General features: G+C 43.3%; 1 protein-coding gene across 5 annotated transcripts; it reads right to left on the minus strand.

Moving 5' to 3' along the window:
* Nucleotides 1-7453: 7453 nt before the first annotated feature.
* Nucleotides 7454-59198, minus strand: rad51b (RAD51 paralog B). 5 transcript variants are annotated; one of them, XM_064924945.1, is made up of 10 exons: nt 58662-59127; nt 58362-58475; nt 58180-58284; nt 57934-58070; nt 57652-57771; nt 57288-57471; nt 51721-51793; nt 44614-44723; nt 38371-38449; nt 7454-8274 (listed from the first exon to the last, which is right to left on the minus strand). In XM_064924945.1, the coding sequence occupies exons 1-10, from the start codon at nt 58743-58745 to the stop codon at nt 8141-8143; spliced, it is 1140 nt and encodes a 379-aa protein (XP_064781017.1). In that variant the 5' UTR covers nt 58746-59127; the 3' UTR covers nt 7454-8140. The 5 variants fall into 5 exon arrangements, with proteins under 5 accessions (XP_064781017.1, XP_064781019.1, XP_064781015.1 ...); XM_064924943.1 differs by lacking the exon at nt 7454-8274 and adding an exon at nt 22471-22745 and having other exon boundaries at nt 58662-59197; XM_064924944.1 differs by lacking the exon at nt 7454-8274 and adding an exon at nt 22471-22745 and having other exon boundaries at nt 58362-58532; nt 58662-58752.
* Nucleotides 59199-72089: the final 12891 nt, after the last annotated feature.

Here is a 72089-nt window from a genome sequence, read left to right on the forward strand (position 1 = left end):
TAGCTATTTCAACCACACCCGTTGCTGGCAGATGTATAAAATCAAGCACAGAGCCATGCAATCTCCATAGACAAGCATTGGCAGTAGAATGGCCTTACTGAAGAGCTCAATGACTTTCAACGTGGCACCGGATGCCACCTTTCCAACAAAGTCAGTTAAAATGTCTGCCATGCTGGAGCTGCTCCGGTCAACTGTAAGTGCTGTTATTGTTAAGTGGAAATGTCTAGGAGCAACAATGGCTCAGCTGTGAAGTGGGAGGCCACACAACCTCACAGAACGGGACCGCCGAGTGCTGAAGCACATAGAAGATTTTTTTACACGCTGTCACTCACTATCGCATTCCAATCTGCCTCTGGAAGAAATGTCAGCACAATAACTGTTTGTCGGGAGCTTCATGAAATGGGTTTCCATGGACGAGTAGCCGCACACAAGCCTAAGATCAGCATGCACAATGCCATGCGTCAGCTGGAGTGGTGAAGCTCGCTGCCATTGGACCCCGGAGTAGTGGAAACGCATTCTCTGGAGTGATGAATCACGCTTCACCACCTGGCATTCTGACGGACGAATCTAGGTTTGGCAGAGGCCAGGAGAATGCTACCTGTCCCAATGGTGGAGGAGGAATAATGGTCAGGGACTGTTTTCCATGGTTTGGGCTAGGCTCATTAGTTCCAGTAACGGGAAATCGCAACGTTACAGCATACAATGACATTCTTTCCTGTTTCAGCATTGCAATGCCCCCCCCCCCCCCTCATGATTTTGGAATGAGATGTTTGCCGAGCAGGTGTCCACATACTTTTCATTTTCTGTATTTCCACACTGTGGTTTGAATAATACTGTGAAATGATGAAAATTATGATAATGCCCTTTTAGTGTAGGTCATCTGACATTTCAGCCTATTTTGGTGGGATGGAGTTTTGGCCTGGCTGGCAGTTAATTAGTTCATAGACCAATAAGGAATAGTTCCAAACCTCTCTGCCAGTAGCCTATACGGAGTAGTCAGAAAACACTAATATACAGTTTTGAGGGATACAGTATTTTCAACCTAACTTCCATTTCCCCTGAAAAACGGAAGTGAGAACTCCGTTAAGGTGTCTTTCAACGCCTGCTACGCTAGGTTACTATGCCAATAACAGCTTGTTTTCAGTTTTCCCCTCCCTACTCAGACCACTGCCAGACAGTCCTAGCAAAATTCTTCCATGAGAAATAGCTCATTGCTAAGAAGCTATTTGTTTAATTTTTGACAATTTTAATTGAAAACAATCACAGTAAGCTACTTAATCGTTACCTAGAAATGTTTTGATACTGGCTGCATTGGGCCTTTAAGAAGTGCAGCTGGGGGGATAAAGAGGAGACCAGACCAGTCCTGTAGTTGATGCTATAGACTTCGTAATGCTTCTAACAACTGTATTTTCCCATGTTTTTGAAACAGAGAACAAACGGAGTGAGAGACAGAGAGCTCCATACCTAATGGGTTCTCCCTATGAGACAGAGAGCTCCATACCTACTGGGTTCTCCCTATGAGACAGAGAGCTCCATACCTACTGGGTTCTCCCTATGAGACAGAGAGCTCCATACCTACTGGGTTCTCCCTATGAGACAGAGAGCTCCATACCTACTGGGTTCTCCCTATGAGACAGAGAGCTCCATACCTACTGGGTTCTCCCTATGAGACAGAGAGCTCCATACCTACTGGGTTCTCCCTATGAGACAGAGAGCTCCATACCTACTGGGTTCTCCCTATGAGACAGAGAGCTCCATACCTACTGGGTTCTCCCTATGAGACTGAAGCATTTGGCTCTGCATACATTAATAGCACTGAGGAAGGCCCAGATTTAAAAAGATGAGATGAGCGCACACATGGGGTAAATTAGGGGGAAGGGGTGTGAGAAGTTGAGCTCTATTCGTGGGGAGTGAAGGGGACTTGGGAACATCAACTTAAAGTAACACATGAGTAGGCCTATTTGACTGACCGATTCACCAACAGGCCTATTTGAATGACTGACAACACTATTTGAGTAAGTTGAGTTTGCCAAAGTAAAGGCATGGATGGAATTGATCATTGACAAAAGTGAGGGAAATGTTTTTTAATTGCAGGGAGTCGTTTTACTTGACAGCAGCCCTAAAGATCCTGATTATAGCACCAATACTAAAAGGGGGAGCCTGACTCAGATATAAACCTTTAGTAAAGGTGTATTACACAAGCAGAGATAATAACAAACTAGAAAACTTAAACAAAAGCACAGTGAATATTAGAGCAGTGGGGCCATGCGATCTCTATCTCCTGTCCAGGCTGTATCACATCCGGCCGTGATTGGGTATCCCATAGGGCGGCGCACAATTGTCCGGGTTTGGCCATCATTGTGAATAAGAATTTATTCTTAACTGACTTGCCTAGTTAAATAAAGGTTCAATTTTTAAAAATGAAATGTTCCATTGTCATTACCTTTCTCATTGGTTAGGAGACGGCTGTAGCGACAGGGATGAGCTGATAGGGACAGACGGAACGTGTTTTGCGTACTTCGCTCCCAGCCCCGTGACCCTGCTACAATTCCTCAGCCATTATATGACTTTTTCCAAGACTCCAGTGCTGTGCTGGCTAAGTCAACCTGCAGGAGCGGAGCCCGAGTACAGTCACGTGGTTCTCCACCTCCCACAGGCCGTGTCATAAGAAACTCCTCGCTTCTGACTGGCTGCGAGTCAAGCCTACGGCGACAGGGTTGGGGGGGGGGAGCAGTTGCCAGGAGGAACTATGATTTGAGAAGTGCGGTTTTGGCACCGACTAGGGTCGTTTCTCGTTACAGACGAAGGCAGGGTAGTGTGAGATACTGCTGTGGGGTCTTTCTAACTACAATCAGGGTGTGTGGAGGAAAAGACAAAGGCTGACACCCCCAGTGAAGGAGTGGTGTCTGTCCCCGAGGCTGTGCTGGGGCCCTGTGACTGAACACTCTTTGCCAATACTGAACAGCACTACTTACTCCAACAAACAGCTACAGACTGGCATACCTGTCAGCACTCATCATAAAGACTAGCTGTGTGAATGTGCGTGCGATACCTCACTGCTGTTCTTGCCTTTTCCATTAGAAGTGAAATAGTGGTGTGTTTGAACTTGACATAACGAACTTGACCAAACACAGAACATAAAACAGCGTGAGGACTAAGGGGAAAACTAAGGGAAACTCCCATTGCTCTTTGATTGGCGTGAAAAGAATGGCTCGAACCAACCGCATATGACTAAAAAGACAAACATACTGCCTTTTGATACTCATATGAATACTTTATTACGGTTCCTCCTCTCTTTGGCAGTGAGCTATAACACACACAAGAAAAAGCATGTGACTACTGTATGATGTATGTAAAAGAACACACACACAGAGGGAAAAACAACAGAAAAAGGAGGAACTATCCAAAATAACACCATTGTTCAGCTAATCAGCCAAACTTCCCCTTAAAGCACTGGAGGAGCCATGGGAACAGAAGTCATGGGAACAGGAGGCATGGTAACGGCCTATCAAGTCCCATTCGAGTCAGCAGAAGATTGATGGGTTTTCCTCGAGCTAAAAGCCACTTAAAGGGTGTCAATTAGTAGCCGACTGAGAGGCACTTTTCAGTATCCCGGTAAACTCTAACAGCAGTGGCTGTGTGTGCATGTGCGAAACCTGTCCAGCCTGCTCTCTCCTCTCGCCTAGTGCCCCAGGGGCTTGTAACCTGCTGAGCCACACAGCAGAGCACTGTTTAACCACAGACGGCCACAGCTATACACAATGAGCCATTACACAGCAGCCACAGCACACAGAATGTCAGAACTTACATACCACCACTCTGCAGGGCAGGGAGAAACATCCGTATATATATTCAGGCCTGGTGGTGAACACTGAAAGGTCCAGAGTCCCAGATGAGTTCGTGCAATATGTTCTGTACTGTGGGATGATGATGGTACAGTTGAAGTTGGAAGTTTACATACACTTTAGCAAAATACATTTAAACTCGGTTTTTCCACAATCCCTTACATTTAATCCGAGCAAAAATTCCCTGTCTTAGGTCAGTTAGGATCACCACCTTATTTTAAGAATGTGAAATGTCAGAATAATAGTAGAGAATGATTTATTTCAGCTTTTATTTCTTTCATCACATTCCCTGTGGGTCAGAAGATTACACACACTCAATTAGTATTAGGTAGCATTGCCTTTAAATGGTTTAACTTGGGTCAAACGTTTCGGGTAGCCTTCCACAAGCTTCCCACAATATGTTGGGTGAATTTTGGCCCATTCCCTCTGACAGAGCTGGTGTATCTGAATCAGGTTTGTAGGCCTTGCTCGCACACACTTTTTCAGTTCTGTCCACAAATTTTCTATAGGATTGAGGTCAGGGCTTTGTGATGGCCTCCCCAAAACCTTGACTTTGTTGTCCTTAAGCCATTTTGCCACAACTTTGGAAGTATGCTTGGGGTCATTGTCCATTTGGAAGACCCATTTGCGACCAAGCTTTAACTTCCTGACTGATGTCTTGAGATGTTGCTTCAATATATGCACATAATTTTACTCCCTCATGATGCCATCTATTTTGCGAAGTGCACCAGTCCCTCCCGCAGCAAAGCACCCCCACAACATGATGCTGCCATCTGCGTGCTTCACAGTTGGGATGGTGTTCTTCGGCTAGCAATCCTTCACCTTTTCCCTCCAAACACAACGATGGTCATTATGGCCAAACAGTTCCATTTTTGTTTCATCAGACCAGAGGACATTTCTCCAAAAAGTACAATCTTTGTCCCCATGTGCAGTTGCAAACCGTAGTCTGGCTTTTTATGGCAGGTTTTGGAGCAGTGGCTTCTTCCTTGCTGAGCGGCCTTTCAGGTTATGTCGATATAGGACTCGTTTTACTGTGGACTTTTGTACCGGTTTCCTCCAGCATCTTCACAAGGTCCTTTGCTGTTGTTCTGGGATTGATTTGCATTTTTCGCACCAAAGCATGTTTACCACTAGGAGACAGAACACGTCTCCTTCTTGAGCGGTATGACGGCTACGTGGTCCCATGGTGTTTATACTTGCGTACTATTGTTTGTACAGATGAACGTGGTACCTTCAGGTGTTTGGAAATTGCTCCCAAGGATGAACCAGACTTGTGGAGGTGTACAATTTTTGGCTGATTTCTTTTGCTTTTCCCATGATGTCAAACAAAGAGGCACTGAGTTTGAAGGTAAGCCTTGCAATCCATCCACAGGTCCACCTCTAATTGACTCAAATTATGTCAATTAGCCTATCAGAAACTTCTAAAGCCATGACATCCTTTTCTGGAATTTTCCAAGCTGTTTAAAGGCAGTCAATTTAGTGTATGTGAACTTCTGACCCACTGGAATTGTGATACAGTGAATTATAAGTAAAATAATACGACTGTAAACAATTGTTGTAAAAATGACTTGTGTCATGCACAAAGTAGATGTCCTAACCGACTTGCCAAAACCATAGTTCGTTAACAAGAAATTTGTGAAGTGGTTGAAAAACGAGTTTTTAATGACTCCAACCTTAGTGTATGTAAACTTCCGACTTCAACTGTATATACTGAATGTACAAAACATTAGAAAGACCGTCCTAATATTGAGTTGCACTCCCTTTTGCCCTAAGAGCAGCCTCTATTTGTCAGGGCATTGACTCTACAAGATGTTGAAAGCGTTCCACAGGGATGCTGTCCCATGTTGGCTGGAAGACCATTCTTGATACACACAGGAAACTGTTGAGCATGAAAAACCCAGCAGTGTTGCAGTTCTTGACACTCAAACCGGTGCGCCTGGCACCTACTGCCATACCCTGTTCAAAGGCACTTAAATATTTTGCCTTGCCCATTCAACCTCTGAATGGCACACATACGCAAAGTAGCAGCAGCATAACGGGGGGAGGGGGAATAGTCCGCTTAGCCATTTGATTAGATGTTCAGAAGTCTTATGGCTTGGGGGTAGAAGTTGTTTAGAAGCCTCTTGGACCTAGACTTGGCGCTCCAGTACCGCTTGCCGTGCGGTAGCAGGGAGAACAGTCTATGACTAGGGTGGCTGGAGTCTGACAATTTTTTGGGCCTTCCTTTGACACTGCCTGGTATAGAGGTCCTGGATGACATGAAGCTTGGCCCCGGTGAAGTACTGGGCCGTACGCACTAACCTCTGTATTGCCTTGCGGTCGGAGGCAGAGTAGTTGCCATACCAGGCTGTGATGCAACCCATCAGGATTCTCGATGGTGCAGCTGTAAAACCTTTTGAGGATCTGAGGACCCATGCCAAATCTTTTCAGTTTCCTGTGACATCAATAAGGGATCATTGCTTTCACTTGGTCAGTCAAAGTCATGGAAAGAGCATGTGTTCCTAATGTTTTGTACACTCAGTGTAGGCTAGTCTTTGAGCAGTGTCCAGGAGGAAATCCGCCCAGTTGTGTATATGAGAGGTTCTGTGTCTGGCTTTCACCTGTGTTCCTGACACTGAGTACCACTTCTATAAAACATTGGCAGACCTGCCTGGCTGGCTGGTACTCCCATCAGTCTCCCCTTGAGCAAACTCTGAGCTAGCTTCCCTTTACCTTCACCTCAGAGAAGCCAGCTAGTAAGACAGCGGCATTGCAATAGATCTATGACCAATCCTTCTTTCACACACACAGGAACTGATAAGGGGTTAATACAACACTGACTTCAGTCTGGTAGGTTGGTGAAGTGTTTTATTTGAATATACAGTATTGTACATGGTATTTTGAGAAATCAAATAATTCTACAATTCTATTGTAGAATGCAGTGTGTGCTGAATTTGCACATGCAAGCCAAGAGCCACCATTACGATCACAGTCAAGTGGTACAATACTGCGTTGGTAAATGTTTGCAAATATCTCTGATACAGATGTTATCAGCAACTTCTGGGGTAACTAGCTAGTTTTAGCGGTGTACAAGATCTTCAGTTTCTTGGCAATTTCTCGCATGGAATAGCCTTCATTTCTCAGAACAAAAATAGACTAACACGTTTCTGAAGAAAGTTATTTGTTTCTGGCCATTTTGAGCCTGTAATCGAACCCACAAATGCTGATGCTCCAGATACTCAACTTGTCTAAAGGCCAGATTTATTGCTTCTTTAATCAGAACAAGTTTTCAGGTGTGCTAACATAATTGCAAAATGGTTTTCTAATGATCAATTTGCCTTTAAAAATGATAAACTTGGATTAGCTAACACAACGTGACATTGGAACACAGGAGTGATGGTAGCTGATAATAGGCCTCTGTACGCCTATGAAGATATTTCATTAGAAATCATCCGTTTCCAGCTACAATAGTCATTTACAATGTATACTTTGTATATCTGATCAATTTTATGTTATTTTAAATGGACAAAAAAAAATGCTTTTCTTTTCTATTTAACACGTTTTTCTTAACTTCTTAAAGCATTGTTGGTTAAGGGCTTGTAAGTAAGCATTTTACTTTTTACTGAAGGCGAACTGCCAATTCCACTATTGTGGCTAGCTTCACGTAGGTGGGTCCAACCACCATTAATCAAATAAGAACTGTCTTATAAATTAGGAGTATTTTAGATGACACCACCTAGCTAGATAGTTAACTATAGCTACTGAAACAGATGTCATTTTGCTATGTTTTTGGCAAAGAACATTGTTTGCATCCATCAGCTAGATGGCTATTTTATGTCCTGCAGTGATTGTGTAATCAATGTGTAATAACTACGTAAAACATTACTGAATGTGTTCAATTATGTGACGTGCAGTCAAATTCAGGTCCTGATTGGTCAACAAGCCTATTTGATGTGTCAAATTGTGTTAGCGTTATTTGATACGTCAAATAGCGTTACTTGATACGTCAAATAGTGTTATTTGACTTGTATCTTTTTTGACACGCAAAGACCCAAACACCGTTCCATATACATTGGGTCTATATGAATCCTCATCTCCTAAAAAAGCTATTTTCCTTTCTTTCTGTGCCACCATGTTTGCATACTACTGAGGCTGCGGAGAAATCATGACAACAATTATTACTTGGGTGATTTGTTTTCTATGGGCACTGGAATTCCCAAATTAAAATTCCTGGTAGCACAGCAAAATATTTAGGAGCATATGCCCCCAAAATGGTAGCACTGTAGAGCCCTGACACACACACACAGTTCCCAGAGTCAAAGACGCTTCAGATGGCCAACGGCAGCAGGATTGGCTTGTGTCAGGTTGTAGTTGAATCCTGTCCTCACTCTGATCGGCTGGAGGCCCGGGTCTGTGCCTTGATGCAACACATCCTGGTTATCATCATTTCCTAGAAAACACAATACAGGGCCCTTAGCATGTAATAGATCTGGGTCCCACTGAAACAACAGAAGCAAGGTATTACATTACCAGTGTATATGGATTTTCTTGTTTACTCGTCCATCTGAGTTTTATTCTGAATGACAAATACCCCCTCATCACGAGTTCTCTCGGCGACAGCCTGGGGCTTGAGGAAATTGCTGGTCATTTGTTTGTTTCAATAGGTTACCATATTGGTAGGGAGTCAGGGACCGATGTGGGCTCGTGTGAGGTAAACATTTACAGAAAACGTTGATCCAAAACAGACCATGTAAAACAAAACCTGGCCCAAAGAAAAATAGGGGATGGATTACTGAGATACCTATGGACGTCGTCAAGGGTATTTTTATAAAATCTCTTTGTTTTGCCATAATCCTTATCCATTCCTCAAGGGGAGAGGAGCTGGGTTCAGAAAGCACAGTGCGGCTACAGACCATGACAAACAGCTGTACGTCTGTTTGACTGCGTGAAGTGAAATGGGCCCAACTGACCAAATGCATATTTAACTTGTCAAAGTGTACTGTATGCAGTTTAGACAGGTGAGGAGTAATCGTGGAGCTAGGCTAACTTTCCTTTTCATTACTTATCCATGGTGTTTCTGGTAGACAGGGTTGGGTAGGTTACTTTCTAAATGTAATCTGTTAGTTACTAGTTACCTGTCCAAAATTGTAATCAGTAACAATTTTGGGATTACCCAAACTCAGTAACATAATCTGATTACTTTTCCTTTAAAATGTATAAGAAGAAGACAAAAAGGACCCATCAAATGCATTTGGAATGTCATCAGTGGTTGGTCTCTGACTGGTCAGACTCGCTCCAATGGAACAAACTTAAACTTGAGCCTTTTTTCAATATTGAATGGAATTGAGAAAACAGAAAGATGTAAATTTATTAATATCCTTTCTGATTTTAAAAGTAATCCAAGAAGTAATATAGTTTCAAAAGTATCTGATTACAAACACACACAAAATCTGCTAACATAAGTGATTAGTTAGTTTACATTTTTTAAATTCAGATGACATAATCAGTTTCTCCCTAACCCTGCTACTTCTGAGGAGCTAGGAGGAGGTTCAAAAGGTGATAAACACCTGAATGTTTAGACTAGGCGTGGTTACAGTGATGAAGGAGAGCGATTATTTTGTTGCAACTCACCGCAATTTTTTCTCAAATCTATTGTATCTAACCTACTAACGAAGACGCCACGTCTTCAGATGACAACACCTTACCCAACCAGTGTACTGCCACCACAATGCCGCCCCGATTCACCCGGCCCACATTTAGCTTTTGATAACGATAAAAACTGTCTTCTTTAATCTCAAAAGATGATCTTGCTCCAGAAAAGGGCAGAAATCATAATCACAGGCGATTGTGCTGAGAACAAAAGGCCTTTTGGGAGAAGTCAATCCTAAAGGGAAGCAGCAGGACTGAGGACAATGAGGAGCCCAGGAGATTATTCTGAACCCTGCCTGGACCAAACCCAGCCGTTCCCCACCTGTTTCTGTTTCTATTAGACGTCCCTAGACACCAGGAAGTAAGGAGCACTGAATCACAACTGTATCCATGGGAAATCCTGGTTTATAAATTATCGCTCTACTGCATGTCTGCTGATCGCTTTGTCTAATATTTGTCTTGTATAGCTACATCCATTGCTATAACTGTGAGATGGTCCACTTACAGTATGGGTCGTACAAGGCCCCTGGAGAATGCCCCCAGGATCCGCCCCGATTCAGATGCTGATTACATTTAGAAAGTAACATGATCACCGACAACAATGAGACAGCCTATAGGGAGGAGGTCAGAGACCTGGCAGTGTGGTGCCAGGACAACAACCTCTCCCTCAATGTGAGTAAGACAAAGGAGCTGATCCTGGACTACAGGAAAAGGAGGGCCAAACACGCCCCCATTCACATTGACAGGGCTGTATTGGAGTGGATCGAGAGTTTCAAGTTCCATGGTGTCCACATCACCAACAAACTATCATCGTCCAAACACACCACAACAATCATGAAGAGGGCACAACAACACATTTTCCCCCTAAGGAGACTGAAAAGACTTGGCATGGTTCCCCAGATCCTTAAAAAGTTCTACAGCTGCACCATCGAGAGCATCCTGACGGATTGCATCACTGCCTGGTATGGCGACTGCTCGGCATCCGACTAAGGCGCTACAGAGAGTAGTGCGTACGGCCCAGTACATCATTGGGGCCAAGCTTCCTGCCATCTACATCCCTATATACTAAGCGGTGTCAGGGGAAGGCCCCCCAAAAAAAAAACTCATGGTACCGGAGCTCAAAGTTTAGGTCCAAAAGGCTCCTTAACAGCTTCTACCCCCAAGCCATAAGACTGCTGAACAATTAATTAAATTGCCACCCGGACAATTTACATTGACCCCCCTTATTGCTACTACTCACTGTTTATTATCTATGCATAGTCACTTTACTCCTACCTACATGTACAAATTACCCCGACTAACCTGTACCCCTGCACATTGACGCGGTACCGTGTTACTTTTTACTATAGTTTATTTAGTAAATATTTTATACTTAACACTATTACTTGAACTGCATTATTGGTTAAGGGCTTGTAAGTAAGCACTTCACGGTAAGGTCTACTACACCTGTTGTATTCGGCGCATGTGACAAATACAATTTGATGATGCAAGAAACATACAGAACATTAAACAACTCCCTCTTGCAGCCACACTGAGTGGAAACCGTTGAGATGTGGGGGAAGTGGAGTAGACTGGTCTATGAGGATGAAGTGAAAAGTCTAGGAGGGGCACTTGATAAGAAGAAGATAGAGGGGAACACATGAGTGTCATTCCAGTTTCCAGAGGAGATTTATTGACTTTGTCCACCACAGAGGCCGGTTGCACCAGTTGGTCGCAACTCTAGGTCTGACGTAAAATGAGCTCTATGTTGGATCAAAAAATTTGACCTGTTGCACCACCTGGGCATAAGCCCTTCTATGAGCTACACCTGGGCACAGTGGTGTAAAGTACTTAAGTAAAAATACTTTAAAGTACTACTTTTGGGGTTCTGTCCTTACTTTTTATATTTGACTACTTTTACTTCACTACATTCCCTAAGAAAATATTGTACTTTTTACTCCATACATTTTCCTTGACACCCAAAAGTATGTTACATTTTGAATGCTTAGCAGGACAGGAAAACAGTCCAATTCACGCACTTATCAACTGGACTCAATAAACACTCACATGCTTCATCTGTAAATGATGTGTGCCCGTGGCTTTCTGTAAATTAAAAAAAAAAAAAAAAATGGTGCCATCTGTTTTGCTTAATATAAGGAATTTGAAATGATTTATACTTTTACTTTTGATACTTGAGCATATTTTTAACCAAATACTTTTACTCAAGTAGAACTTTACTGAGTGACTTTTACTTGAGACATTTTCTATTAAGTTATCTGTAATTTTACCCAAGTATGACAGTTGGATACTTTTCCCACCACTGCCTGGGTGTAGCTTAGGGTGTTCATTTGGGACCATATTCTTTTAAGATATGCACTGAAAATAATAGTGATCTATACACTTCAAAACAATGTGAGTCTCGTGTTCAGATTTCAAAACCTCCTGGGGCTTTTCGAGTTGTCTATGCACGAGCCAATAATACACTTGATTTATGCTACATAGCATGCTAAATCTGTCTGATCAGATATTAGCAAACACATAGATGAGCTGCCACCTCCAATTATTTGCCCAGACAGATCAAATAACCAGATATACAAACAGAGATTCAGTGAAACAAAATCGCATTGATTATCAGACAAGTCAAGGGCTTTCAGTTAGGATGTAGCCCCTATAGGCTTATGCGAGTGAAAAGCAAAATAATCAACCTGCTATACTAGGCTAGCGTAGGCTACATAGCTAGCTAACACAATAGCAAAGTTTTCTGATAACACTGTTAGAAGAGCAAATAAACAAAAAATTCAAATCATGAACACTCACCTCAATGAGTTTCCATGACATCATTGTCACACGCCCCCTTATTTCAGTCCCCAGAATCTGACCTCTTGACCTTCCAAGACTATCATACATCACACTGCTATGCCCTCCCTGAGACAAATACACACGTAGCCGAAAGATAAGCAAACAATAAATACAGACAAAACTAGTCTGGCGGTCCCCACATGCCTGGTAAATGTTCTTCTCAAAACAGACCTCTGTGTTTCAGGCCTCAATTATTCTATCTAGACTTTCAAACAATGGTTGGGTTGTACCAAAGCAGACGTGACTGCTGGGGGGTGACGAGGAGGAAATGGTTCACTCCAGCAGTGAGATAAACTTCATGTGCATTTAATGTTCCGTTTCACTGCCTCTCTCTCTGTGCTGCTCGGCCTGTTATTACAATCACAGTCCGAGTCATAACCGAGGCAGCTCAAATTCATTTTTACGGCGTTTTAAAGTAACTGTACAATGAAAATCTCACTTTTAAAAGTTCACATTCTGTTAATTCATCCCCAAATAATATTGACTCATCCTATTTGTGCCAAAGCACTTCAAAAACCCCACTTCAAACTTGTATCTAAAAATGTTTTTATTGCTATTTACTCATCAAGAATGATGTCATCCTCCTGAGAAGGATGAGCTGGCCAATCAGCAGTCTATTCACAAGAATATTTGTAATGACCGGTATACGCCCACACCCTTTCAACATACGTAATTAATCATTTTTTTAAAGAAAACTATTGCCCTCATATTATAATGAATTATAGATCATATTTCATAGAAATCTGGAAACACTGGATAGTTCTTTCAACACGACCACACTCATAAACAGGCCCAGAGATGAGTCAAGATAGTTATGGAGGATTTGCTTATGACTGACTTTTTCCCCCTTCCAAAAAGAAGCAAAACAAGACAAAATGGGTCAGTAGTAGTGAGGCACTAGAGAGAATAACAACTCGGATGGAGGACGACAGATCTCTTCTCCTCTACAGGGCATTGTGGGAAGCAGAGATGACATATTAGGAGGAAAGTGGAATTCAAGAAAAATGAGATGGTGCGCGTGTGTCTCATAGGGAGATGAGCAATAGAAAGCGCTCTGCAGGCAGGAGTCCATATCAGCGATAGGGGATGGGGAACAGAACAGGAGCTCTGCATCTGTCTGTCAGAGGGGGGGCTCCTGTATCCACCCCTCCACCTTTCATTTATGGCCCCTCAGACGGAGACAGTCGGGATCAGGGAAGGAGATAAAGGGGAGTCTTGAAATGAACACCTTGGTAAAAGTTGCCGCTGTATAAAGTAACGCAGGGCGGGTGGGCCCTCCTACTGGAGCTGAGCCAAGTCCATCTCCGCCCCAGCAGCCTCCGCCAAGCTCTCTGCTGGCTAGTCTCTGGTAACAACATGGGGCCTATAGGAGCCTAGGGCTATACTGTAGCAGGGTGTTAGCCCTAGGCGCGCACACACACACACAGGGACTAACAACACTCCCACCACCATCCTCCAAGCCTCTCTGGTTCTCTGCTGTACTGAGCACTCCGCCTTTTTGAAGTCTTGCATAATAGTAAATAGCTCTCTCTCTGTTTCACAGGCCCGGGCCCAAGACAAACCTCACCAATAATCAAATCAAACTGCTAAATTACAGAGGGGCTATTACCACTCGGCACGCAGTTCAACTTCTCAGCGCAGAGATTCAGCCAGTCATGGGAGCTTGACCCTTGCGGAGCTCCAGAACTGCAGCAAGAGAGCAGCTAAAGGGTTCCAGATCCACAGCCTCTGATTGCTAATAATGAGTCAGTGTGCTTGGAGCTTGTATCCCAGGCAGCTAGAGACTCTTCTGGGCAGTGCGGTTGTGTTTTTCCCCCTCCCCGGTACTCCCCTACCCCACTCCTCCCACCCTCTACCCCTTAGGCCCGCTGGAAACATTGAGTCAGCCAAGCCAAGGCCCCTTTTGTTTCATGTTTATCTATGTGCCTCTAATGGGAGGCGTTGGACCACGCTGGGTTACAGAAGAACATTGCATCTCCGCTATGCTGCTGCCGTCTGTCTGGGCTACTAATAAGAACACCTGGGTTCAAGTACTATTCAGAAATCTTTTCAACATGTTGATTGTTGCACTAGCCTGCCAGAGTGCCAGGTGGGTGAAGTTTGTACTTTAACTACTTTTCTATTGGTTCCATTGAGACAGGCAAGTACAATCAAGTGCAGATAAAGAATTTAAAAGGATTTCAAATAGTATTTGAACCCAGGTCTGCTGCTAATAAACTCCTCGCTCCTCCTCAGCCCGAATTAAATAGGCCATCTTTAGAAAACATCTCTCCCTTCCGATGTCATGTTGAATCGGTTGTTGTGTTGTGGCTCATGGAGCAGCAGGGAGAAGAACAAAAGGGCCCATAACATAACGTGCCCTGGCTTTAGTGTACGAGGGCTGAGCTGATGCTCTCTCTGTGTGCCAGGCCAACATAACGCTTAGGGTATAGTCATTAGTCACTGTGAAACTGAACAGGGCTGGCTCGTCTGATTCAAATTAGAGCTCATCGAATGGGAGCCAAAATGAAACTAGGATGATTCATAAACACTCCATTTCCCCTGTGAGTTTGGTTGTGTGTGAGTGTATGTGTTTTTGGTTTTACTATCCTTGTGGGGACCAGAAGTCCTCACAAGGATAGTAAAACAAGGAAAAGTAGGGACATTTCACCAGCCCCCCATAAGGAAAACGGCTATTTTAGCCTTAGGTTTAGGGTTAAGGTTAGGTTAAGGAAAATAAGATTTCGAAATGGAATCAATTGTTTGGTCCCCACAAGGACAATAAAATAAATGTGTGTGTGTGAAAGTGTGTGTGTGTGTGTTTGCTAACCACCAATGCCTAAATATGGAGAGAAAAAAGTGGTCGTGTAATTTCATTCAATTTATGTGCAAGTCAGTTAAGAACAAATTCTTATTTACCATGACGGCCTAGCCCGGCCAAACCCGGACGATGCTGGGCCAATTGTGCGCCGCCCTATGGTACTCCCAATTACAGCAGGATGTGATACAGCCTGGATTTGAACCAGGGATTGTAGTGACCCCTCTTGCACTGACATGCAGTGCCTTGGACCTCTGCGCCACTCGGGATCCCATATACACTAAGTATACCATACATTAGGAACACCTTCCTAATATTGAGTTGCACCCCCTCAGAACAGCCTCAATTCATCAGGGCATGGACTGTACAAGGTGTCAAAAGCGTTCCACAGGGATGCTGGCCTATGTTGACTCCAATGCAACCCACAGTTGTGTCAGGTTGGCTGGATGTCCGTCCTTTGGGTGATGGACCATTCATGATACACACGGGAAACCCCAGCTGCGTTGCAGTTCTTGAAAACAAACCGGTGCGCCTGGCACTTACTAACATACCCCATTCAAAGGCGGTTAAATCTTTTTAATTGCCCATTAACCCTCTGAATGGCACACATACGCAATCCATGTCTCAATTGTCTCAATGCTTAAAAATCCTTCTTTAACCGGTCTCCTCCCCTTCATCTACAGTGAATGAAGTGGATTTAACAAGTGACATCAATTACACCTCATTGCTTTCACCTCGATTCACCAGGTCAGTCTATGCCATGGAAAGAACAGGTGTTCTTAATGTTTTGTATACTTAGTGTATAACCAAAGCATTGAAACCATCACCAATATGGTTTTTGTTTAACAGTTGACTGAGTGAGTTTGCGCAAAAGACGCCCACTTCAGAACTCACACATGCTTGTACTCAATGACAACATCTCATTCTGTTTTGCCCAAGGATGACAGATGACTAGATACTTACACCATTGTCATGTTCATTAGGCACCAAACAGATAAAAAAAAAAGTACTGAAACATGGTGGGACGACCTGGATTTTTCTAATAAGAAATGCTCATTTTAGTTTTTAAAATTTTACTAGGGTGTGAGGTGATGAACACTACCCCATGCTCATTTCCCCACATAACCTCTCTTGTGAAAGCACCACAATGTTATGTCCAGGTTCTGAGTCATATTTAACGGAGTAGGTGGTACATTTATTTGTCTTTTACGGCTGTGGTTATTAGTGTGTTAGTACATGTGATGCACTTGGCTGCCAGGGGAACACGCAGTCCTGGGAGGGTTGCAGCTGTGATTGAGGGTGACTCATTTTGGGGAGTGGGGTTCCAACTTCCAACACACACACACACACATATATATATATAAACACACACAAGTGCATACGTATCGGAGGTGTTTGTCTGGGCACAGATAGATATTGACAAAATGTCTGAACACCTGCGTATGGCATAAACCACTGCTCCAGAAATGACTGAGAAGTGAACCGAAGCCATAGAGCCCAATGTGTTTAAATGCTGCTTTCTGTGTTTATAATAAAATGTTACACACACGTCTCTCCCTCTAACACACACACTTATGTCCCCATGACTATGTGGAGGGAATACTGAGCAGCAGCTGGAGAAGCTTCTGAGTCTAAACTGGAGAGCAAGCTAGCTACTGATGTGTAGTGATGAAAACCCACCCATTCACACATCAGAGTAACACTAAATGAACAGCATGTGAGAGGTCACACACCCAGGCTATAAAAATACTCGTACTGTAAACAGAAGTGGTCATCAACACACTGGACGTACGGACAAAAGCAGCCTACAACACCGTATTGTGTGGGAGTCAGTACGTGAAACAGTATTCCCACTACAATCTTTGTTTCCCTCTCAACCCCAGGCTATAGTTATAACTATCCCTCCCCTTACACCAACTGCAGTCTTCAATATCCCCTTTCTCTCTCCAGGTTTTGACCCCGTTTCTCCTCAGTGCTCGTTTTTATGACCCCTCTATTCATGTCAGTGGAGTCTTAACTACCCTGGCCCTCTCTTTCTCCACCTCTCGCTTTCTCTCTCTGGCACAGGAGATTAAAGTCCACCAGATTCCTTGCGCTGCTAGGGGGTCCGAAAATATTCTCTCTTTTTCATTTCCCCTCCCTCACCTTATTTTCTCCTCCAAGATAGTCTTTCTCGATATGCAGCAGCAGCAACCTTGGGACTATTCAAACCCTCTAGAAATTTGGGGAGAAATATGATCTTTTCAAGTGTAAGAAGGAGAGGGGAACAACTACAGAGGGCTTAGATAGAGAAGACATGGGGGAGCGCCCAATAAAATGAGTATAGAAGTGTAACAGAACGAACGAGACGAGAGCTGAGACCGAGAGAGAGCAGAACAGAGATTGAGAGAGAAGGAAATAAATAAAAAAGGGGAAAGAGAGAAGGGGGGGGGGGCATTTCTTTATAAGACGAGGGAGAGGAGAACAAAGAGGTCTTTGTGTGGAGTGCTGAGAGAGTGAAGTGGAGCCAGGGCTTAGGGAGTGTTTAACAGTGTACACTGACTGCATTCCAGCAATGTGATTACGAGCCACTTTTAATTTATTCTCCTCCAGGAAACAGACTTAACTCTTCCCTGCCTTTCCCTAGACTTCTAGTCTTATTACATTTTCTGTTTCTCTTTTCTGTTTCACTCCACTTTCTCCATTACTTTTCCCCCTTCCTCTCCAAAATTTGTCAGTTCTGCTAATATGCTCAAGATGACATTTTGCCGGACAAATACTACACCGTGTATCTAACTCCACGGCACTAAACGCGTTGCATTAGAATTCATGAGGGCTCAATTGCTAATAGCAATGTCATGTGCAGTTTTATAGTATTGACGTTTGAGTGGAATGGAGCACAGTGAGAAGGACTCATACGTGATTGGAATAAAGCAGAAGACAAGTTGCCATTGGCCAATAAAGTCATCTTATGAACACAGACCAAGTCTCTCTATACCAGGGATCATCAACTAGATTTAGACATGGGTCGATATTTTCTTGAGCGGATGGTCAGGGGCCGGAATATAATTACAAATCATTTGTAGACTGCAAATTGACCCCAAACAGATATATTTGACTAAAACTTAATCATTTCAAACCTTGAATACATTTGTATATGATCACGCATCTCTCTACTATGCGTGGAAATACTTGAGAACAGATTTCCCAAATTAAGATCACTTGAAGCTGATTTCTTGGGGTTTTTATGTCCAACAATAAATAAATACAAGTTTTGGAGCTCTTGGGGTTTGGAGGAGCGCCAGTTGGGGAACCCTGCTCTATACATCCCACTCTATATATTTCTAGCGCACACACACACACACAGAGTCCGGATATAGGATTTAAAAGGCATGTATACAAATCCCTTCTTATTACTCATAATCCCATGGAGAGGACACACTGGCAACAGACTTCCTGACAGATATGTACTGCAGAACTGGAAGCAGGCAGGCGAGTGCCATTCATCAAAACAAACACACTGCTTATGGGACAGAGGGAACACAGGTGCTCGTCTGGCCCCTTGTGTGTGTGTGTGTCTGTGTGTGTGCGTGCATATACAGTATGAATGCGTGAAGAGGCACTACTAGGCATTAATTAAAACTTCAACGCACTCTCCCAGATAAAACAACATGCGTAATTAAAAGTCTGGTCATTGATCTCTGTGCCTCCTGACTGTTGACTCTGGTCTCCGCTCAGTACACAGGAGGGTTTGACTGGGATGTGTCTTATGAGCCAGGCAGGCTGAAACTCATTCAACTATTTCATATTAACCACTTTAGCAAACAACAAAAAAAATAAAAAATAATCATAGCCTTGTCCCAGATTGGTTTGAGCTGTTTTACGTGACATTGACCACATAGGAGTTGGAAAAACAGCACAAACAGATTCGTGACCAGGCTAAGAGAATCATGGCAAATTCAGATAGGCTCTCTATGGACTGTAAATTACAGTCAAGACTAACTAGAGACCTGGAGATCTAGGGCAGTGGTTTTCAAACCTCTCCTCTGAGACCCCCAGACTTTTTACAATTTTGTTGTAGCCCTGAGCTAACTCGCCTGGGCTTGATGATTAGTTGACAAGTTGAATCAGGTGTGCTAGCTCTGAAGTAGTTCAAATACATGGAACGTCTGAGGGTCCCAGAGGAGAGGATTGAAAACCCCTGATCTAGGGCACTCAGTCAGTCTCCCCATTCTAGAGCCAAAAGTAGAGAAAAAAAGAGGGGATTACAACATGAGTACCTCAAGGGAAGCATATCTGTAGGAGGAAGTGAAAGCGTTTTCATTTCAGAGAACGATTCATGTTAATATACTGGTTTCATAGCATTTTTATTGTTTCTAAATGTGTCGTGTTAATACCACTACACTCAGTGTTCTCATTTATTAGCCTGGTGACACATCTATTTGTGCTGTATAACCAATCCCTATGGGTTTGGCATTAACAAAGACCATGTAGGAGTTGGCTATACTGCACAAACAAGTCCGGGAACAGGCTACTCTTTTAGTGCTAATAAGACCAAGGAAGTTGCTTATACTGCCCAAACAGATGGTCGGACCAGGTTACTTTTTCAGCCTGACCATGACAATTTCGGAGTTGGCTATACTGCATAAACAGATATGGGACCAGATTACCCTTTTAATGCTAATGCTACGAAAAACCACTTATTGCGGAGTTCCACAGTGAGTCGGCAGAATGAGTGTGAAGTGTAGAATGTGACAGAGATTAGGTGTAATGGCTGCCCCTCCCGCCTCTATGACCCCGTCACAGTTTCAGATGTGATGGTGGACCACACACAGACAGAGAGGCAGAAACAGCCATAGCAGAGTAACCCACATCCCTACAAGCACTGCGCTTGCAAGTCTGACCACACAGAGAGACAGAAAAAGAGGGTGGGAAAAGAAGGGGTAGAGAAAAAGAGAGCAGGGGTGAATTAAACCGGCCCAACCGCCACCTCCTACCACAACTACCCAGGTACTCTCTTGCTGGTGCCTTCCTTTCCATCCAGTACCCTTCATTGGACAACTGCACTGTCACCAGCCAGCTGTTAAGCATGAAGAGAGAGAGCGGTTGGTAGGTGGAACGGAGTAAAAGGGGAGGAGGAGGAGGGGGTGGTGGGCGAGGGAGAGGGCAAGTGAAAGTTGGCCCAAATAAAAAAACCTTCTCAAAAGGGATCAAAGCGGGTGCATGGCAATTTAATTCCGAGAGGATATTGGTGTTCCCGTAGGCTTCCCCTGCTTCCTGCCTCCCCTACCCCTACCCTCGCGCTGAGTCTTAAGTCGCACAGCCACAGACCAAACAGGGGGACCATTATTCCCCACCCTCTGGCCTGCTTCGCTCCGCTCTTGCACCTACTCCACTGTTAACTCAGTCTCTCTGACATACAGTACCAGTCAAAAGATTGGACATCTACTCATTCAAGGGTTTTTCTTTATTTTGACTATTTTCTACATTGTAGAATAATAGTGAAGGCATCATAACTATGAAATAACATATGGAATCATAAAGTAATTGGGGAAAAAAAGTGTTAAACAAATTCTTCAAAGTAGCCACCCTTTGCCTTGATGACAGCTTTGCACACTCTTGGTATTCTCTCAACCAGCTTCATGAAGTAGTCACCTGGAATGTATTTCAATTAACAGGTGTGGCTTGTTAAAAGATAATTTGTAGAATTTCTTTCCTTCTTAATGCGTTTGAGCCAATCAGCTGTGTTGTGACCAGGTAGGGGTGGTATACAGAAGATGGCCCTATTTGGTAAAAGACCAAGTCCATATTATAGCAAGAACAGCTCAAATAAGCAAAGAGAAACAACAGTCTAGCAATACTTTAAGACATGAAGATCAGTCAATACGGAAAACTTAAGTAACAGCCACATCTCAACATCAACTGTTCAGAGGAGACTGTGTGAATTAGGCCTCATGGCCCCATTGCTGCAAATAAGCCATGACTAAAGGACACCAATATGAAGAAGACTTGCTTGGGCCAAGAAACAAGAGCAATGGACATTAGACCAGTGGAAATCTGTCCTTTGGTCTGATGAGTCCAAATTTGAGATTTTTAGTTCCAACCGCAGTGTCTTTGTGAGACGCAGAGTAGGTGAACGGATGATCTCCGCATGTGATTTCCACCGTGAAGCATGGAGGAGGAGGTGTGATGGTGCTTTGCTGGTGACACTGTCTGTGATTTATTTAAAATTCAAGGCACACTTAACCAGCATGGCTACCACAGCATTCTGCAGCGATACGCCATTCCATCTGGTTCGCGCTTAGTGGGACTATCACACCTCCATGCTGTGTAAGGGCTATTTGACCAAGAAGGAGAGTGATGGTGATTCATCAAATGACCTGGCCTCTGCAATCACCCGACCTCAACACAATTGAGATGGTTTGGGATCATTTGGACCGCAGAGTGAGGGAAAAGCAGCCAAGTGCTCAGCATATGTGGGAACTCCTTCAAGACTGTTGGAAAAGCATTCCTCATAAAGCTGGTTGATAGAATGCCAAGACTGTGCAAAGCTGTCATCAAGGCAAAGGGTGGCTACTTTGAAGAATGTCAAATATATTTTGATTTGTCAAACACTTTTTTGGTTACTACATGATTCCATGTGTTATTTCATAGTTTTGATCTCTTCACTATTATTCTACAATGTAGAAAATCGTAAAACTAAAGAAAATTAATTGAATGAGTGGGTGTGTCCAAACTTTTGACTGGTACTGTACATGGAATGAGATTCACAGCACAAGACCTCTACTATGGGAACTAGGCTGCTGATGCTTATGGGTCAAAGTTCATAAGTCACAGGAACACAAAGCAACTCAGGTGGCCCTCAGAAACAAACTGTAATCAATGTCTCTTACAATGAAATGCAGTAGTGAGAAACAAAGAGGACATGTAGTTTCCATTGGCTCCCAGCAGAGCCCTATAGCTGTTTCATCACTACAGCCCTCTCAAGTAAATACATTACATAATGCCCATTGAACGTCTTCCACTGCAAATCTACCATTCCAGTGTTTTACTTGCTATTTTGTATTTACTTTGCCACCATGGCCTTTTTTTGCCTTTACCTCCCTTATCTCACCTCATTTGCTCACATCGTATATAGACTTGTTTATACTGTATTATTGACTGTGTTTGTTTTACTCCATGTGTAACTCTGCGTCGTTGTATGTGTCGAACTGCTTTGCTTTATCTTGGCCAGGTCGCAATTGTAAATGAGAACTTGTTCTCAACTTGCCTACCTGGTTAAATAAAGGTGAAAAAACAACAACGTTGAACTGAGGAAATACTGAGAGAGTTCAAAAGGGGCCGCTGGTGCTATTGTGTGGCTGCATCTTTCCTGCCCTGGCGTTTAATAGCTATAGGCTAGTTCTCTCTCTGTGTGGTTGACGGTGGAATTAGGAAGTAGCTGCTGGCCGACCTGTGTACAGTATGTGGGTGTGTGTCTCGTCGGTGTGCATGTGTCCCTGTGTGTGTGTGCACTTGTACTTGCATGTGTGTGTGTGTTGGCTGGGGGTCCTTCAGAGGATGTGGCCAGGGCAGGCGTGTGGTGTGGGAACGGGGCTGCGTGTCAGCTGTCAGGGCTGGAAAGGTCAGGCCACAGGAGCAACACAGGGCAGCACTGTCTGTGTGGCAGGGCCGAGGGAGGGAGGGAGGGAGAAAAACAGACACACACAGAGAGCGAGAGAGAGACAGAGAGGATAGAGTGGGAGAAGAGTCAGCTAGACAGAGCGTGAGTGAGTGTGTGTACATGTCTGTGAGCGAGAGTGTGTATGTGACTGTGCATTCATACATGTTTAAACAACTGAGACATAAACTGAACAAGGTCCACAGACATGTGACTAACAGAAATTGAATAATGTGTCCCTGAACAAAGGAGGGGTCAAAAGTAATAGTCAGTATCTGGTGTGGCCATTAAGTACTGCAATGCATCTCCTCCTCGTGGACTGCACCAGATTTGCCAGTTCTTGCTGTGAGATGTTACCCCACTCTTCCAACAAGGCACCTGCAAGTTCCCTGACATTTCTGGGGGGGAATGGCCCTAGCCCTCACCCTCTGATCCAACAGGTCCCAGGCGTACTGAGATCCAGGCTCTTCGCTGGCCATGGCAGAACACTGACATTTCTTTCTTGTAGGAAACCACGCACAGAACGAGCAGTATGGCTGGTGGCATTGTCATGCTGGAGGGTCATGTCAGGGTGAGCATACCTGATCGAGCAGTGGGTTCACCATGGTCTACCTGATATAAACCACTGAAAACACAACTACTGATAAGAGAGATGTTGGATAAATTACAGAGTTGTTGCCAACGGTAATCACGTTTCACTCCTCAGACGAGGAGAAATATGTAAACAGTGCATTTCTATGTAAACTGGTCAGGACGGGCTTGCCGCTGACAAACAAACACACACAAACAGACACACACAAACAAAAAGAGAGAGAAATTGCTTCCCAAAGACAAACAACACTCAAGACTGTCATCAAACCATGGATGCCTCCATTCTAAACAGAGGAAGAGCCGAACCAAAACCCAGAATCGGATTTCAAACTTGGAGATTAAAATATCTTGGATGCCATCCATCTGACATTCCAGGGGTTTTTACATGTGTTCGGCAGTTGCATTGAGTTGCTCTGAAAAGCAGAGGAACTCAATGAACTGAACCGCAAGAAATGAAAGAGGAAGAATTGCAGAGGAGGAGGGGTGGAGGAGGGATCAATAGAGAGTTCGGATGAAACTCAGACCTTACAAACAATCCCTTTGGTCATAACTTTGTAACAGAGTGACAGGACTGGGACCAGACCATACAAGACAAGGACCCAGGCATATTTGCACTGCTAATCTGATCAAACAGTATTTCTGAAAACTTGTTGGGCAATTATAATATTGCCCAACAAAACCAGCCACGCAGACTTGCGAAGCCTATAATGTTGCAACCCGGCGTGTCAACACTCCAACTTTAGCCACCTCCTCCATCCTCCTAGGTAGGCGTTCACAGTAAACCAGGTCGGTGAAGGGCAATATAATGATAAAAGTACCGGGTACCGACACGTCGCTACCTCATCTGAAGGCTACCTCATCTGAAGGTGTTATGATAGCGGAGTTCACAGTGTACTGTAGGTGGGTGGAGATTAAGAGAGAGAGAGTACATCTATCAGTAGCGGCCTGGGTCATGTTCAGTAGTGCACACAGTTTCAAAAGGTTTTGCAACGGAAAACAAGCTCAGAAACTAGCTCCCGGTTTCACTCCATTTCGAAAACGTCTTCCAGGAAAGAACCTGATCTCATCTGGGGCCCTGTTCAGGCAGTATGACGCCATGAGGTTGTTCAATACACTGTACCCTATATACCCACTGGGATCACTCTGGTTACATGGCCTCACATGTTCCACCCGATCCCCAGCTACAGATAACATGCACATTAAACAACAGACGATATTCAAGTAAAACCTCTCACTGTCACAGTGATGTAAAACGAGGTCCAGACAATAGGTTGACATAGTGTTGGGTTTACTAAGATTACAGGACAACAGTGAGGAATCAGAGAAGCATGGTTGGGTCTTGGTTGACTGAAAGGGACGGGGGAGGATAGGGGGTCTGCGTCTTAGGTTTAATCCTCACCTCAGGGCTGGAAGATGAACCTGAATAAGTCTCCTTTGTCACACACGTACCCGACGACCTGTGTCTTTGACGCTTACACAAGTCTGAACATGTGGATGTCACACCGCTGGGACCGGATTGGCAGAGAGCTGTCTGATGGGTTACACAATAACTTGTCATCATATATCCAGTCCTACTTAAGATTCTCTAAATCCGCCTTTCTTAAAGGGTCGAGGACCTGTTAATGGTGGGTCGCGAAGTGTCAGTGTACATTTATAATTGTTTAATTAATTACTGGAATTGATTTGGCACTTTGCATCTGCGCTCTCTGTTCAGTGCGCTTTCTGCTTAAGCAGCGGTCTCTGCTCGGTTTGGCAGCTGTGCGAATGTGAGAGGGAGATGTCTGTGTGCTTTGCTGTTTACCGGATCTTTTTTCTGCAGTTTTCTTGAAGATCACTCCGCGACACACAAGACGCAGCGCTGTCGTTCAGGCAGCAGATGATGTGCTGTCAGCCACTGACTTGTCATTCCCACTCGCCATCACTCACTCACTCATCAAACGGAATATTGCTAGCCACAAGTTCTGACTGAGCTCAATTGTCATGAAACGCAAATACAGCGATGAGTTTCTCTTCTCTTTCATACAAACGTACAACGAGGAGCGCCCACAATGTGTTTTGTGCGGGGAAGTGCTTAGTAATGAGACTCGCATAATGAACAATTGAATAAAAAGACACATCCTGGCCAAACATCCACAGCATGATGGTAAACCCAGGGAGTTCTTTCTGAACAGGGCAGAATGCTCCAGGAAACAGTGCTTCAACAGTGGAAAAGTAAGTCAGCTAGCAGGGCATTGTTGTCATTTTATAACGGGTGATGATGAGCAGAAATAAGGGCGTACTAACTCTCATAGTAGTAGATGTGAGTTTCTCTTTCAAACAATCCCCTGGCCTTGTACACAGCTAATAGCTAACATTCGTCACAGCAAGCTAGCTAAATAACAGTACAGATGAAGATGAACAATTCAGGCCTTCTGTACATTTAATTGTAGAAATGACTGTTGAAATCTAGTCTAGGTTGGAACTATAATCATTTTTATTCTGAACTGGAATAAAATAGTTGAAGCAAGACGCTTTTTGAGGCAAACACACTGAGCCCAGAATAGACATGCTTGATGAAAACTTCAACATGCCACACAACTCTCATAAGGACTGTGTGTGTTTTCTGGTCTACAAATGTGATCAATCAGTTTATTCCAGTTCAGAATAAAAAAAAATATGTATTGTAATTCAACAGCAACAGTTCCAACTTAGACTTTCTTTCAACAATAATTTATACAGTAAGATGTACAGTAGGCCTGATCATTTTTCATCTGTAATGTTACTTAGGGTTGCACTATGAAAAAGCATGTGTGTGTGTTCTGTTATTCATCTGTGTGATCAATCAGTTTATTCCAGTTCAGAATGAAAATTATTTATTGTATTTTAACAGCAACAGTTCCAACCTAGACAGATATGTAAGAGTGTTTTTAATGGGGGGAAAATAATCATGAATAGATATTTATATGGATATTTAATTTCATGTTTACTTGTTTTTGTCTATATTGCATTTGTTTTAGGCATAAGGGCAATGAAATGTACCGATATTTATGTATAGTTGCATATTTTCCTAAGCTTGGGTCCCAGGAAAACAGACTCTCTCATTTGAGTCCCAGGCAGAAAAAGTTCAAGAACCCCTGCTCTAAGTGTATAACACAATATAAAAGTTCTCCTAATGGAACCAACACAGAAAAATCTGGAGACTCTCTTACTAGCCCATATTCCATTATCATCTGGTTTGTGAGTCTCTGAGTGTCTCTCCTGCAGAGACTGACTGCTTAAGCTGTAAAGTGGCAGTAACTGCATAGGACCGTAGGTGACCAAATGGAATGGCACAGACATAGCACAGCGAGCTAGCTGAGATAGGGTCCGTAGCCTTATAGAGTTACACAGTTACTCAGGGTTGTGCAGTGACAGCACTTTTTCGCCCGTAGTGAGCTGCCAGGTTGGCCCATAAGTATTCCTGAAAACAAGAAGTGAATTCCCAGGCATGCGGGATCTTGTGGAGAGGAAGGTGCTTTTTCCTCTGATGCTCTCTTCTCTCTCCAATCCCCCTATCCTCCTCTCTTTTTCTATTCTCTAACCCGCTCTCCTCTCAAGCACCTGGCTCGGGTTTGGTTCCTCTCTTTCTCTAGAGAGAAGCCCTTTGCTTTTCAAAATCATCATCATCATCAGACCCGTCAGGGGATTTGCAGTTCCCTCACAATTACCCATCTCAACTCTTTTCCAACGACTTGAAAAGGCACGGTACACAGATAAAGCTAGCCCAACAGAAACGGTGCCTGAAATATAGCCTTCCACACAGGTAGACTACACTTGTGTCTGTTCCCACTATCTTTAAGCTATGCTGGGAATGTTTTTTTGTGTGTCTTTTGTGGCTTCCAAAGCTCCTGATGTGCTGTATTCTTCCACATTAGTTTCCCAGATGTTGCCTTGTGTATCTATCAGAATTCAGACCTGGGCTCAAACACTATTTCAAATAATTTCACAGACTCTAGCCGCGTTTGATTGAGTTTGCCACGCGAATAATAAAATAGTTGCAAAAATATAAATCCCACCCCTATGGCTCTCCAGGCAGGCGAGAGAAAATGCTCAAAGTATTTGAATGATTTCAAATAGTATTTGTACTCAGGTGTACTAGTGACTGTGCATGGTTTCTTCTGTCTCTCTCTCTGCGTGAAACAGAAACAGAGAACCCATCTGACAGGCCCGAAGAATGAGGGGGTTGACTTTCTGGCAGGGCTAGTCCCAAACCCCGGTCACGAAATCGTCTCCTGACAAAAGCTGAGGGGAAGGGAAGTTACGTAATGCCCAGGGATAGGATAGCTAGCTGCTGCTGCTCCTAATGAAAGCAATGTGCGATGGATGGATGGAATGGTAATGAGATCATTTAATGAGACGCAAGGAGAAGAGAAAGGGAGCCAACCGTCCACTGCCTGGCTAGGGGTGCGGAGTGTCACATTTAACTTCCACACACCAGTTGTCCAATTGGATTGGACGGGCAGATGTTCTTTTTTCCAGTAAAGCACACTTTCCCCTACTTGCGTAACCATGTTGTACTTAAAAAAAAAATATATATATTTTTTTTAAGTGTTTTTAAATAACCATTTGCCAGCTTTTTGAGTAGGCCGAGCTAAAATGTTATTAAAATCTGCTGGAAATGTAATGCAGGTTTCCAAACCAGTCGGGTCTTAGAGGTTGGGGTTAAACCAGGTATTATTCATCACATAATTGTGTAATCGTGCACCATTATCATCGGTAACGCCAACAATCTACAACATGCTGCCATTGAGAACGGCAAACAACCTAAAATTACAGAGATATAGCATCTCTCAAGCATCTCCATGTCCTATCTCAAAGCAGCTTTCACAAATGATGATGAACACGTGAACAGCTAAACCCGACAGGGTCAGTTGTGTGTGTCAGCTACTTAGTGCGTGCATCAAGGGGACCGGTTGTTGGCATGACGATGCGATGGCAGGGTGAGAGTGAGTGAGCAGTGAACACTGAGGGCGAGTTTGTACCCACTGCATCATAAAGCCAAATCAAAGCCCTGGTGTATTCAGTGGGAAAAAGAAGAAACCACATTCTGGTAGGAGAGCTCTATTTGGAAGCTGGCAGGAAGCAGTGCTCACATCACATCAAAGACACACTTGTGAGGAGAAGGCCAGATTAACACGACCCATTCACTGGAGGAGCGGGAGAGGAGAGAGAAGAGCTTTTCAAAGAAAGCCATACTGAAATACGACAAGAGGATACTAACGCTAAGGCTGGGAATTGCAAGAGTCTTTACAATATAACGCTATCACGATACTTCGGTGCCGATACGACATTTATTGCGATTCGGTACTGCAATTTGATTGCGTTTTGACGCTCCAAACATATTGCTCACCATGTCTACTGCGGAGGGATAAGAGAGCCATAAAACGAGCTTTGATCAGTCATGAAAATAAAAGTGCTGAAAACATCTCAGCTTTTACACATAATTTACTTGCGTAAAAAGATTGGATGGAAACCTGGTTTCCAATGCTCACTTACAATGGGGTCCGGAATTATAAAAGTTGTCACATGCACAAGTACAGTGAAATTCTTAACTTGCAAGCTCTACCCAACTGTGCAATAATCAATATCAAAATAGTATAACTATATACATATAGAACCAGTCAAAAGTTGACACACCTACTCATTCAAGGATTTTTCTTTATTTTTTTTACTATTTTCTACAATGTAGAATAATAGTGAAGACATCAAAACTATGAAATAACACATATGGAAACATGTAGTAACCAAATAAAGTGTTAAATCAAAATATATTTTCAATTTTCGATTCTTCAAAGTAGCCACCCGTTGCCTCGATGACAGCTTTGCACATTCTTGGCATTCTCTCAACCAGCTTCATGAGGAATGCTTTTCCAACAGTCTTGAAGGAGTTCCCACATATCCTGAGCACTTATCCCAAACCATCTCAAATTGGGTTGAGCTCGGGTGATTGTGGAGGCCAGGTCATCTAATGCAACACCCCATCACCCTCCTTCTTTGTCAAATAGCCCTTACACAACCGAGGTCTGTTGGGTCATTGTCCTGTTGAAAAACAAATGATAGGTGGGACTAAGTGCAAATTTGATGGGATGGCATATCGCTGCAGAATGCTGTGGTAGCCATGCTGGTTAAGTGTGTCTTGAATTCTAAATACATCACCGACAGTGTCACCAGCAAAGCACCCCCACACCACCTCCTCCATGCTGGGAACCACATGCGGAGATAAAATGTTCACCTACTCTGCGTCTCACAAAGACACGGCTTTTAGAACAAAAAATCTCAAATTTGGACTCATCAGACCAAAAGGACAGATTTCCACTGGTCTAATGTCGATTGCCTGTGTTTCTTGGCCCAAGCAAGTCTCTTCTTATTATTGGTGTCCTTTAGTAGAGTGGTTTCTTTGCAGCAATTTGACCACAAAGGCCTAATTCACAGTCTCCTCTGAACTGTTGATGTTGAGATGTGTCTGTTACTTGAACTCTGAAGTATTTATTTGGGCTGCAATTTCTGAGGCTGGTAACTCTAATGAACTTATCCTCTGCAGCAGAGGTAACGCTGGGTCTTCCATTCCTGTGGCAGTCCTCATGAGAGCCAGTTTCATCATAGCGCTTGATGGTTTTTTCGACTGCACTTGAAGAAACTAAGTTCTTGAAATGTTTTGTACTGACTGACCTTCATGTCTTAAAGTGATGATGGAATGTCATTTTCTTCGCTTATTTGAGCTGTTCTGGCCATAATATGGACTTGGTCTCGTACCAAATAGGCCCATCTTCTGTATACCCCCAACCGTGTCACAACACAACCGATTGGCTCAAAAAGCATGAAGGAAAGAAATTCCATAAATACATATTTAAGAAGGCACACCTGTTGATTGAAATGCATTCCAGGTGACTACCTCATGAAGCTGGTTGAGAGAATGCCAAGAGTGTGCAAAGCTGTTGTTTAACACTATTTTGGTTACTAAATGATTCCATATGCATTATTTCATAGTTTTGATGTCTTCACTATTATTCTACAATGTAGAAAATTGTTAAAATAAAGAAAAACCTTGAATGAGTAGGTGTTCTAAAACTTTTGACCCATTGCGCACACGTGCGTGTATAAGGGCTGTCAAAGTTAACACGTTAATAACGGATTAATGCTTACATTTTTGGGAAGAAATTAATGAATTTTCTTAGTTTGACCCCCTGAACCATGCATTGTTCCAACTTAAAACCCTGGCAGCCGATGCGCTAGTTTGACAACACCTTTACTAGCTAGCTACTTGTATGGACTGAATGATGGAGAATGCTAGTGAGGGGCTTTTAAATGGCTAATTACATTTCAAATCCCTCCCAGATGGCTGTCTGGATTAATTTGCATCCACTGCAAGGCTGAATTTTTTTATTACCGAAGTACATTGAGTCTTCGGTATAATTTCCCCCCCTTCATTATCATTATTCGCTACTTTTATTTCTTATTTTCTAACTTAAAACACATATTTTTCTCAAAACTGCATTGTTGGTTAAGGGCTTGCAAGTAAGAATTTCACTCTAAGGTCTACACCTGTTGTATTCGGGGGATGTGACAAATAAAATTTGATTTACAAGCGAAACATACCGTTGATGCCGGCAATACAAGTAACAATGGAGGACATCTTCGGCAGGCTAAGCTAGAAGTGTGTGCGCACGAGAGGCCTATGTCATCGAGCAGCAAGCTTACACAAGCAATAGCCAAGAGGCTAGCTACAGCTTACAGGCCAGTCCACATTGTGGAGGACAAAGGCTTGAGGGATATAATTTGGATCGCATCAAACGACTCAACGTACGAGATACCCGAGAGCCACCGTCGTTACAAGAATACACAAGCTGTATGAAAGCGAGAGGGCTACGAAAGCAGAGGAGTTGAAGCATGCAACGGTTGGAAACTGCATTCACACGCTCTGGCCATAAGGAATACAGAAGAGAGACACTGCTGAAATGTGCCAGAGCATTTCATGGATCTAGCAAAACAGTAGAACATTGATAACAAAGTTAGCTCAATTTGCACAGACAGCACACGGAACTTGATTACAGCTGCAAGACATCTGCCTTTTGAAAACATGCACTCCCATCAGTGTCCCTAGTACAGCGGGTTCGACAATGCCCTAGCCAAACACCCGTAAAATGGTTGGGCATTTCAGCCCACCAAACGCTGCAGAGCTAGGACAACATCAAGTTGCAAATGGGCTAAAGAAGGAATCACACGCACAAGATGTCACAACGAGATGAAATTCTACTCTGGAAATGGTAAAGCATGTTCCACAGAAACCAACAAACAAAGAGATGCTCTGGCCCAACAGAAAACAAACATCAACATGCCAACCACAGCTGAACTGGAGAAACTGCAGAAGCTGGAGGTACTACTGGAGCCCTGCAGGTAATCTTACTATTAGTGTTATAAGATTTTGTGTTTAAGTGTGAGAGAGTGAGAGTGTAAAGTGTGTGTGAGAGAGAGTCTGTGTATAACAAGTCTCTCACAAGTGATTGAAATGATTTTGAAATATCTTTCACTGCAGGTACTTGACTGAACTTCTGGGAGGATAGAAGTGCATTTCCTGCTCAGTGGTGTCGCCTGCTTTGTGTCATCTCCTTCGGGTGATGGAGTGCTCTGATGATGACCCTGCCTACATGGTAAGATTCAAGCTGACATTCACATGGCTGAAGATAGCCACATCACTCAACCCAATGTTTAAGGACTGTCCACTACAGTGGTGGTCACAGCATGCAAGGGCACACACACTAGGCTGGCCTGCAAAGGTACCTGGCAACGCCTGCCACATCATTACCTTGTGCGAGGTTGTTTTCACTCTGGGCATATCGTACAAAAGAAGAGAGCAGCTTTATCATCTGAAAATGTCAACAGGCTTGTTTTGTCTATGAAACTGGCTCAGTGAAAAGAAATAGGAGGACGACTGAAGTGTATGGTCACAGGTTTATGTTCTGTGGAATTCATGACATTGTTGGACAGGTTTATGCTCTTTGTTCCCATAGATCCAGTTCTCTTTTTTTTCTTATTGCCAACCCTCCAAATCAGTAATTGGGAGGACAATCATTTGGAATGGCTGAAGCTTCAACTGTGTGTGTGAGAATTTACGAGGGAACGTTAGTAGGCCTACCGGGAGCATTATTAAGTTACAGGACTTTTGTATTGCTGTACTTATGGTGAATTTGCCAATAAAAACTTTGATACAAAATAGTTTTGTGTTTGAGTCAATAAATGCCTGCTTAAAAAAGTGAATGTTTTCATTTAGCACCAAATTTAAACAAATAGAAAATGTATGATTAACAGAATTTAACGATTAATTATTTGAATAGTTTGACAGCCCTAATATCTATTCCCAGGTCCAAAACTCCTTTACCTCCATCACACGCTGCTTGGTCCTTGCTTGGTGGGATATTTTGTCACGATCGTCGTAATGAGCGGAACAAGGCGCAGAGGGATTGACGTTCCACATCTTTATTACGGTGAAACTTTAAACTAAAAACAATAAACCAATAACGAAACGTGAAACTAGTGGTGCACAAACACAAAACAATATCCCCCAAACACAGGTGGGAAAAAAGGCTACCTAAATATGATCCCCAATTAGAGGCAACGATACCAGCTGCCTCTAATTGGGAACCATACAAAACACCAACATAGAAATATCGAAAACACCCCCTAGTCACGCCCTGACCTACTACACCATAGAGAACCAAGGGCTCTCTATGGTCAGGGCGTGACAACAGTGCCAATAACACATTTTCTGGAGTAGTTTGAGGTAGAAATGTACATGTAAGCGGGGATTGGGAAAAAGTGACTGTTAACAGGATAGCCTAGTGATTAGAGCGTTGTCCTAACCGACCTTCCCGTCACTAGTCCATCTACTTTGTGCATAACACAAGTAATTTTTCCAAAAACTGTTTACAGACGGATTATTTCACTTACCACGTATCACAATTCCAGTAGGTCAGAAGTTTAAATACACTAACTTGACTGTGCCTTTAAACAGCTTCTGATACGCTAATTGACATCATTTGAGTCAATTGGAGGTGTACCTCTTTACTTGACATCATGGGAAAATCAAAAATTGTAAACCTCCACAAGTCTGGTTCATCCTTGGGATCAATTTCAAAATGCCTGAAGGTACCACGTTCATCTGTACAAACAATAGTACGCAAGTATAAACACCATGGGACCACGTAGCCGTCATACCGCTCAAGAAGTACTTTGATGTGAAAAGTGCAAATCAATCTCAGAACAGAAAATTACCTTGTGAAGATAATGGAGGAAACAAGTACAAAATTATCTACAGTGCCTTGCGAAAGTATCCGGCCCCCTTGAACTTTGCGACCTTTTGCCACATTTAAGGCTTCAAACAAAGATATAAAACTGTATTGTTTGTGAAGAATCAACAACAAGTGGGACACAATCATGAAGTGGAATGACATTTATTGGATATTTCAAACTTTTTTAACGAATCAAAAACTGAAAAATTGGGCGTGCAAAATTATTCAGCCCCTTTACTTTCAGTGCAGCAAACTCTCTCCAGAAGTTCAGTGAGGATCTCTGAATGATCCAATGTTGACCTAAATGACTAATGATGATAAATACAATCCACCTGTGTGTAATCAAGTCTCCGTATAAATGCACCTGCACTGTGATAGTCTCAGAGGTCTGTTAAAAGCGCAGAGAGCATCATGAAGAACAAGGAACACACCAGGCATTTGGATACAAAAAGATTTCCCAAGCTTTAAACATCCCAAGGAGCACTGTGCAAGCGATAATATTGAAATGGAAGGAGTATCAGACCACTGCAAATCTACCAAGACCTGGCCGTCCCTCTAAACTTTCAGCTCATACAAGGAGAAGACTGATCAGAGATGCAGCCAAGAGGCCCATGATCACTCTGGATGAACTGCAGAGATCTACAGCTGAGGTGGGAAACTCTGTCCATAGGACAACAATCAGTCGTATATTGCACAAATCTGGCCTTTATGGAAGAGTGGCAAGAAGAAAGCCATTTCTTAAAGATATCCATAAAAAGTGTCGTTTAAAGTTTGCCACAAGCCACCTGGGAGACACACCAAACATGTGGAAGAAGGTGCTCGGGTCAGATGAAACCAAAATTGAACGTTTTGGCAACAATGCAAAACGTTATGTTTGGCGTAAAAGCAACACAGCTCATCACCCTGAACACACCATCCCCACTGTCAAACATGGTGGTGGCAGCATCATGGTTTGGGCCTGCTTTTCTTCAGCAGGGACAGGGAAGATGGTTAAAATTGATGGGAAGATGGATGGAGCCAAATACAGGACCATTCTGGAAGAAAACCCGATGGAGTCTGCAAAAGACCTGAGACTGGGACGGAGATTTGTCTTCCAACAAGACAATGATCCAAAACATAAAGCAAAATCTACAATGGAATGGTTCAAAAATAAACATATCCAGGTGTTAGAATGGCCAAGTCAAAGTCCAGACCTGAATCCAATCGAGAATCTGTGGAAAGAACTGAAAACTGCTGTTCACAAATGCTCTCCATCCAACCTCACTGAGCTTGAGCTGTTTTGCAAGGAGGAATGGGAAAAAATTTCAGTCTCTTGATGTGCAAAACTGATAGACATATACCCCAAGCGACTTACAGCTGTAATCGCAGCAAAAGGTGGCGCTACAAAGTATTAACTTAAGGGGGCTGAATAATTTTGCACGCCCAATTTTTCAGTTTTTGATTTGTTAAAAAAGTTTGAAATATCCAATAAATGTCGTTCCACTTCATGATTGTGTCCCACTTGTTGTTGATTCTTCACAAAAAAATACAGTTTTATATCTTTATGTTTGAAGCCTGAAATGTGGCAAAAGGTCGCAAAGTTCAAGAGGGCCGAATACTTTCGCAAGGCACTGTATATCCACAGTAAAACGAGTCCTATTTCGACATAACCTGAAAGGCCACTCATCAAGAAAGAAGCCACTGCTCCAAAACCGCCATAAAATAGCCAGACTACGGTTTGCAACTGCACATGGGGAGAAAGATCTTACTTTTTAGAGAAAGGTCCCCTGGTCTGATGAAACAAAAATAGAACTGTTTGGCCATAATGACTATCATAATGTTTGGAGGAAAAAGGGGGAGGCTTGCACCATCCTTGCTTCACCATCCCAACCGTGAAGCACAGGGGTGGCAGCATCATGTTGTGGAGGTGCTTTGCTGCAGGAGGGACTGGTGCACTTCACAAAATAGATGGCATCATGAGGGATGAAAATTATGTGGATATATTGAAGCAACATCTCAAGACATCAAGTTAAAGCTTGGTCGCAAATGGGTCTTCCAAATGGACAATGACCCCAAGCATACTTCCAAAGTTGTGACAAAATGGCTTAAGGACAACAAAGTCAATGTATTGGAGTGGCCATCACAAAGCCCTGACCTGAATCCTATAGAACATTTGTGGGCAGAACTGAAAAAGCGCGTGTGAGCAAGGAGGCCTTTACAACCCTGACTCAGTCACACTAGCTCTGTCAGAAGGAATGTGCCAAAAGCTTGTGGAAGGCTACCCGAAACGTTTGACCCAAGTTAAACAATTTAAAGGCAATGCTACCAAATACTAATTGAGTGCATGTACACTTCTGACCCACGGGGATGTGATGAAAGAAATAAAAGCTGAAATAAATCACTCTCTCTGCTATTATTCTGAAATATCACATTCTTAAAATAAAGTGGTGATCCTAACTGACCTAAGACAGGGAATTTGTACTTGGTTTGAATGTCAGGAATTGTGAAAAACTGAGTTGAAATGTATTTGGCTAAGGTGTATGTAAACTTCCGACTTCAAGTGTAAATAGGAGTAATAGTGACGAGTAGCAGGATAGATAGATAATCAATAATAATTTTAGCAGCAGGGTAGGATACACCAGTACTGCCTGCTGGACGGGTGCATGGAGAGCAGTCCATGTCTCAGGTGGCTGGAGTCTTTGGCAATTTTTCAGGCCTTTTTTCAGACACCTGGCATGTATGTCCTGGATGGCTGGGAGCTCACCCCAAGTGATGCACTGGGCCGTCTACACCACCTACAGTAGGGCCTTCCGACATTCCAGGCGGTGATACAACCAGTCAGGATGCTCTCGATGGAGCAGCTGTAAAGGTTCCTAAGGATCTGATGGGCCATGTTACGGACCATGTTACGTCCTCAGTGATATGGACAGTAATGAACTTGAAGATCTTGACCCTCTCCACAACAGCCCCGTCGATCTGGATTGAAGTGTGCATATGCCCGTTTCCTGAAGTCCACGATCAGCTCCTTGGTCTTGCTGACATTGAGGGAGGGGTTGTCGTCCTGGCACGACACTGCCAGGTCGCTGACCTCTTCTCTGTAGGCTGTTTCATCGCCGTTGGTGATCAGGCCGACCACAATCGTGTCGTCAACCAACTTGATGATGGAGTTGGAGTCGTGTGTGGCCACACAGTTGTGAGCTCTATTTTCATATTGACACCCTTGATAAAGATGAGCAAAAATGACTGCATAAAAAAACTTACGCAATAATGCCTGAGAACCCGGGAATTATCGTGCAACAACTCTCGACAAGGGAGAGTTGTCTTGCTGGGAGATCCATTCCTGGATAAATAAAAGACAATAACCCCAAGCACACATCAAAATCCACAAAGAAATGGTTAATTGGCCACAAAATTCTACATTTTGCAATAGCCATCTTGGTCTCCGGACTTCAAACCCCTTGTAAAACCTGTGGTTTGAACTGAATAGGGCAGTCCATAAGCGCAGACGAAGGATATCAAGGATCTGGAAGGATTCTGTATGGCAGAATGTTTTAAGATCCCTCCCAAAACATTTTAGAAAAAGGCTCAGTGCCGTTACCCACGCAAGGTGATGTATTGAAAAAAAAGGGGTGTCAATATTTTTGCCACTCCCTTTGAGATAAAAAGATGACTTGTTCCACAAAACATCTTTCTCTGAGCAATTGTATTATAAAATAATATAAAATGCCCAATTGTTTGATCATACAATATAGCTCAGTATTTAAATTATTTATTTTTTACTGTCATTTTTGCTCATCTGTCATTTTTGTACATTCACACATGGATGAAGATAGGTGGCAACAAGTCACGGGGAGTACTTTGTAGACATTCTACATCTCCTTGTGAAGAATAAGTACAACTAGGCCTATTTTTTTTTCAAATGCAATGCTCAATCTACTAAAGTGTGGAAAAAACAGTATAGTGTACCCCCCCTTAACAGAATGTTATTTTGTGATATTACATTTCCTATAAAACTTTAGCGGTGTCTGGCACCAACATAGATCAACAGGAGCCTGAGGGCTTGTGGGTAAATCAAACGGTTCCAACTAATGAACTCTGACAGAGAGGCAGTGGGGGTGCGCAGGTTAAACAGGTTACGATTCTGAAACCCCACATACACAAACACCAAAATACCCCTCACCACACGCTCTTTTAGGCTTTGATTTATGTTACCGTGTTCCAATAAGATTTCAGGTTTCAGATTCGGAGTGAAAACAGCCCAGTGAGTTATGGCGAGCAGCTTGAAGGGCACATCTGTCCTGAGGGGGAATCTATGGTTTATTCAGTGGTCAGATACTACAGAAGGGGAAATGAAGGGGAGGGGGGGGAGGGGGCAGGTGGGAGCGAAGGAGAGCTCCTCTTTCACTCCCCTCTTCCTGTTCTCCAGTTCACTGAATGTACTACTGGAATATGCAACATCAAGAGAGAACAGAGAGCTGCTCTAAGGTAATATTTCCATATGGAGAAAACCTGCTCTCAGTTTCCTAAAATCATAGTCATATGACTATAAAGCCCTGAGAGGTGGGCTATTTGCCCCTTTTAACCCAAACGTGAGACAGGGTCATGGGTTTTGTACATTGGGTGAAGAAGATGAAGTCATCCAGAAAAAGCACTGTTGTATAAAATACAGTAAGTGCCCCCATTGGCTGGGAAGTCAGCTTCATTACAGGGAGGCCATCTGTATGGCCAGCTGACTGACTGTCGACTCACCCTCTAGACGGATGCCCTCCTTCTGGACGGTGTAGTTTAGAACAGCAAACGGGGCCACAGGTGACTTCGCTATCACAATCTGTGAAAGGGAGAGAGAGAGATTAAGTGAGAGAAGAGAGGAGATACGAAGGTGGGTTCACTGGGTTGTCAGACAGTCACAATCTTTGACAGAGCGTAAAACACATAAGTGAGAGATGTTACGCATCATGAAGAGAGAGTGATCTCCAACACGACACTTGAACCTGAGAGGACACTCCCCACTAGCATTCAGACAGAGCGTCACAACCTATTGTCATGCAGGCAGTTTGAAAGTCAGGTGTCATCGAGCAAAACATGACAACACGAGGACAACGGGGCACGTCGCCAATGGGTAGGGTGTTTTTGATTGGGCACAATGGGATAAGAGGAGAGGGGGAGTGAAAGGTTACTTGGGTTGCTCCGATGCTGCCAAGAATTTGCGTTTAAGCCACTTGAAGATGCCAACGTGCTCAGATCTGTCCCTTTTGTCCCCTAGCCACAATGCTGATATTGTTCAGATTCAGTGTTAGTTACATGTACAGGGTTGCAGGTATGATTGCAGGGTACAGTGAAAATCTTAGGCTCCGCGCTCCAACATGCAGGACTAAGTGAAATAAAACAATGAAAAATGGTAGCTAATAAAAAAAAAACATATCAATAGAAATATTGTAGCAGTGATGAATAAATAAATATCCATTGGGGTGGAGGCAGAGTAAAGACTGTAGAGGGGGTAAGGGGGAATTGCCATAATGGGAGCAGCAGCCAGACTAAATTACCAGAGGGGGTGTGGGGACCAAGTGAAGTAAAAAAATATACTAAACAAAAATAAAACGCAACATGTAAAGTGTTGGTCCCATGTTTGAGATCGCAGAAATTTTCCAAAATGACAAAAAGCTTATTTCCCTCAAATGGTGTGCACATATTCGTTTACACCCTTTTTGTGAGCATTTCTCCTTTGACAAAATAATCCATCCACCTGACAGGTGTGGCATATCAATAAGCTGATTAAACAGCAGGATCATTGGATAATAAAAGACCACTCTAAAATGTGCAGTTTTCTCAGAACACAGTACCACAGATGTCTCAAGTTGAGGAAGTGTGCAATTGACATGCTGACTGCAGGAATGTCCATCAGAGCTGTTGCCAAAAAATGTAATGTTAATTTCTCTACCATAAGCCACCTCCAACATCGTTTTAAAGAATTTGGCATTACGTCCAACTGGCATCACAACCATAGACCACGTGCAACCACGCCGTGGCTGGAGTCTCCGATGATCTTTTTGGCCTTCCTGCGACACCTGAGTGCCTACCTCCTCCCTCTAGGCCATGGACCAACAACTAGATTCAGCCTCGGACTGATTTTTTCTTGAACATAATTACCAGTCATTTGTAGACTGCAAATGACCTGCGTGGGAATACTTGGGAACAGATTTCCAAAATTAAAATCAATTGGAGCTGATTCCCTGGTGTTTTACAGTCTTATCTCCAAAAATGAAATGTATAAATTATAAAAATCTGACAACTTGGAGACAAATAAAACCAGCGGCACCAGTTGGGGAACACTGCTGTAGGACGTCTCGTTGTTGTTGGTAATCAGGCCTATTACTGTTATGTTGTCAGCGAACTTGATGATGAGAGTTGGAATTGTGTGAGGCCACGCAGTCAATGCGTATACAGGGAATACAGGAGGTGACTGATGACGCACCCTTATGGGGCCACAGTGTTGAGAATCAGTGTCGAGGAGGTAATGTTGTATAAATTCTGTGCAACTTCCGGCGCATGTTTACTGTGAACAGTGAGGCTGTACTCACTTTAAGTTCATTTTAACAGTGGTCAAGTAGGCTACTGTGGCTATTTGATCATAATGTAGCCTACCAGAGTGGAGGAAATGCATCCCATAACATTTTAACATGGAAATAGCTGTTCTATCATTCAGCGTACAGTAGCAGCCAATGTGTGGTGTTCAATGTAGGCCTACATTCAATGACACATTTGAAAACATGCAGGGCTTGACATTAACTTGTTTATACACTTGTCCTTCAGATAAGGAGGTGACTGAAAATGTACACGTTTTTCACATTCACTCCCTCATTGCTGACTGCAATTGATCTATAACTGGTCTAATAACTCACTAAATAGCAAAGGATATGAACACGTGCACGTCGCTACATGTAGCTCTTATTTTGATCTCAATACAAGCACATCTACACACGACTGTTGATGCTGTAAACACAGTACAGTTCAAAGTGAATGGCACTGATCCATATATGGCAATGGTCTATTTGCATATAGGCCAACTGCACCTCTGATTGGTTATGGCGCACCGGTCTGTGTAGAGTATGTACCTGCCAATGCAATAGAATCCTACTCTGATGCGTTCTGCCTTGCATAGTTTGTTTTGTTTCGGTATGTTGCATTGAAAGTGGGTAATATAGAAACGTGTGCAGCTTAGAGAGAATATTGTCTTTGACTAGCCTCTCGATGACTGAAGTGAGTGCTACTGGTTGATAGTCATTCAGTTCAGTTACTTTACCTTTCTTGGGCACGGAGATAATAGTGGACATGAAGCAGAAGGGTATAGTCGCCTGAGCTAGAGAGAGATTAAAAATGTCAGAGAAAACAGCCAGCTGTGCTCTGAGGGCACGACTAGGGATGCCATCTGGGCCGGCAGCCTAGTGAAGGTTAACACGTTTGAATGACTTCCATACGTCCTCAGTGGGGACAGTGAGAGTATGTAGCCCACGTTGGGTTCATCAGGGGCTTTCCTCGGCAGCTCAGGGTCATTGTGCTCGAATCGTGAGAAAAATGTGTTTAGCTCATCCGATAGGGTAGCATTGGTGACCACAATGTGGCTGGCTTTCTTCTTGTAATCCGTGATAGTCAGGAGCCCCTGCCACATACGCCTTGTGTCCAACCTGCTGAATTGCTCCTCCACTTTGTCCCTATACTTGTGTTTTGCAATCGTGATCGATCTGCGTAGGTCGTATTAGTACCAAACTATTTTCCCCGGTCACCTAGCCCCATTTACATGCAGAATCTCGCTCTTTCAGTTTCACTCCAATGCTGCTATCAATCCACGGTTTTTAATATGGCTATGTTTTTAAAAGACACTATTGGTATCAAATCATCTATGCATTTTCTGATGAATCCGGTGTATGAGTCCGCGTATTCATTGACGTCATCTCCAGAAGCGATCTGGAACATATTCCAGTCCACATGATCAAAACAATCTTGGAGCGAGACTTCTGATTGGTCAGGTCTGTACAGCGTTGGGCCGACCACCGGAACTTCCCTCGAGTCTATGTTTGTAGGTGGGGAGAAGCAGGATGGAGTCATAGTCGGATTTGCCTAAAGGAGGATGGGAGAGGGCCTTATACCGGTGTCGAAAAGGCGTGTAGCAGTGGTCATGAGTAAAATTTCACAGAGTTAGATGCATGTTGGTAATAACTCAAATTACTTTTGTTAAAGTCGCAACAAGTTTGTTCAGGGTCCAATGAAGAACTTTGAGAGCATTGCTAGTGTCGGCTTGTGGCGGGATGTACACCAGCCATGGCAATAATCCAGGAGAACTCTTGGAGGGTAAAAAGGGCAACATTTGATGTCAGAGTATTCCAAGTCGGGGGAGTAGAAGCTTGCAGGTTCCTGTACATTTCCCCTATCGCATCATATGTTGGTCATAAAGCAGAGCCCACCACCTTTACTCTTACGAGAGAGAGCCCGGTTCAAAAAACTGTAAAGCCAGCTGGTGGTATGTCAGAGGAGGAGAACCAAGTCTCAGATCAACTGAATATGTTGCAGAGTCCCTCTGGAAGGAGATCCTAACTCGGAGTTCATCAAGTTTGTTCATTAATGATTGAACATTGGCGAGTAGTATGCTCGGTAATGGAGGACGGGTTGCCCAGCATCTTAATCTCCGTCGGCATCTTCGCTTCCTACTCTCCAGTAGGACGCCGAAGAAGCTAGTCCATTGTTTCGCCATCTCAGGGAATTCTGGGAGGTTGGGAAGACGTTGAGTACCCAATAGTTCTACACAGGTGTATGAAGTAATGCATGAAAAAAACTGAAGAGTCTAAACTTGCAATGTTTTATTGGAGCTCGAGTCAAAGCACCCTCTGTCAGCGCCATGTGGCATGGTTGACATGGTGTTGCTTTAGCGTTAGTCTCTCTAGACAGTTGGGTTGCCTCCCACAATGTACCAATGCTCCAGCTTACACGTCTGTAGAAGTCAGACAGTTGGGATAGAGAGGACGAGTCAGAAATGGGACACGCCTCACCAGTTATGTTACTGCCATATCCGCTTGTTGCCCTAGCTAAACATGAGCACAATTTCATCCCACATTTTCAGCTCCGCCTAACCAACCTATTGATTTGTTTGGAGAGTTGTCTGTCTGAAGAGGACCCACACTGGAATAATTTTTCTCCAATTACAAAATGTCCAAGAGAATGCAACATCCTCCCCAGACTTTGTGCGGTTGCTCCAAGCTCTGGGATTTCCGATACTACTTAAGCCTGGTCCCAGATCTCTTTGTGCCATCTTGCCAATTCTAGGTCATTCAGTACAAATACATTTGGGGCCAGACTAGTGTCGCATGGCCTGGCTCAGTTCAAACCAGCCTGGGCCTTTCAGCTACCACCATCTAAAGGAAGAACTAAGTGAAAACAAGACGATTGAGGTTTCTGCAGCATAAATAGCTGTAAACAGTGCAGAAATAACGAGTGCAGCATCAGTGTTTTTGGAAGCGCGTTGAATCACGGCTGTGATAAATGTTATTGTGAAATGACCAGTCAAAACAAGGAAGTGACATTTTCTCAGTGTTCTTGTTTCATCAGGCTTGACAGACTCTTGGTGGGTTGAACGAGAGGTCATTCTAGCCATGCTGAACCTCTGTATGAGCTTTAGACATAGAAACGTAGAGAGACGGAGGCAAAAGTGCAGACACGGAATAAAGATACAAATCACCTTACAGTTTTCTTTGGGACAGCATTAGCTGTGAAGCGCAATGTGTCTACATACCCATTCTACAAGCTTTAGCCATAGGCCTACTGATCGTTCTTTACCTTCAGTGAGCGCACTCACTGTGCATCCAGTCAGTTAAACATTTACTATGAGGGGGGGGGGGGGGAGGGGGGACCTCAGATTTGCACTAGTGGAAAGAAACAATCCCAATGGCATCTAAGAATTTTAAACGTTTTATTTCCTGAGGTGCAGTTTCAACATTTGAGCATATATCTCTACTTAGGGCCTAACCAGCTACAGATGTCTGCTTTAACTGCTGTTGCTTTAGTTCAGTTAAAAATAAACGTGAGTGCTATTTCACCGAGGGGGATTAGATTACCTGTGGTCAGTAATCAGTCATTTTCACTAAACCCACTTGAATTAGGACCAGTGTGAATAAATGCCGTCTCAGTGATTTTCACAGGCATGCACGGCTCTGCGGACCGCAGCGACCAGTCAGCTCCCTGTTTTCAAAACCGCCGCGCCCACAATAACATGTCATTAACTCTGACAGAGACAAGTCTCCCTGCATAAAGCCATCTCATGTTTTCGCAAATCAGTTATTTTATTTTATTAACCTTTATTTAAACAGGGAGTCACATTGAGATAACTCTTTTACAAGAGAGCCCTTAAATCTACAAGGAAATTGTGGCGGAGATGAACGTTTTGGAGGCTAGATAGATGACTGTCCTGTGTTCATTTGAGCATGGGCAAACCGACAGAGCAGCCGGAGCATATAGGCAGAAAGACAGACAGGCAGAGGCACACACACAGCGTCAATGAACCAGCCCGAGGACCCAATGGACCCAGGCACCAGACTGAAGCCTTAATGGACCAGCAGTTGAGGACCGCTGCTTTTCCTTTCATGCTGGTTTTCTTTAGGGGGATTTGGATCGTAAAAAGAAAAACACAGAGCCTTTCGTTTGGGCCTCCGAGGCTTTTTGGGAGTTGACTCTGGAATGCACCCGCAGCTCTGAGTCGTGCAGGATGAGACTAAAGGGAGAGTAGTGTGTGTGTGTGTGTGTGTGTGTGTGTCTGTCTGAACGATCACACTATTTCCCCAATAGAGAATCTAAGCATAGCCATAGTTCAGTCCTTTTAAACGGTGTGTTCTGTGAAAGTTGGTTAATAACAGTTCTGGATAAAGCCCAAAGAAGACAAAGGAAGACAGTTCCTTTCCCATAGTTAGTAAGACAAAATGGTATCCTCCGTGACATATTGTATATCACCTGTCTTTGGTGTGCGTCTACATACTGGACAATGAGGCGGGTGTTGACGCTATGACTCCATGTGTTCCCCAGCGCCGCCGTCACATACCCAGAATCCCTCTCATCGGATGCTGCAACACACAAACATTACAGGGGTTGAGTTCAACTTTGAACTGCACCTACACTTGTGTGATGTGTTATCTTCATTTATTTCATACAGGGGTCATACCATGTCATTTCAGCAAGCCATGACACCCACCATCAGCTTGTTCTGAAATAGTTTCTGTAGTGTAACAAATAAGATTAGTATTCCTGAAACAATTTGTTGAAATGAATTTGCTCTCTGAGAAATTAGGCTAATTCATTGCACCCAAAATTGGCCATTATAATTTAAAGGATTCATATAATATTCAACCATAATACCTAACATCAGATTTGGACCATAATTCTTCCTAACAATTAGTAAGACATGATGAATCCAATACAATGATCAAAAGCCACTCACGGGCCCCCCACCCCAACAACCAGTATACAGTATCAGTGCTTTATGTCTGACAAGCTGCTGCTTGGAGTATTGCTTCTTCAACTTTTGTTATGTACTCCCTGTGAGTCTGGTGATGTTTTTTCCCCCCTGTTCAGAGAAATCAGCCATTGAAGCTTGCATTCTATACAATAAAATAGTGTGAAAGTACCACGTTTTGCTCACTAGATGCCGCTGCACCTGCTACTGCAACAACTATCAATTTTGCTGGTCTCTTGTGTTTATTAAATGGATTACAACATTTTCTTTGCAACTTTGGGTAGAAAACCAATAGCTTTTGCTCATGATGAAAATAAATTGTGGTAAAGAATGCAAGCTACTAAAAAAAAAAAAGGCCAATTTGGATGAAATCAATGACCTTCATTTTAACAAAATAATGTTTCAGGAGTGCTTATCTTATTTGTTTCTAACAACAGAAATGATTTCATAACAATCTGAGATGTTGGGTGTTGAAATCCTCTTTCTTGTACTTTTTGAGTTGGAATGACTTAGCAAAACTCATTATTCCCAATTTCCACTGTGTGTGTGTGTGTGTGTTTGACCCTGCAGGCTATGTAATGACCATTAACCAGAAGACAGCTCCAGCCGCCTGACACACTGTTATTATCACTTGCTTTTGTGTGACCATGGTTCCCTCTGCTCCCATGACACCAATAAACCTTGGCTGGGCCTGGGATGCTAATTCTGTCTGCTGAAGGATGAGCCCTGGCGGGTGGCGGTGTGTGTGTCTGTATGAGTTTGCGAGTGTGCATGTGTGTGTGTGTATGTCCGCAAGCGTGTGAGTGTGTGTGCGTACCCGTGTGTGTGTGTGTATGTTGCTGTGTCCTTTTCATCCTCTTCCTTGATGTTTTTTTCCATGGAGTAAGCAGGGATTCTGCTCGCACAAGTGTCCTATCAGCAACTCTCACTTCCTCAAAACATTTCCTGTGGAAACGTGTGCAAGGCAGAGAAAATAAAATAGCTACACGACCATGTGACGGAAGTTCCCCCGGCCGGGAAGAGCAGCAGCAGCAGTAGAGAGAAACGATTCATTTTAATATCACAATATACTAGGTAGGAGACATACAGTAGACTAGAGTAGTACTACAAACAGGGAACACTAGTTAAAGGCAATTAAGTTGAGATAGGACTGAATAAACTACGGGACAAAAACAAATAACACACAGTACTAGAAGACCAGCGGTTTCAGAGTCAAACCAAAGTGGAATATAACTGAAAGCATTGGGCCTTAGTGCATCTAGCTAACTATTAGGGCTCTTTCACTAACATAATCAGTGTACAACTGGCTCACGAGTTTGGGAGCTGAGGCAAAAGAGACGAAAAGAGAAGGAAAGAGAAGGCCGGAGGGACTGAGAGGCAGACTAAACAAACTCCATGTGCGCAGCAGACATCTGCTGCACAGCTCCCTGGAGAAGGATGGGGGGGGGGGGCACGCTATCAGCCTCTTTCCCCTGCTTCGCTCCCCCTCTGCCTGTTAGACAGACCTCGAACACAAACACCCAAACCATAACACACACACACACTCCTTCATTCTATACCCCTAACCCCCATCCTAAACCTCCCCGGATCCTACAAAGCCAGCATCCCACACATTTTCCCACAACTGGCCAGGAACTGAGAGCAGATAGTGTAGAGTCCAAAATCCTGTCCAGTGTTTCAACACACTGTCTATGTAACGACTTGTGCTCGCTGGATGGCTCCTCGAGTGCCACAATAAGTCCTAGCGCAATAAAAGTGTTTTAAAACAACATTCAAGGACATGTTACTAATAAATAGCTAAAAGGCCTTGTCCAGCTTGTGTATGACAGAAAACCATACAGTGTTTGCCTCTCTATGCTAATAGAGAGAATGGATATCATATGGATGGATAGCCATCTCTGATCGAGCGAGAGCTCTCTGGAAAGGCTGCCCCGCTGTGCAGAGGAGGAAGTGGCTCAAATAAACATGTCCAGTACAGATTTCAACCTCACCCTTTTCCCCCTCAACAACTCTCTCGCTCAGCATCCCATTCAACTTTTCTCTAGTTGTTTCTCACAAGCTGTTTATCTCTCTCGTTCTACAACAAATCCAACCCAATTGGCACTCCAGGCAGGCTAAAGCAGACATAGTATTTGAACCCAGGTCTACAACCCTCTCTCCCCCTCTGCCTTCTGTTTTCCTTTACCCTCTGTCCCTTAGTAAACCCTATTGGTCTAGTGGCTGGAGAGCTCTGTGCAGTGTGGCTGTGTGTGACCAAGCCTCGAGTGTAAGACGGGCGGTCGATTAGGGCGACTGGTTGGGGGGGGGGGGGGGGGGACCCAATCATGTAGATAAAGTGAGGGCATGGAAAAGTGTCTCAGTGTGTTGCTGGCTGGCTGCACACAGTGGCTCTCCTATCAGAGGCAGTGGAGGAGCTGAGGGGCTTGGATCATTGCAGCCTCAGTCACACACAGTCAATGAAGGAGCCCTGCTGTTGACAAAGAGAGGATGTCTGTATGTCTGTCCGCTGAGCCCTGCTGTTGATTAAGAGAGTGTCTGTCTGTCTGTTGGGCCCTGCGCTTGACAAAGAAGCTGTCTGTCTGTTCATTGCTGACCTGGGTTCAAATACTATGTCTGCTTTAGCCTGCCTGGAGTGCCAACTGGGTTGGGTTTGCACTTTTGAGAATATTCTATTAGTTACATTGCACCAGACAAGCTCAGTCAAATACAGCTCAAGTATTTGAAATGATTTCAAATAGTATTTTGAACCCAGGTCTGCTGTCCTCTGGGCCCTGCTGTCTGTCTGTCAGTCAGTCAGTCTGCTGAGCCTGGCAAACAGAGGCCAACTGTCTGTCCGCTGGTCCCTGCTCTCCCACAGTGACTGGCCTGTGGCCCCCTCACTCCCATCTAACCCTAGAGGGAGCACGGGGTTAAACCACACCGGATGGCCCGGTTTAGCCTCTATTAAAGGCTATTTTTATTTACACACAAACACCCCGCACAGAGGCAGGTGTGCACACTCATACACACACGGAACACTTCACAGGAGCATTCACACAGCAACTAGTCCCTCCATACACAGAGTGACCGTATCATTACTTAGCTGTGTTAAGTAATGAGCTCACTTCTCACACAAAGATTCCCTTAGGTGGTTGATTCCTCTTTAGTCCCTACCCATATTTAGATGATTCATACGCTTCAGTATAATCTTGGTTACCCAGAAGTAAAATTCACGTGAAAGTTGTCACTTCCACAAGAGATTAGCTCAAACACTATGTTTACTTTTCATCATGAAGTTTATGTTATGACAAAATAAACGCTTGTCACGATGACCTCTCTCCCCCATTACACTAGGAACACCAACCCTCATCCAAAACTTTAAGCTTTACACTTGCTATTGTGAACAGCTAGCTCAGCCAGCTAAGAGTTTGGGGGATTTTCTATGCCTTGCCTTGGGCATCGCCTGTTTCAAATGCTGGCACCAAACTACTGTTGGCACTGGGCTGGCTATTGAGTTGAGTTTTCATCAAAATGAGGTCAGAAAGAGCTTCAGTTGGACAACTGCAGCTTCACAAGATTAAACACAGAGAGCTAGGACAGACCTCATAGGCATCCAATGTCCCTCAGAGACTGAACTCTTTTCATCTCTAATATTACAAATATCTACAGAAATAAATCTTTCCGACATGAAAAAAAAAAGTGTGTGTGTGTGTGTGGGGGGGGGGATTCCAATAATGAAATGCTACCCATTCAGCTTCTGGCACATAACACTGAAGACAAGCAAAGGATGATAGCAATAATCAGACATACAAATTCAATAATACATTCTCTCTGTACTGTTAGCTGGGCTAGAGCATGTACAGTGCCTTGCGAAAGTATTCGGCCCCCTTGAACTTTGCGACCTTTTGCCACATTTCAGGCTTCAAACATAAAGATATAAAACTGTATTTTTTTGTGAAGAATCAACAACAAGTGGGACACAATCATGAAGTGGAACGACATTTATTGGATATTTCAAACTTTTTTAACAAATCAAAAACTGAAAAATTGAGCGTGCAAAATTATTCAGCCCCCTTAAGTTAATACTTTGTAGCGCCACCTTTTGCTGCGATTACAGCTGTAAGTCGCTTGGGGTATGTCTATCAGTTTTGCACAGAGAGACTGAAATTTTTTCACATTCCTCCTTGCAAAACAGCTCCAGCTTAGTGAGGTTGGATGGAGAGCATTTGTGAACAGCAGTTTTTAGTTCTTTCCACAGATTCTCGATTGGATTCAGGTCTGGACTTTGACTTGGCCATTCTAACACCTGGATATGTTTATTTTTGAACCATTCCATTGTAGATTTTGCTTTATGTTTTGGATCATTGTCTTGTTGGAAGACAAATCTCCGTCCCAGTCTCAGGTCTTTTGCAGACTACATCAGGTTTTCTTCCAGAATGGTCCTGTATTTGGCTCCATCCATCTTCCCATCAATTTTAACCATCTTCCCTGTCCCTGCTGAAGAAAAGCAGGCCCAAACCATGATGCTGCCACCACCATGTTTGACAGTGGGGATGGTGTGTTCATGGTGATGAGCTGTGTTGCTTTTACGCCAAACATAACGTTTTGCATTGTTGCCAAAAAGTTCAATTTTGGTTTCATCTGACCAGAGCACCTTCTTCCACATGTTTGGTGTGTCTCCCAGGTGGCTTGTGGCAAACTTTAAACAACACTTTTTATGGATATCTTTAAGAAATGGCTTTCTTCTTGCCACTCTTCCATAAAGGCCAGATTTGTGCAATATGCGACTGATTGTTGTCCTATGGACAGTCTCCCACCTCAGCTGTAGATCTCTGCAGTTCATCCAGAGTGATCATGGGCCTCTTGGCTGCATCTCTGATCAGTCTTCTCCTTGTATGAGCTGAAAGTTTAGAGGGACGGCCAGGTCTTGGTAAATTTGCAGTGGTCTGATACTCCTTCCATTTCAATATTATCGCTGGCACAGTGCTCCTTGGGATGTTTAAAGCTTGGGATATCTTTTTGTATCCAAATCCGGCTTTAAACTTCTTCACAACAGTATCTCGGACCTGCCTGGTGTGTTCCTTGTTCTTCATGATGCTCTCTGCGCTTTTAACGGACCTCTGAGACTATCACATTTACATTTACATTTAAGTCATTTGGCAGACGCTCTTATCCAGAGCGACTTACAATCACAGTGCAGGTGCATTTATACGGAGACTTGATTACACACAGGTGGATTGTATTTATCATCATTAGTCATTTTGGTCAACATTGGATCATTCAAAGATCCTCACTGAACTTCTGGAGAGAGTTTGCTGCACTGAAAGTAAAGGGGCTGAATAATTTTGTACGCCCAATTTTTCAGTTTTTGATTTGTTAAAAAAGTTTGAAATATCCAATAAATGTCGTTCCACTTCATGATTGTGTCCCACTTGTTGTTGATTCTTCACAAAAAAATACAGTTTTATATCTTTATGTTTGAAGCCTGAAATGTGGCAAAAGGTCGCAAAGTTCAAGGGGGCCGAATACTTTCGCAAGGCACTGTATATAGGTCAGTCCAGCAACCAACCCATCTCTACCTAGTAGTTTCTCTACACACTCATCAGGCCTCCGCAGTACCAGAGGCTACCTAAAGCCCACTTCAGGCCCACCTGAGTCACAGTACTGATCCTAGACCAGGTAGAAACCAGACTCCCCCTTTCCCTCTCCTCAGACTAGACAAAGGGCCTTTTCAGACCTTCCATCACGCTCGCCACCCCAGCCAAATCCCAGGAGACCATCGATGGGAGAATCCCAAAGGCGACGGAGGCTGACATTTGACTGGAAACCCGAGACGCAGGGATCTCTGGTTGAAAACAGCATAGGTAAAAACCTGCTTGCCCAAGACAAAAGGGAGAGAAAAAAGGTGCGGGAGATAGAAAGGGAGGGATGACGGGGCTAGAGAAGAGTCAGACCCAGGGAAAGGAGATGTGAATCTGATTACATTAGCAGAGAGGGGTGAATCAGATACACCCTACTGTCGAACTCTCCCCGCCTCACCCCGCCATCCAAGGACATATGGAGAGAGAGAGAATGAGAGCAAAAATTGAAAGAGAGAAAGAGCGAAATGAGAAAGAGGCAGTCCTTCCTCGAGGGGGAATCACAGTATTTAATGAGAGAGTGTAGTTGGTGAAAGAGAGAGTACAGTTACAGGTCAATGCCATGTATCTATTAGATAACGTAAGAGAAAGAACCCGTATCCCTTTACTCAAAGGCTAGCTTCAGCATAATGTTGCCCCAACATTCACTGGTCCGACTACACCGCCGAGACACAGATACATATCCACACACAAGCTATACTAAGGGAGTGATGAAGAGGGGGGACATTATAACAATACAGGATACAGGTCATAGAATAGCTCTGTTACCAATGTGATGGTAAACAGTGAGATCAAACAAATCTCTGTGACCCATCAGAGACGCTCCATGTGTTTCAAAGAGTCACACGCAAGGCGACCGGCTACAAACATCCTCGGTGCATCACTACATTAGTATGTGTTGAATCCAATGTTTCATTGGATGGTTAGTATTGCAGTTACATTCAGATGTGATCAGTTAACATGGAGGCTATTTCGTTTGTGTTTGTTTACCTCCCCTGAATGACGCAGCGCCTCTCTCTCCTCGATCGCCCACATGCGTCGTGATCTGGTTGGTCAAGACCACCTAGGAGGGAGAAATTTAGAGAAGCATGAAGAGAATATCATGACGTTAATACCTTCCACAGAGTGCTGGTTTGCCATGCTAAATGTTCAAGGTTTTTAGGCAATATCTCAAAGCAATATACCTTAAGACTATGAACACAAAATATACCCAAATTATTTTTTGGAGTTCTGGTAAGTTATTTCTTAAAATGTGTTTTACTTGTCCTCAGATGACTGATGGTCAATAGTAGGTTGGAGGTCATCAACATTAAACGATATGGATGGTCAATATGTATCCAAACCCAACCAAGCAGGAGACAAAAGTATTCTGAATATAATCCGGTCCAAGTCTGACACAGCAGAATTTGGAGTAAATTCCCTCGAATAATCAGTGGTGGTGGCTCAAAGTAGCACTTGGTGAATCAAATTGGCCTTGATAAAATACCAACATGATAAAACTGTTGCCAATACAACAGACTCATAAAAAGGTAGGCCCAAGGCCTACCGTCACATGAGCTATAATTGTCCTTTAAGCATCCAACTTGACAGAGCTACACTGTGCATGTGAGCCAACCGTGGCTGACATGAGTCAAAGTCCATATGTCAACAATAAGGCTACAATAATAAACTCATGTTTGGGCAGGCAATGAGCTCCCCATGTGTTGTTCTAACTAGGAGAAATCCAGAGAAACAACACAGTTAAACTATGAAACCTTGGCTAGGCAACTTAATTTGATCCAGTTTGGTACAACAAGAAAATAAACTGAAGCACCAGGAACTGTGAATTACAATTAATGAACAATTGTGTAGGGGTCGATACATTCATAACGGAAAATATGTCTGACATTTCAAATACATTTTAAACCGCAAATACACTACAAGTATTACATGTCCTGAATTTCACAAAAGTTCTCCTGCAACAGGGTGATCAAATCAAGATCTTACACCTGTACATCCAGTAAACTCACACCAAATCAACAATTCCACACAACCTAGAAGCGGAATGGAAGCAAAGGGCTCCAATCTACCACAGTCATCCAGTCTCGCAAAATTTGGCACTGTGTCATACATCAAAACAAGAACTAGTACATTTAACAACCTGGTTGGTTTGGCCCTGGGTGCTAATAACAAAAGTCTTTACTTGTTTAATCATGATAGCCCTTATAAAATACTCAGTGGGCCACGTGCAAGGTAGGCTATCCTCAATGTGGTTTCTTGTCAGGGCACATTTCAGTTAATAATATGGAGGAGGTGAAGGCAAAACGCTCTGTCAAGTCCAGACAGACCTCACATGAACCACAAAATGCTTGTACGCCAAAACATGGGTGTGGAAAATAGCATATGACTTACACCGAAGCCTAATGATCACACAAAGGCACACATACAAAATAAAGAAAGACAAGTTAGTTGGCAAATAGGTCATGAATGAGCTTAGATGTTTAGTATAGCATAGGACAGGCTTAGAGGCCCTCAAATTAGACACACAGACCTCAAAGCCAGTTCCGCTGTGTTTATTACTATTTATTTTGTTCATTATTCGTCTCTAAATCGAGCAGATTTAGACCTATGACACCAGGTGGGTGCAATTTATTATCAGGTAGAACAGAAAACTAGCAGTTGTCCAACTCCAGACCTCGCCCGTGGGGTAAGATTTGGATACCCCTGGCGTAGAGCATAGTATATTATAAACTGGGTCGGTCGAGCCCTGAATGCTGATTGGCTGAAAGCTGTGGTATTGGCTGATAGACACGGGTATGAGAAAACATTTATATTTACTGTTCTAATTACATTGGTAAGCAGTTTATAATAGCAATAAAGTACCTCAGGGGTTTGTGGTATATGGCCAATATACCAGGGTTAAGGGCTATATCCTGGAACTCCGCATTGCGTCGTGCCCAAGAACAGCCCTTAGCTGTGGTATACTGGCCATATACAACACACCCCTCATGCCTTATTGCTAAAGCAGACACAGTTTTCAGTAACTGTCAGTATGATCTTGTTGCTATGTAACGTCAAGGTATGTTAACATGTACATACAGTCATTACATTCTGACGTGGCCACTGCATCCTTTGCAGACATATAAAAATAGCTACCAGTAAATACGCTGTCCATCACTACTATACACCGACAAGTGCCAGACTCTTAGAGCCCCTGGGCAACAGCTGTAAGAAACGCCACCTGTTCACCTCTGGCGGAGTCCAGAGTCCTGTGTTATTAGCGGGGAGATGGATGTAAGAACTCAGGACACACTACCAGGGGACTGAGAAGGAAAGCTTGAGTAACACCGGCCAGGGACTGAGGTGGTGACTTAAGATTTGTATCTAGTGGAAAGTTCAGGGGAAAGTTGGGTTGGTAGACTAGAAACTGATTTGAATCCCCGGTGCTAATAGCCTGGCTAGGCCAGCAGTTGTAGTAGGTACCGAGTAGGTGAGGTGATACATACATCTTCAGTGCTTTCCTGCCCTCTAGTGTTGAACTGTGTTACTGACAGGAATTTATTTTTTATTTATTTCACCTTTATTTAACCAGGTAGGCAAGTTGAGAACAAGTTCTCATCTACAATTGCGACCTGCCCAAGATAAAGCAAAGCAGTTCGACACATACAACGACACAGAGTTACACGGAGTAAAACAAACATACAGTCAATAATACAGTATAAACAAGTCTATATATACGATGTGAGCAAATGAGGTGAGATAAGGGAGGTAAAGGCAAAAAAGGCCATGGTGGCGAAGTAAATACAATATAGCAAGTAAAACACTGGAATGGTAGATTTGCAATGGGAAGAATGTGCAAAGTAGAAATAAAAATAATGGGGTGCAAAGGAGCAAAATAAATAAATAAATTAAATACAGTAGGGAAAGTGGTAGTTGTTTGGGCTAAATTATAGGTGGGCTATGTACAGGTGCAGTAATCTGTGAGCTGCTCTGACAGTTGGTGCTAAAAGCTAGTGAGGGAGATAAGTGTTTCCAGTTTCAGAGATTTTTGTAGTTCGTTCCAGTCATTGGCAGCAGAGAACTGGAAGGAGAGGCGGCCAAAGAAATAATTGGTTTTGGTGGTGACTAGAGAGATATACCTGCTGGAGCGTGTGCTACAGGTGGGAGATGCTATGGTGACCAGCGAGCTGAGATAAGGGGGGACTTTACCTAGCAGGGTCTTGTAGATGACATGGAGCCAGTGGGTTTGGCGACGAGTAGGAAGCGAGGGCCAGCCAACGAGGGCGTACAGGTCGCAATGGTGGATAGTATATGGGGCTTTGGTGACAAAACGGATTGCACTGTGATAGACTGCATCCAATTTGTTGAGTAGGGTATTGGAGGCTATTTTGTAAATGACATCGCCAAAGTCGAGGATTGGTAGGATGGTCAGTTTTACCAGGGTGTGTTTCGCAGCATGAGTGAAAGATGCTTTGTTGCGAAATAGGAAGCCAATTCTAGATTTAACTTCGGATTGGAGATGTTTGATATGGGTCTAGAAGGAGAGTTTACAGTCTAACCAGACGCCTAAGTATTTGTAGTTGTCCACGTATTCTAAGTCAGAGCCGTCCAGAGTAGTGATGTTGGACAGGCGGGCAGGTGCAGGTAGCGATCGGTTGAAGAGCATACATTTAGTTTTACTTGTATTTAAGAGCAATTGGAGGCCACGGAAGGAGAGTTGTATGGCATTGAAGCTTGCCTGGAGGGTTGTTAACACAGTGTCCAAAGAAGGGCCAGAAGTATACAGAATGGTGTCGTCTGCGTAGAGGTGGATCAGAGACTCACCAGCAGCAAGAGCGACCTCATTGATGTATACAGACAAGAGAGTCAGTCCAAGAATTGAACCCTGTGGCACCCCCATAGAGACTGCCAGAGGTCCGGACAGCAGACCCTCCGATTTGACACACTAAACTATTAGAGAAGTAGTTGGTGAACCAGGCGAGGCAATCATTTGAGAAACCAAGGCTGTCGAGTCTGCCGATGAGGATGTGGTGATTGACAGAGTCGAAAGCCTTGGCCAGATCAATGAATACGGCTGCACAGTACTGTTTCTTATCGATGGCGGTTAAGATATCATTTAGGACCTTGAGCGTGGCTGAGGTGCACCCATGACCAGCTCTGAAGCCAGATTGCATAGCAGAGAAGGTATGGTGAGATTCGAAATCGGTAATCTGTTTGTTGACTTGGCTTTCGAAGACCTTAGAAAGGCATGGTAGGATAGATATAGGTCTGTAGCAGTTTGGGTCAAGAGTGCCCCCCCCTTTGAAGAGGGGGATGACTGCAGCTGCTTTCCAATCTTTGGGTTGAATGAGGATGCACTGGGGTCAAATAGGGCACATTTATTATTCCTTGTGAGATATGGTATGGATTAGATATTTTATTCCATTTTAGATTTCAGGAAAACATGTCCTACAGCGTGCAATACACTATTGCCTTTCACCCTTTCCTTCCAAATCCCAGAGGACAGGTTCTTTTTGTCTTGGATTACTTTGTGATAACGCTGTCATCTAGTGGCTGAATGGCAGTTCTGCAATATATTAGGCAGTCAGAAGTGGTATTAAGGGACTAATGATGTGATTGGGGGGGGGGGGTTACTTTTTAAAAGGGTAATTATAATGCAAAACGAAGGAAAATAAAATTATGCTGATATCTAAAATATAACAACCCCCTCCAGAAATGGGCCCAATAACATATTGGCCCATATTATCAGTCAGGTGTGTTACTTAGCAATAATCATTATCACCTGATGTTGCCCATCTGATGCAGCATAGTGTCTATAAATTAATAAATAGGCTGAGGGTTTCCAATCTGAATTTACCCCATCAGTCTAATTAGCTAGATCACAAAATCCTAACAGTCTCTCTTGTTGCTAGTTAGCAACATATTGATGACTTGAATGCCTCCCCCCAACAAACAAAAAAAAACATTCCACTGGCACTCAGCCAAGGATCATGTACTGTGAACATAAATTTGGCCTACCTGTTACACCTGACCCTTGTTATATTTAGCACTGGTCTTCCCTATGCACTCAACCCAATGGCCAATGCTAATGCGGGTAAACCATGCCGCTGCTAAAAAACTATGGTTCTAAAATGGTGCATTTTAGACTTCTCATTTCTTGGATTTGAGAAGTGTAGCTTCGTAACACTTCAGAAATCGGTGATTCTCCTCTTTTAATAGTGGCCATCAAAACTGCTTTCAAAGTTGCTGTTTTTTAACGTGACTGCATTGAGAATTGTACAACGACTGGACATGCATATTTCTTCCCCTGTGCGGCAATTTGAATGTGCCTCGAGATTAATATTACTTTCTCACATAGAATGCGACAGGCTGAACAATTGAATAAGTAAACTATTATACTGTGGGGTTGTCTAATTTTGCCATTGCTTGCTCGTGTTTTTGGCTGTGGAAAATGAAATGTGGAGAACAATTACAATAACCAAAGCAGGTACCAGGTCTCAGCTCCACCTGGCTCTCATTTGGATCATAAGTGCCTTGTCTCAGATCCGGCCCAATTTAACCCCTGCACACACACTCACAGGGATGTGAAAGGCCTGAGCCAGGTATTTGAGGGTGGCAGCCTCCTGGCCCAGCAGGTTGCTGCGGTGACTGAGGTTCCCAGGAAGTGTTGTGTCATACTCCTTCCTCACCACTGAGGCCACCGAGTCAAGAATCACCAACCCAGCCTTGGAGGAGATGATGTCCTCCTCCAGCCTCTCCAGTCTGGAAGGAACCAAAACAAAACTTTATCAATACCAATATCAGTATTAGAAATAGTCCCTTTCACACAGTTCGCCATCACCCAAAATGCTTCATGAGTCCAAAACATGCTTGGAGGTAAGTGAGAGGAGACGATTGAATGACATATTTCAGAGAGACTGAAAGCAACATGGCAGCCTGTACCTGTCCAGGACATCCTGACATGTGAGCTCCTGAAAAAGGTGGACACGTCCAGCCATCTCCAACACACGCTCCTTCTCACAGAAGTAGTCTGGAAACCTGCTCTGAGCAATCTCCACTAACCTGGAAGTGGCAAGAACAAAACATTTTAGGCCACACAATGCATTTATAAGACACGGAAGATAAGATTATAGAAGACATTACATAATAGAAGATATGACAAGATAATGGATATGCAGGAGGGGAGAAGAGAAAAGGAGGGTGATGAAAGTCAGTCCCAATCACCTCTCTGCTGAGAAAGCCGCTTCTGTATCTATGTAGATAACTCCGCTGTCGAGGCCACCCATGTACTTTGGCAGAGTGGCCAGCACACTGAGCATCATACACACCTGGCTCTTCCCACAACCTGAGGGGCCAGTCACCTGAAAGTGGGAAAGGAAGTTTGTGATACATTTTTTCTCTCACCCTCCATCTCCTTCACCATTATAAACCTCATCACCATCTCTATACTCAGTAAGGAAGGTGTACAACCTCTGTGAGTGTCCCCCGTGGTAGCCCTCCCTGAAGCAGTCTGTCCAGGGCAGGTAGGGATGTGGAGAAACACAGGTCAGCCCTCTGCTTCCACACCTCCAACGCCTGAAGAACAATAACAATTTCATTAGACAGAACAGTGAAGTATGACAGTGACACTGGTGATGTTGTTGTTGACTTACCGTGGTCATTGAGGGGGCACAGGCCTTGCTGACTGACTGAAGTAGCATCAACACCTGTTGGTAACTCTGCCCCGCGAGGCGCATCACCTCTAGAGGTGTGAGGGTCAGCAGGTCCTGGTGACAAGGAGCATAGTAGTCACTGTTGCGAAAGGCATCTCGTTTCTACTCCATCTATTCTTTGATGTGAGAATATTAGATAATGGTAACAATTCACATGATATAAACTTGTAATCCACAACGCTAACAGCAACACCGAATGTAATAACCACGTCGAGAAATGAGACTCGACCTCTTTCTTACCTGACAACTTTCAATTTGGTGGCGCTTGAGTCGTTCGCATACTTCGAGTGACACACCCGTTCTTCTGAGCTTTTTACTTGCCATAGTTAACTAGTTAATACGTAGAACATATTATTTTTTACAAAATGACAAACTCAAAGACACTGGTTTCCCCTTTTGTCTGTGACAAACTTGTTATGTTAGTTAGCTAGCTAGCTAACTTCCGCAACAACGAGTGGCTAAAGTTCGCTCCGCAAGTGGCAAACGCTTGAATCTAATTGCTCTAGCAAGCAAATGATGGCTCAAATGTAAGAAATTCCACGTTTTGCAACATTATTTAATTTATTTCACAGCCCTGCTAGCTAGCTACATGAGTTATGTTGCCTTGACAGCAGTGTGGCATATAAAATACCCCCACTTCTGCTTCTTCTTCTTCAGTGGAGTTTAAAGAGGGTTTGCGTCCAATATGTTGCATTACCGCCCCACAACTGACCTATTGTATAAATCCATTACACTTGTACTTTAAAGTACTTTACACCACTGTTTGTGATACAAAATGTGAAAGGGGAAGTAGGAAAAATATATATATATATTTTATTACCCTACCAACTACCCTACACTCTTTAAAACCCACCATATTATTCCACTACTTTAACCCTATCTGATCCTACCGTAGAGCAACGACCTTAGAGGACAGGACACTACCACTCAACACACCCTGTGGAAACGTCTGATGTTGCTGCAGCTGCCACCACAACTAGTGATGCCAATTTAGCAATTTTGTTGCTAGATTTAGCAACTTTTCAGACTACCCTGGCAACTTTTCTTTTCAAACAGCACCTAGCAACAAATTTAGCTACTTTTTAACATTTATTTTGAACTTTTAGCAACTTTTGAAAAGTGACTCAAACTCAAAAATACACTTATTTTCCCTCTAAATGACACACACGATTTTCTCTGTCGCACACTCAGTCACAACACACGTGCCTTAAAAAATAAGTTTATATTCAAATACAGATCAACAATTTACATTCTTACATCATACAAAACAGAACGCAGGTATTAATGAGAAAATACTGGGAAAACAAACAAAAAGATGAATAAAACAAAAAAACAATTCTAATGTAATGATTTAGGAAAATGTCATTCTTGTTATTGTTTACTAGGGTTAATGTTTTAATAAAATTGTTAAATGCAATCAAAAAAATGTGTAATTTTGGTATAGAATTTTGGAATTTTTGTGTGTATTTGGCAATGTTACGTTCTCCAGTTTCTGTGTTGTCATTTGTGTATTTGCATGTGAGTATTTCAGGAAATCACTTCCTGAAATCCCTCAAGCAGCTGATGGTCGACTCCATGGCTAATTGGAGAGCTGATCCCGCCCCCTCGCCAAGACGCAGCTGTCTCCAATTACCCATTCCTTCTGAAGCTATATAAAAGCCAGTGTTCTGCTCAGAAGAGAGATCATTGCAGAAAGATTGATTGTGATATAGAGAATTAATTTGCTGAGCGCTGTGTTGGTTGTTTCTCAGAAAGTGATTTGGTATATACTATGTTAGTTGTTGCTGAGGGAGCGCATTGGTTATGTCTGGTATGTGTCAATAGGACGCACTGTTTTGATTATTGAAATTGTTTGTTATCCTGTTTAATTTGTTCCCAGGGGGGAAGGTACCTAGGGAGTGCTTAGGCAAGAGGCCCGTGGGCACACACATACCCGTAGTATATTCACTGTCTAGGGACACTAGGTAAGACCTGGGCGGACCACCCCCTCGTATTTTGGAAAACTGTCAAGCTTGCTCATCTCCTTTTCTCTAAGGTTCTTTAATTGCGTCAGCTCTTTGGTGTATTTAATGGCTACCACTCTGACTTTATATTTGAAAAATTCCCATCTACTGCCGTGACCCAAGTCTTTCCTTGCAAACACATCTTTAGCTAATGATTTGATGTTTTCAATGAGAGTAGCATCTTTAAGAAGTGTTTAATTTCCAATATCCTCGAGTGTACCTTTTAGATTTTTTTTTAGTAGCTTGTAAATTCAGGGAAATCAATTTGATCAGAAAAGGGAGCCAACTGATCTACATCTATAACAAATTGTAACAAAAAAGGGGAAATTAGGAATAAATCTATTCTAGATTTGTGACAGTTTTGTTGGTCCAGGTATGCCTGAAATAATGCCAGGCATCCTCAACACAGAGATCCTTGCATAAGGTAATGATATTGTTATGAGGGTTTTGACTCGTTCTAGGAGGAAAACGATCAGCAGATGCATCAGGTGTTTCATTAAAATCCCCTGAAATAATTCGAAAAGCCTCTTGAGTATTTGCTTACATCCTGCACTTTCCTGGTAAATTGGGTAAAAATGGTCTTATTAGGCGCAGGTGAGTTATGTCCGTATACATTATCAGGGGTGTCAAAGTCAAATGGACGGAGGGCCAAATAAAAAATTTAGCTACAAGCCGAGGGCCGGACTGGTGGGCTTCCTGGTGTATGATACAATGATAAGCTGTCAGCTCACCTGTCGCGTTTTCCTCTTGCATCTTTTCCCGTATCTTCACCACCAGTCCGCTCCTGTGTCCACACATCGCAGGTGCTCCGTCGGTTGTCAAACCCACGAGTTTTTCCCAAGGCAGCTCCATCTCATTTACACATCTTGACACCTCTTCATACAAATCATGCCCCGTAGTTGTGCCATGCATAGGACGTAAAGCCAAAAACTCCTCTGTCACGCTTAGGCTGGAGTCCACTCCGCGGATGAAAATTGACAACTGGGCAATGTCAGAAATGTCGGTGCTCTCATCCACAGCCAAGGAATATGCAATGAAATCTTTTCCCTTTTTCACAAGCTGCTCTTTTAGATTGATGGACAACTGGTCTACTCTCTCGGCAATGGTGTTTCTGCTCAGACTCACATTTAAAAAGAGTTGCCTTTTTTCTGGGCAAACTTCGTCACAAACTTTAATCATGCAGTTTTTGATGAAATCCCCCTCCGTAAATGGCCGGGCTGATTTAGCGATCTCTTCTGCCAAAATAAAACTGGCCTTGACAGCAGCCTGGCCTTGTGATTTGGCTTTTTTGAACAGAGCCTGTCGAGATTTGAGGCCTCGTTTTAATTCCTCTGCCTTTTGTAGCCTTTGTTCCATGTCCATATTCTTGTTTTTGTCCGCGTGTTTCGTTTCATAATGTCGTCTCAGATTATACTCTTTCAGTACCGCCACACTTTCTCCACACAGAAGACACACAGGTTTTCCAGCTACCTCCGTGAACATATACTCCGACTCCCACCTTGTTTGAAACCCCGGTTCTCAGTGTCCACCTTCCGTTTTGCCATTTTTGATGGGTATCTGAAAGTTAATTTTACTGTGATGCTGACGACTGCTGTGCCAATAAATATTGAAATGAAGCAGCCTACTGCTCGGTGCGTCACCGTTGCATTGTGGGAAATGTAGTATTGGTGCGTGTAAAAGATCTGCGGGCTGCCGGCTTGCTGCGGTCTGCGGGCCGGTTCTAATAATAAATCAAGATCATCCCAGGGGCCGTAAAAAACCTTCTCGCGGGCCGGATGTGGCCCGCGGGCCTTGACTCTGACATATGTGCATTAGATTATGAAAATGCCATTGTCAAGTTTAACAGTTACTATGTATGACCCATCTGCCGTCTTGTGAAGATGTAGATTCTAGAATGTCACCTTTAAACTTGTGAATAAGTGTCAAAACACCAGAAGAACGATTTGATCCATGACTGAAATAGGCCATCTCCCCATTGTGCTTTCCAAAATTTCAAATCACTTTCACCCGAATGAGTTTCCTGAAGACCAAAATCTGCTTTACTGCGTTTACAGTATAAAAATGAAACTTTCCTTTTTGTAGGATTCCTCAAACCCCTAGCATTCAGACTAACGATATTGGGTGAATTGAAAAGGAACTCCTGCATTAAAAAATAACACAGATAACAAGTATTAATGTGAACAATAAAACAAACTGAACCTTGAGAGGATTACTCAGATGGAAAACTACGCTCAGCTGAGGTAGCGGTGGTTAACAGAATAACATCTATTTAACAGAATAACAAATCTATTTACTTTTCTTTGGCAAGTGTTCATCAGTTGTAGTTCGAACAGTACATTTATTTGTGGCAGTACATTAACTGTACTCATGGTAGTACTCACAGTTCCAATTTTGTTAATGTCAACAGTACCCAGTATTCATTCTTCCTTCGATAAACGCGTGTGGGCCCTTGAACCCAAGGTGGCGTCGCTGTGAGTGTTTTCTCGCTCTTCAAAGCAACATTGAGGGTTAGGTGGTTAACAGTTAAATATTGACTCTTAATATTGAAAGAAACTAACTAACTTGTTTTATGCACATGGGATAAGTTTAGATTTAGTTTTTGTCAAGTTGAATGGGAAGAACACGACAAAAGACAAGAGTAGACGAAATATCCAAGTCGCACAGAAGACGGCAGGCATGCTAGCTAGCCACAACGAGAACCAGAGCAGCATGGATACACAAGAAGCCGCAAACTCAAGCAAGAGAAAGAACAAAACTGACCAGGATGAAATCCTTGCAACCTCTTTACATCAGACCCCAAGTTAAAATCCCCCGGTGAAAAAAGTAAAAGAAGACATTTCCATGTCGGAACTTTTCTCTGCAATCCGGTCCCTGTCTAGAAAACAAGACGCCACGCTCTCCAAAGTGTCCATCATAGAGTGGGCTACCGAAGAAACATCAAAGATCGATAATTTGTCAGAAACTGTCAAATCAACTTCACAAAATTGTGAGGAAAATATAACGTTCCTAGAGAATGAGGTGAAGAAAATGCAATCCAAAATAATGAGCTGTGTGAGAATGTAGCTGAACTTCAAAGGTACTCTCACAGGTGGAATCTGAAAATCCAAGGTGTAAAAGAGGTAGAGGGAAATAGAGAAGTTGTCATTAATATCCTGGGAAAAGTGGCTCTGTGCATCAAAGACAGGCTAAGAGACGTGATTGATGTGGTACATTGGCTTGGGAAACGAAGATCTGATGGACCCCCTCGCAATATCATCTTGCGCTTAACTATGCGCCAAGGGGAACAAGTTTCTGTACGAGAAGAAGCTCCGCATCAAAGAAGCTCTGATACAGCAGGATCAGGCTACCAGGGATAAGCTGTGGCCGTTTATACAGAAGGCACGACAAGAGACGCAACACACGTGTCTTGCTGCAAAGGTGCATTGTGAGTGACGTCAGCAGTATGCGCACAGCTCGTGCACAGGCAGCGGAAGACCAGCAGAAGACCAGCAAATTGCAAATCATTGTTGGCTGACTGCAGCAGCAGTACTTCTGGTTCGACGAGCCAAACCCAATTAATATAGTTGGTCACGAATGTTTGATCTTGAACAGAACTTACAACATCAATCAACATGTCTCAATCAAAATTGTACAGCCATAAGTACAGAAAAGAGTGGGAGTCTGTACCTGAACAAATGTCAAGTCATATTTTTTGCTGAGATGGCCAGTCAATTTGAGTAACATTTTTGTGTAATAACGCAACATCATTTAACAACTTTTAGCAACAAATCAACCTGCCTCTAGCAACTTACCATGAGTTGGCAACACTGACCACATCTATTTTCTGTGACTTATGTTCCATCTCTGCAGTACAGTTGATAACCATTGCTATGAACACTAAGAAACCCACCTTACTGAAACATATGTAACTCATTGGCCTATCCCTCTGTTCTGGCACAGATCTACTATTGACGGATCCTCTCAGAATCCCTCACCCTTAATCCACCCTCTACTTTCTTCACTGCCTCAGCATACAACTTCTTCTTCACTACTCTGACCCTGGCCACCTTAACCTGCCTTTCTCTCACCGGACACCTCCGATCCCCAGCAACATGGGTACCCGCACAGTTGACACACACAACCTTTCCCACCAAAACTTCACATTCCTCTGTCCTCCTGCACATTTTCTACATCTTGGAATCTCCCTCCTACACACTGCTGTGACACACCCGTAAACGTAGCACCTATAACACCGCAGTATATTCGGCGCAAAAGCTCTAACAGAATAACTCATATATCTTGACATTACTTTGTCAGGTAAAGACTGAATCAAAGCTCAAAAGAACAGACTGTTTCACCACGCTCCCCACCGGATCTGCGTCGCACTAGATGGCGGGTGTCACAAACACCACGAATCTTCATCTTAAATTGCTTAACCTCCACACTTAACGCTACCCCAGAAATCCCTCCCGTCACTGGTGCTTTGTACCTAAACACAAAGCAAGATACAGATCTTTCCCCAAGTTGCGTTGCATGGAGCACCTGCTCCCTCTGAACACAAACAAGTCCAATTTGGGTTACCTTCACCGACTCAACAGCACCCACCATCTATTCCACCCAACCTGAAACCACCCATGCATCAGCCAAAAGTCCTGGTTCCACCATCTTCAAAAATATCTCTCGCACTGGACCAAACTTATCTTTATCATAACCATGTCCATCAATTTATTTATTTTATTTCACCTTTATTTAACCAGGTAGGCAAGTTGAGAACAAGTTCTCATTTACAATTGCGACCTGGCCAAGATAAAGCAAAGCAGTTCGACACAAACAACGACACAGTTACACATGGAGTAAAACAAACATACAGTCAATGATACAGTATGAACAAGTCTATATACGATGTGAGCAAATGAGGTGAGATAAGGGAGGTAAAGGCAACAAAAAAGGCCATGGTGGCAAAGTAAATACAATATAGCAAGTAAAACACTGGAATGGTAGATTTGCAGTGGAAGAATGTGCAAAGTAGAAATAAAAATAATGGGGTGCAGAGGAGCAAAATAAATAAATAAAATACAGTAGGGAAAGAGGTAGTTGTTTGGGCTAAATTATAGGTGGACTATGTACAGATGCAGTAATCTTTGAGCTGCTCTGACAGTTGGTGCTTAAAGCTAGTGAGGTAGATAAGTGTTTCCAGTTTGAGATTTTTGTAGTTCGTTCCAGTCATTCGCAGCAGAGAACTGGAAGGAGAGGCGGCCAAAGAAAGAATTGATTTTGGTGGTGACTAGAGAGATATACCTGCTGGAGCATGTGCTACAGGTGGGAGATGCTATGGTGACCAGCGAGCTGAGATAAGGGGGGACTTTACCTAGCAGGGTCTTGTAGATGACATGGAGCCAGTGGGTTTGGCGACGAGTATGAAGCGAGTGCCAGCCAACGAGAGCGTACAGGTCGCAATGGTGGGTAGCATATGGGGCTTTGGTGACAAAACGGATTGCACTGTGATAGACTGCATCCAATTTGTTGAGTAGGGTATTGGAGGCTATTTTGTAAATGACCTCGCCGAAGTCAAGGATTGGTAGGATGGTCAGTTTTACAAGGGTATGTTTAGCAGCATGAGTGAAGGATGCTTTGTTGCGAAAAAGGAAGCCAATTCTAGATTTAACTTTGGATTGGAGATGTTTGATATGGGTCTGGAAGGAGAGTTTACAGTCTAACCAGACACCTAAGTATTTGTAGTTGTCCACGTATTCTAAGTCAGAGCCGTCCAGAGTAGTGATGTTGGACAGGCGGGCAGGTGCAGGTATCGATCGGTTGAAGAGCTTGCATTTAGTTTTACTTGTATTTAAGAGCAATTGGAGGCCACGGAAGGAGAGTTGCATCGCATTGAAGCTTGTCTGGAGGGTTGTTAACACAGTGTCCAAAGAAGGGCCAGAAGTATACAGAATGGTGTCGTCTGCGTAGAGGTGGATCAGAGACTCACCAGCAGCAAGAGCGACCTCATTGATGTATACAGAGAAGAGAGTCGGTCCAAGAATTGAACCCTGTGGCACCCCCATAGAGACTGCCAGAGGTCCGGACAGCAGACCCTCCGATTTGACACACTAAACTCTATCAGAGAAGTAGTTGGTGAACCAGGCGAGGCAATCATTTGAGAAACCAAGGCTGTCGAGTCTGCCGATGAGGATGTGGTGATTGACAGAGTCGAAAGCCTTGGCCAGATCAATGAATACGGCTGCACAGTACTGTTTCTTATCGATGGCGGTTAAGATATCATTTAGGACCTTGAGCGTGGCTGAGGTGCACCCATGACCAGCTCTGAAACCAGATTGCATAGCAGAGAAGGTATGGTGAGATTCAAAATGGTCGGTAATCTGTTTGTTGACTTGGCTTTCGAAGACCTTAGAAAGGCATGGTAGGAAAGATATAGGTCTGTAGCAGTTTGGGTCAAGAGTGTTCCCCCCTTTGAAGAGGGGGATGACCGCATCAATGCAATGCTCGGGCGCCAAGCTCCTCACAACACCTCCTACCCTTTCCATTTCACCTCCAGAACTTAAACTGTCATCCAGCTCACTCTGTTTGAACTTGACACCAATCTTCCCTGTTGTTATTACTGGCTTCAACAGATTCACACCCATCCTCTGCCTCCCTCAGTCTTTTCAACCTCCTCACTCTTTCCCTCCAATCCTCCTCCCTTAACCAATTACCCGACTCCTTCTGAAAATAGTAAACTTTTCCAAGCCTTCATCTCCTTTTAGCCTCCTCGAGAGACATGTTAAGCACTGTACTCCGTCCACAGCAAACTCGTCTGACCCATACCGCCACTTCGCTTTGGATTTTGGTAAATGTAGTCATGTGCAACTGTCAAAACCACTGCACTGGGTCCCGATGCAGTCTTTTTTAGGCCTGGGTCAGCTTGATGCATTTCTCATGAAGAATTAATAGAAAACAAAACACATTCTTTCAAATAAAATATATTGAACATTTTGTGCTATTGTGATGTGGTGAGACTGTAAAATATACAGCAGCAGCAAACATCACGACTTGAAGCAGTCTCACAGGGCTGTGTGATGAAATTCCAATCTCAAATAAATGACACCTTGCTTATCGTCTCTCTTTCTCACTCTCCCTTTTTCCCTCTGTCTAGACCCCATCACTCCATCTCCCCCAGCACTGTGTCTGTATCAGTCTGTCTATTGTTTGGAGTGTGGCTAGTGCAGGATGGAGGCCCATGTAAGGCCATAATGGCAGGGTTCTCCCTTATCACCAGAGAGATAAGAACCGCTTCTGCACCCAGAGGTTGGGAGCCGTGTCCCTGTCGCTGAAGTGGCCAGTTAAAATAGAGGATGACTAAAGAGTACTGATAAGAATACCGGTAGTTTGCTCTGCCAAGTTATCCCTAATGGGAAAGGGGCAACACAACAGACTATTGTGACAGTTTTTGTAATACATGTAAAATATCATAAGGACACTGGGACTTAGGTAGGGTTCAATATAGAGTGCATGGCAGAGGATAGTTAGAGACAGATGGAGGACCATGGGAGAGATCAGTCTGGAGACTGGGGAACGGAGCTTGGGTGAGGTCTGATCGTCTGCTATCGAGACAAAAATGTCCCTCACACCAGTTCCATCCATTCTTGGTCACTGAGCCAAAAGGTCCTGGACAGACCATTCTGAAGGTGTTTATTGTATGATGAGTGCATTCTCAGGCTCCAGAGTGAAAGCAACAAAGCTGTTTCCATCTACATTGATTCTCTTCATGTGTGTTTATCTTATTATAAAAATACAATATGCATTAGTTGGATTTTAATGGAATGGTATTTCTCTTGGAATCAGATCAAGATTCAAAATGTAAATAATTGTGAAAAATGAGGTGGACTGTCAGAGTCTTCTATAAGGCTTGTTGTGTAATGGGTGCGTGCTGGTGGCAGGGAAGTCAGGCGCAGGAGAACGAACTTGGTATAAACGGAGTCGTTTAATAAGTGCTCACAAAACTCAGACAACCAAAATATACAAAATAATAAAAGTGGGTACAAAACCCGTCGCACACCAGAACATAACTTGCACATAACATACAATCAAACAATCACCGACAAGGACATGAGGGAAAACAGAGGGTTAAATACACAACATGTAATTGATGGGATTGGAACCAGGTGTGAAGGAAGACAAGACAAAACCAATGGAAAATGAAAAATGGATCAGCGATGGCGAGAAGGCTGGTGACGTCGATCGCTGAACACCGCCCGAACAAGGAGAGAGACCAACTTCGGCGGAAGTCGTGACATGTTGGTCACGCCTCATAGCCTTAGCTTAACTTCTGATCTAAAAAAAAATGTAAATCTTTCTCTCAACTCTTTTGAACAAATATCAATTATTATATTAATAGGGCATCATTTAGAAAACAATCCATTTAAATCCCTTCTCTTCTGAACAAATTCTAAAGCATGACTGTAACATTGATGGGCGGATTGGCCATCTGGCAATTCTGGCAAAATGACAGCCTGGCCAGACCATCTTTTATGATTAAGGTGGGCTGGTCGAAATTGACAGGCCCATGAGCCTGTTTTTTTAATGAATTTTGTGCTATTTCTCTGTTGTCATAATCTTCTACATAAAGCATTTGTCTGAACAGTGGCCAACGGCCGGCCCCACTGCCAAGATGGACCATTTTTCTGATTGGCTGAGGTGATGCAGATTCACATCCAAAGTCAAACGAGCATCACCAAAAAGAGTGAGACCCATTCTGACTCTGTCAGTCATTCAGTCAAAACAGAAAAACTGAACGGTGGTCCCGAAAAACATAGGACCAAAAGGGCTGATGCTGCTAAATGTGTGAAATTAACCAGATTATTTGCTAAAAGTTCTGGTTCTGCTTGTCCGAGTGCTGAGTTTGTGAGAAATTATAGATCAACTGCCATGGTGCAGTCAAGATAGGAATAAAACAGAGAAAGACACACTCACAACACTGATATAAAACCTAATATTTTGACTGTATATTGTATGCAATATGTTTCATACCTACTATAGGCCTGGTAGACTAATTTGGCAATGGGTATTTGGGGAACATTTTGACTCGAGGCTACTTGCAATATAGCCTAACAAGTCAAAATTGGCTGTTATAACACTTAGGTAAGGCAATAGCCATCTGCTAGACATTTATTTATACAGTGCTTTTTGTTAGTCATCATGTATTCAGTAAAGGTCCAATCAGGGAGTGTCTGTGTATTTGAATTGTTTTATCAATGTATATTCGCTTAAGTCTCTTCAGCCCGGTGAGTTAGTCTACGAGCTGTAGAAACAAGTGACTCTGGTGTCAGATTACATTACATGGCCACTGCAGTGAGGGCTGGAAAGTCCTGCCTATCTCCCGCTTACTTCATTCGATGAACGGCCTGTCACTTTTGGGTGGAACAATATGTATATGTGTGCAGCACAGTCAAACAAAGCACAATGCTGGACATCCATTCGCATCCATATGAACTCGTCCGGCATCGTTATTCGACAAGCAGAATGTTTTATATTGAATTCAATAGAAGAAGAGAGAGGGACAGAGAGAAACTGGCAGCTCCTTAGATTGTCTCTCCCCTCTGTCTCGCTCTGTTTTCTTCTATCAAATTATATGCAGCCTAATACTTAAACACTTATCTAAAGTGGGCAGGGGGAACACTTGAAATGCGCTAATTTTAAATATGTAGTTAGGCTGTTATAAGCAAATGGCCCTCTATAAGGCATTTATTCAGTGATTTTATTCTTTGTCTAATTTATGTGTTTACTCATTCACGATGAGGATGGGTAGCACTTTATTTTAAGAGTCCATAATAAGTCATTTATAAAGTGTGTGTTCACCATTTATTAATCATCATGCCCACATTCATAAACCATTTACTAATCATTAGTAAAGTATTTTTGCAGTCCCTAAAGTGAGTGCTATTTTACTTTATAAATACTTTATAAAAGTTTTGAAAGACCAGTGTAATTTCTCACAAAATTGGCATGCCATTGGTAGACAATCCTGCTGTACCTGGTAAAAGAACAAGCACACAACATAGGAGGTTTAAGGAAATATATGTACATGTGTGAATAACTTGCTTACTATTATTTACAAATGTGGGAGTAATGAGTAAGAAATGTTGAACAAATGGTTTGTAAATGCCTTATAAATTGTTTTCTCGGGACCCTTCAAATAGTGTTAACCTGCCGGTTTATTTATACGTTGGCTATATTTTATATATGTAATAGTAATGAACCCTTAGGATGGGGGGGACATTTATAACTGCCAGGCACTTATATTTTCAGCATTAGGAATATTTGTCTTTATCTAATAAATGTGTTTATTCCTTCACAATTAGGATGCTGCTGGGCCTAGCACAGGCTAGGAACATACAGACCACATACACTCACTGGACAGTTTTTTAGGTACACCCATCTAGCATCGCGTCGGACCCCCCGTAGCCTCCGGAACAGCCTGAATTCTCTGTGGCATGGATTCTATAAGTCGGAAACGTTCGACAGGATTGTTGGTTCATGCTGGTGCGATGGTACCACATAGTTGCTGTAGACTGGATGATGGTACACCGCCGCACCAGCCTGTCCCGTTGACACGAGGCAGGTTGGGTCCATGGACTCATGCTGCTTACGCCAAATCCTGACTCTGCCATCAGCATGACGCAACAGGAACCGGGGGGACCTGTCGGACCAGGGGATGTTTTTCCATTCCTCAATTGTCCAGTGTTGGTGATCGCGTGTCCACTGGAGTCCATTCTTCTTGTTTTTTACTGATAGGAGCAGTAGCAGTGCGTGGGTAAAATCCCTGGGGAAGTCAGTGTCATACAGGACACCAGGGTTCCCCCAACTGGCGCCCAGTTTTATTTGGCCTCCCAAGTTTTCTGTAGAATTTTCATTGCTTTATGAAACACAGAGAGACGAAAGAGAAATGATTGAATTTTAAAAAAATAACGAATTGGTCACTTTTGGGGGGGAAGCCTGACATCCATTGGCATCCATGAATAGACAGCTCAGAGGTGAGTGCAGTGGAGGTTGGAAGAAAACAGAGAGAGACAGATGTATTGCCAGTTCCTTAATATGTTGGCACTATATGTAATAACAATTAACACAGACAGACAGACAGACAGACAGACAGACAGACAGACAGACAGACAGATTGTCTGCAGAGAAGATGCAGCGACAGACTACACAACAGGGAGGCAACAGAGGCACATCTATAGCAGTGAGGTATATCACCACGAGCTGGTTAAAAAGAGCTGATTAAAAAAGCAAAGGACTATGTTTTTTCACCAGTCGATGGTACAGTAAAAGTTGAGTAATGCTGTACTATAAATGCCTATGTTATGTGTCAGTAGCATTACCGACTGTATGTGTAAGTAGCTGGGGTGCGCACGGTGCGTGAAGTGATGTGGGCTGGTGTGGCTGAAATGCCAGGGCAGATTTCTTTTTCATCCCAGTCCACCCTGGTAACACCTGTAACAACTGTCATGACTGTAAGGACAGGTACAAATCCTGTCATAGAGTCAGTCTGAACTTTTAATGAGACCACAAAAGGACTAGACCGTTTAGCCTCTTTTGGGATTCAAGATCATTTGTAGCAAATACCTAATGTACATGATATGAATGCCAAGAATCCACAGTAGCCTACAGTATCTACAGTAACCTACAGTATCCTTGG

This window comes from Oncorhynchus masou, chromosome 19 (genome assembly GCF_036934945.1).
Source record: "Oncorhynchus masou masou isolate Uvic2021 chromosome 19, UVic_Omas_1.1, whole genome shotgun sequence".
In the NCBI taxonomy this organism is placed as follows: domain Eukaryota; kingdom Metazoa; phylum Chordata; class Actinopteri; order Salmoniformes; family Salmonidae; genus Oncorhynchus; species Oncorhynchus masou.

Coding starts and splice junctions, on each gene's coding strand:
- rad51b (XM_064924943.1), bottom strand. CDS start 58,745: ATGGCAAGTAAAAAGCTCAGAAGAACGGGTGTGTCACTCGAAGTATGC. Junction 58,285..58,361: donor GTGCCCCCTCAATGACCACG/GTAAGTCAACAA, acceptor ATTGTTCTTCAG/GCGTTGGAGGTGTGGAAGCA. Junction 57,472..57,651: donor TGTCAGGATGTCCTGGACAG/GTACAGGCTGCC, acceptor GGTTCCTTCCAG/ACTGGAGAGGCTGGAGGAGG.